This window comes from Stegodyphus dumicola, chromosome 9 (genome assembly GCF_044657685.1).
Source record: "Stegodyphus dumicola isolate Sdum_Otavi_A_Nest chromosome 9, ASM4465768v1".
Taxonomy (NCBI): Eukaryota; Metazoa; Arthropoda; class Arachnida; order Araneae; family Eresidae; genus Stegodyphus; species Stegodyphus dumicola.
The window spans coordinates 157,455,269-157,527,357 of NC_140776.1; the positions used below are offsets into that span (position 1 = coordinate 157,455,269).

The window sequence follows — 72,089 nt, forward strand, 5'->3', positions numbered from 1 at the left end:
AAGATTCATGTTCGAAACTTTTAATTTGCAGCTGATATACCATACTGGTGTGATAGATATTACCAGTATTGCAAACTTTTATTTCTATATCCAATGAAACACATTATCGGTTTATAGCTCCTAGAATTTTAAAATAAATCTCAAAAACCATCAAAAAGCTGTACTTAAATAAGACTCTCAAGTAACCAAAATAATTAATTACTTCAGGAAATTAATTGGCTGTATCATTTTGTTGTTATGATATCAATCAGAAATATCTATCACACCAAATGGTATATCAGCTGCAAATTAAAAGTTTGGAAAATGAATCTTAATTTAAAAACGTTGCACCTTAAATCTGTTGGTAACTAAATCAGTTATTTTAAAGAGAATTTCTTTTATACCATTAAGTAATTTCCAATGCTTCTTCTTCTTCTTTTTTTTCCATAAAAAGTATTCTTCAAACAGTTTTATGCTGAAATCTTGGATCCTTAGATACTGTTTTGAAAGATGCTTAGATCTTATGGAAAAATAACAGAAATAAAAATGTCAGTTAAGTATGTTTGGTGGAAAAAACATATCTCATAACTGATAATACTTAAGAAATAATAAATTAATGTAAAAGATTAACATTCTGATAATACAAAATTAATTTTCCAGGGATGTTTTTAATTTAGAGGAACACTTTTCAGTGTGGATTTATAATATTTAGCATCATAATGACTGTTTTTTTCCTCCCACCTTCCATTAGGAACCAGCACTAAAGTCATATTCTAGTTTATAGAATATGGATTGAGTGCTGATTGTTAATAATGTCAAACAGAATATGACATGTAGTTTCGAAGTTATGAACCATAAGGTTAAAAAATTATATGCCCTGTAAAGTAAACAGAACAAAGACATAAGTTAGGAATTAAAATTGACATAATGTATATAATTATCAACAGGATATATTTTGAAGATTTTGACAACCCATATCTTCTCCAAACATTAAATATGTCAAAACCCACAAAATTCCTTTTCCTAATAATTACATGTATTACAACTCTCACTATTTTTATCTTTGTTCCAAAATTTAACATCATATTTTCAGAACTTCTTCCATAATTGTTGTTGGCTGTTATTTTGGTTTAAAGAAAAAAGAAAAGGAAAAAAAAATAATACATCTAAAAATAAAATCACTTAAAAAAAGGATTTTCTCTACTTTCAGTAGTAATCAAGATCCTTGATAACCAACAAGGTGACACAATACCAACTAGTTTATAGAGACCTTTATAGAGACACAACCCTTTGGAAACACTGATCCAAGTGCTCTCTATCATAATAATTTATGTACATATTGAAAATAGTGGAAAGATTCCCTGAGCCAAGGCACCTCCTTTAGAAAACCAAAAAAGCTTTGCATTATTAAAAAATCTGTCCCATGACTTAATTTCTAATTGAATTGACTGACTGACTGATTATCTAATTGATTTTGAATGTCTTTTTAATGTTTACTTATCTCAACTGTATGTTCAATGAGCAATATAAATTAAATCTGTTCATAAATCTTAAAAACCTTTCTACAACAATTAAATAAAATTTCTGATAAACGAAGGTAATAAACTTCAACTAAACAACATACACTGACTCCCAATAAGTATTTGGACACCAGTGATAGAAAAGAAAAACTAACTTTATTCAAAATCAATAGTTGGTAGAGCCTCCACGAGAGGTAATTACAGCGTGGACCATCCAGGGCATACTTTCCACAAGTTTTTGTATGACAGCTAGTGGTATTTTCTTCCACTCAGCTTGGAGAACACATAGAAGTTCCTTCACCGATTTTGCATGGGTAGTGCACTCCTGAATTCGGCGATACAACTTGTCCCAGAGGATCTCGATAAGGTTCAGGTCTGGACTCTGGGCAGGCCAGTCCATTCGATGAACTCCATTGGCACCATACCAATCCTTGGTTAATGCCGAAACATGACAACTGGCACTGTCGTCCTGAAAGTAACAGGGGTCCAACCCATAAAACTGCCACAACGTAAGAAGCACATTGTCATCCAAAATAGTGCAGTAGGCATCGGAGTTGAGCTTTGCATGAATGGGGACCAAGAGTCCCAACCCATACCAGGAGAAACACTCCCAGATTATAATTCCACCTCCGCCGAACTTGACTGTTGGCACAATGCATTCTGGCAGGAGACGTTCTCCAGGTAGAAGCCAGACCCAGACTCTGCCATCCGAACGGTAAAGGGTAAACCTTGATTCGTCACTCCAAAGAAATCATTTCCACTGATCTACGGTCCAATTTTGATGTGATACCCGATAATTATACCTTTCTCGAAATCAGAGAGCTCCGAACTGCGAGGTATCTTGCATGCGACTAAAGCTGATGCTGTTTCCTACACGATATATACCGGCGGAGTCCGTGATGTACCTTAGGACTGCAGATATCGTCATTTGCATAGGTGTCCAAATACTTATTGGTAGTCAGTGTAGTAACTTTGGAAAAATTACATCACCTTCAATATTTTTACCCCTAATTTTTTAAATTAAGTACCTGTGCATGGATGCTTTTGATCAATTTTGAATTTATCGCTTAGTTTTTTAACTCAAAAAATTAAATAAAATGCAAACAAGTATCTTTACTTAAAATTTATCAGTACTTTAATTATGAGGAATTTATGAATACACATTTCAAGCAAGAAACTTAGAAAGAATACAGTGAAGCAAACAGAAACATGACACGGGAATATAAAATTAAAATTTTATTAACTTAAATGTTTAGTCCATAATGGTGATATACCAATTAGTAAATTATGCTTTGGTGAGCATGTAATGGGCTGTAAAGTTGTAAGTTCAGCTTTATAACCACTTTCTTCTGCATATAAAGCACGATCAGTATCTATTAAACCCATACATAATTCACCTAGAAAGATAATGAAAGCACACATAAAAATTGAATAACACAATAAAAATTCCCACTTTGTTAAATTATGTACTGTGCAAGTTAAAAAACTCATATGAAAGTTAATACTATTATATAAAACAAATTTGTTTAGATTCCATCTCATTCTGCTGTATTGAAATTTACCTGACAATTTACCTTTTGAGGAATTTACCTGACAATGATAAAGAACAATATAAACAATCTGAAAGATCTCTTGAAATAACTGATCAAGCAGCATGCTTGGCAAAGATGAAATACAAGCAAAGCTGCATTTTAATTATGAGAATTTATGTACACCAAAAAGCTACACATAGTACAAAAAATATTTATAATTAAAGATTAGAGGATATTGAGCATTAATTCTATCACAAGCTAAATCATACATCAGCTATGGAAAAAGATATAAATATTACAAACATTAATTAAACTTCTTGAAAAAAGAGATATGTAGATGAAAATAGAAGTAAATTACATCCAGAAATCAGTAAGGACAAAAAAGTGCAGCTCTATAAAATGTATATGTAATTTTTTATCAATGACTTCATAAAATTATGAATTCAAACTACTAAAACAGTATTCAAGTTTCTCAATATAATATTGAGTAAAATTAGAAACTGTTATGAGAAAAAAATATTTTTATATAAGTCACTCAAAATTATTTAACTACAATTATTTTCTAGAAGTTTCAAGATGATATTCGTTTTTAGGCATAATAATTTTATGCCAGATAATATTTTACATACATGAAATCAGGTAATTCTTTTTCAGTAAAAGGTAAATTAAAAAATAATTATAATAATTTCTAGAGTCATTAGGTTATATCGGTATAGGAACATGAAAAATGTGCAATGCCTTCACTACGATTTTAACTCTGGACCTACTGAATGCGCATCAAATGTGGTTCCAGTTACACCACAAAGGCATGCAGAAAGGATTGGATTGGATTATTCAATTATGGCAAAGCACACGAGGGCTATCTGCCTAAAGGGAGAGATGCTTTTGTGGAGGACTTTCTAAGGGAAACTGGCTCGTATACACGTTATACATGGGGAAAACCACGAAAACGCCCATGCAGCCAGCTGGTTCGTGGAATTCGAACCTCGGACTGAACTACTAGTGTTCAGCGTCTTTACCGCTCGGCCGCTGGTGGGCGCATGCAGAAAGGAGGGAGAAAGAATGTTACATACTCTCCCTTTTAAAAGGCGTCTGGGGATTAAGTTACCCAAATGCCCAAGTCCTGGTGCTGATAAATTATTGTCCACCATCTTTTAGTTCAGGCACCACTGTAGAGTGTTTTAGAATTTTTTTATATCAGGAAACTGACAAAATTCACAATGTCCTTTCTGGGATTTGAACTCTGAACTTCCTGAATATGTATCTAGTGTGCTTCCAATTACATTATGAAAAGGAGGGAGAATTTATCTGATAAATTTTGCCATATTTCTCATAAGCAGAGCATCTTACATAGAAGTTTATCAAAACTTGAAAATTTTCTTTCACTACTGGCAATTTGAGGACACAACTTGCAAATTGCAACAGGATGGGATGAAGCTGTATTCATAACTTTTTTAAATTAACAATTCAATAAATTAAATTTTTTACAATTCTTCATTTTTTCATTAAAAAATGTTATGCTTGTAGTTCTTATTTATGCTTGTTATTCACATCAGACACAGGATGAAATCATAAAAACTTTCATGTAGATATTATGATTTGAAACTCAATCAAACTATCAGTGTCCATCAATCTACCACACACCAGTTGGTGGACCTTAAGTTTCAGAATTATTGAAACTACCATGTTTTCAAAATTAGATATTTCTATTTAAAAAAACTACATCATTTATATCATTTGAAAGACTAAATGTTAAATAACAAGTTGTTCCTTTTAAATTATTTGAATCCACAGAAATTAATTTTTAGCCAGTACAAGCAGAAAATTTGAGGATATCTCATTTTAACCTTTTCTATATCCATTTTAATTGAGAGATCAAAATATCTATTGTACACTTCATTTTTCATTGTAAAACTTGTTTTCTGAAACATTAATTCATTCATCGATTGATTCCTGGCAATCTTTTATTAATCTCTCATTTCTTTTTCTCTTCAAACTATGTTGACGTAGCAATCATTGCATTTAAATTTTAATATGGATCAAAACTATATTTAAAATTATTTCCTCTTATCAATTGTTTAATAAAAAAAAAAAAAAACTGGAAGGTTTCAGATTTTAAATTATGTCGAAATGGGCTTTTTTTTTAATTTTGTGTGTTACCTTTATTTATTAAATATCATGTTCTTTGCACTTAAACCAAAAAATCAGTTCAACAGCAATGTCGCAAAACAATTTTAAAATGAGCATATCTTTAGAATTTTCGATACACAGTTGTGCGCGCTGGACATAAAAAGGTTTTTTTCCCACCGGTAGAGTATTGCCATTGCTTGCTTTTAAATCATTAAATTTTTTAATCAAAAATTCATTAAAGTTTTACACAATATGAAATCGATAATAAAACAAATTCTGAATTTCAAATTTGGGCTTCCAGATGCCCATATTCGCAGTACGATTATGTCATTGAAAATTGGATAGCTCTACGTACCGTTACTTTATCACAATGCGAGAAACATACACACATTTATGCAGATTCTTCATTATTTAATTTCTTCAAATATAATACAGAGCGATAGTATTTAGAGGCAATGATTTGAAAAGTAATACGTCTTTTATAGGGTTCTGACACAAAATCACAAAATGAAAACAATAGTCCTTCAGGGACAAAGTCCCTCTGGACTAACAAACATGATCTCTATATCATCATACTATACTATAATGTTACATATATACATATATATGTATTCTTAATACTATTTCTAATTTTTCACTAATAACACAGACCTAAAAATTAAATTTTCTCACAGGTATTCCTGATTTTGAAAACTCATGCTAGCTACTAAACAATGAGTCCTGCTTCACTGGTTATAAAACTAATAAGGCTTCTCTGTACTGGTAATTTTTCCAAGGTTTGGTTCTCTACAAACAAGCTGAAGTTTTCCCATGAGTAACATGAATGTGAGCAAGTTTCCCTTATTAGTCCTCTTCAAAGAGATCTTGCTTAAGGCAGCTACTGCTCAGCCTTTGGTATAATCAGTTGAGCAGCCCTTAATGTGAACACATTCCCTTTCTGTGTCTAGACTTTTATTATAGAATAATTTATTTTAGCTTAAGTAGAACTTTACAAGCAAGCAAACTCTAATTCAAATATATCCAACAGGTCAATCCTAAAGCAATTTTTGGCCGTGAGCACTGTTATTACTTTTAAAAGAGGGATTATTGTGATTTAAATTTCAGCATTTTTAAAGATAAAAATAAATAAACTATTCGAGAAAAGCATTACCTTGTTCAGCAGTAGGTGTATTAACTTCAGTGCGATCTGCAAAATGTGCCAAAAGTGTGTAATCCTACATGAAAAAAATTATAATAGTAATTAATCAACTGCAAATTAATAATTGAATTAATATTGAATATAACAAAACTGAATTGGCCACTCTATGAGATAAGGGGGGAAATAACTCGTAAAACTTCAAAATGTTTAAAAAAATATAAGCAAGAAAGAGCATAAAAATTTGCAAAATACTTGAATCTATCTTTAAGTATTTTACAAATTTTTATGCTATCAACTCAGAATTATAGAATATTATTGAATAATTTGGTTATAAGTTTGCACATTTGAGAAACATAATGTATAATATTTGCATTCTGTAAAAATCAATTTTACCTTTATTTTAATTATAACATTTTGTACATGATTCCTCCACAATGCTCAAATAACCAAAAATGTAACTATTAAAACCTCAATTATTTATGCTAATAATCCCATGGGTAATAAATCCACTCCATATACATATACCCAGAAAACAAAGATAATGCAAAAATAGATCTGTAAAAATATTTTTACGTAAAAGTGATTAAAAAAGGAATTTTTACAAATTAACAATGTACAGCACATTTATAAAACATTATTTAATTAAAATAATGATAAAATTTGCATAGAATTTTAATTTTTCTCCTCAAAATACATTACCCCTTTGAAAATCTTGTTCTCAATCTTTCACATATAGAAAATACTGCTAAAAACTGATAACATTTAATTAGAATTCTGTTCACCCATACAAACTTGAGTTATTTACAGATCTCAGGGTTCTACTAATATCACTTTACTGTTTACCTTCATCTTCATTCTGCTCTACCCAATCTTCTACCAGCTTTTGAGTCACTGTATAGCTATGTTTAGCTGGATTATCTCGTTGCCTTTATCATCTATCCAAATCTCGTTGCCTTTATCATTCTTGAGTTTCTTTATCCACACTTTAATAGTTTCTATTAAATTCTTATATTTTTATGCCTTTAAATACCAGAAATAGTTTCTTCATTGGCACAATTTCACCACTTTTTAATATCAGTTTCAATTTTTATAACGTCAGGAATTGCTAATCTTAGCTGCATCTTTAAATCTTAATAAACTACATTAGAAATAACAAGTTCCTTTCAAAAAATCAAAAATTTTCCTGCCTTTCAAATACTAATTTGAGATTTTTTTATGCAGAATGACAGGGACAGGGAAAAGTGGACAACAATAATATATGTATAATCTACAAAAAATGACAATAATATATGCATAGGACAAAAGGATGACAATAATAAATGCAGGTAGAATGACAACTCTTGTGACAGGACAACTTTCACCCTAAGGTTTTTACCAATCGGAATCAAGTGCCATCCTGCCAACGTATTTATCTACAATGTTTCGACCCCACAGCCCAGGGGCAGACGAGACAGTACCAGTATGGTCCCTGCCGGGCCATACACCGTCCCAAGAAAACTCAGGCACAGCCTATGAAGACTGTTTGTATACCCTCGTGGTTGAGACTGTCTAAGTACAGATCCTAGCCAGTACTTCCCAGGAATTCTCCTGAGTCAACCCCTGAAGGGACAGCTAGGATGACAATAATATATGCATAATCCACAAAACAAATAACCATACCAAGTCCCCAGTTTTACATGGAGATTAATGGCAGCTGGCAGATTATGTGTCCTGTTTCAAATCATGAATTTGTGTTGTTATCTAACCCCCTTCTCACATTTATTGATAGTACCAATCTACCCCTGCAATGCATCCTAAACAATGTTCTCAGTAGTGAAATGGCTAAATGAGCAATGGATTCAGTTATTACTGACCGATACTTAATGACAAATTGTCCAGTCATTAGGAAAAAAATGAAAATGTCAATATAACTTCCTTAACTTTTATTAGGACTCAGTTAATATGGTTTGATTTGGTTTATTAGATTACGGCAAAGCACTCGAGGGCTATCTGCCTAAAGGGAGAGATGCCTTTGTGGCAGACTTTTTAAGGGAAACTGGCTCATATACACGTTACACATGGGAAAAACCACGAAAACACCCATGCAGCCAGCCCGTTCACGGAATTCGAACCTCGGAATGAACTACCGGTGTTCAGCGACGTTACCGCTCGGCTGCTGGTGGGCCTCAGTTAATATGACTGAGCAAAAAATTATCAGGCATATGCCTATATAATATGAAGTAATACCAGCTTCTATATATATTATGATAATAATCAGAGTCTGCATCAATATGCAATGCATAATAAAAGATGCTTACTTATTTCAAAAAACACCGATAAAGCATTTGGTAAGAATCTGATAATCCCAATAAAATAAGTATAAAGCAGTTTCATCACCAGAGCGATTAGTCATTATATATCTTATCAATGAATAAAAAACCCTACTTGAGTTTACCCTCACTACAAGCCTTAACGAAACGTGCTTCTTTACTCAGTTAACTTCTGTGCATTTTTATTAGAGTGTCTAATAAAAAAGAATAATTTAGTTGGAATATAGTATTATTTAATTTTCAATTTAAGGTAGATAATCAAAAATACTTCCCAACTGTTTGAAATCTTTCAAAATAATATCAAATAATGAAAATTAACTTATGAATTTAGTATTTGATCTAAACTAGCTTTAGTTTGCAATCACGCTTATTTCAACTTACTAGCGATGTAACCATGGATTAATTTTTAAAATTAGAAGTATCAGAATGATATTGAAGGCCATTTCTCCACCATAAGAAATGGTTGAGAAATATAAATAAATAAATAAACAACAACTGAAATTAAATAAAATACAAAATTATAATTTAAAAAAATTAAAAACACACTGCTGGCCATTAAAATTGCAATACCAGAAAGGGATGATCTGACGAATGTCAAAATCACATGAAAGGAAGAAGAGGTTGGGATATGCAAATGATTAGTATTTCAGCTCATTTAGACGATGCAGGAGGGAGAAATGACATCTGAAGCACTACATAAAAGAAAAGTTGTGTAGTGGATTTCTCATTCGGAAAGCGCTCTGTAAGATTGTAGTTTGATCAAAATATCGTGTTATGCCTCGAATAAAAAGAAGAAATGCTTATAGCAAGTGTCGGAATTCGATACAGCCAGTATCGTTGCCTGTCGAGAGTGTGGATTATCAGTTTTTGATATCGCCAGTCACACTGGTCGACAGCCAAACACAGTTGTGCGAATATGGAATCAATGGGTTGCTGAGGGTCATACTGAATGGCATGCAGGATGTTTATGTGATTTCTTTTGTTTTTCTTCCTTTAGTTTTGAACTTTAAGTGTGGCAACAAGATAATTGATTGATAGAATTGTGTTTGTGACAGCCATGTAGAATGGCTTGCTTATTTTGTATCAATTATTTCGCATCGCTGACATCTTATTTATAATTAGTGTAATGAAATAAAAGTGAAGGAATACAGTCCATGTGTTAAGTGATTATTGTTTGTGAAACCTATTAAGTAAAGATCAATTTTGAATTGGTCAAAAGTCTAGTCGGAATGCTAGTGAAGATAGTGACTGTTCTAAGCGCATTGTAACAAAGCAAATATGCATATGGTTGGTGAAAAATTACTCCACTTTGTGAGGTAAGTGGATTTTGAACATTTATATTCTACTAAAAATTCGTTTATAACTAATTTTAAGAACAATTTCTGTTTTTGAATTGATGAATTATGAGTGAACTTATAACTTTTAAAACAAAAAGAGCTGTTTTACACAGGAGTGCTACTAATTATGTAAAGAAAATTGAAACTATTTTAACTGCAGATGAAATTAATGTAATAGAACTAGAGGAATGTGTCGAATTATTGAAACAAAAAGAAACTGAGTTAAGGAAGCTTGATTCTGAAATCAAAAGTTTAATTACAGGTACTAAAGAATTAGAAAACGAAATAGATAATGTTCAGGAGTACAGAGATAAAATTTATTTGTGGAAATTTAAAGGTGAAAAAATATTAAAAAATCAAAATAGTAAAAATAATTCTAATAGTGTAATTTCAGAACAGGTTCTTGACAATATTAAATTACATAAGTTAACATTACCGACTTTTGGTGGTAATATTACAGAATGGATAGCTTTTAAAGATCTTTTCAGTGCTTGTGTAAGAAATAATACAAATTTATCGAATGCTCAAAAATTGCAGTATTTGAAGGCTTCGTTGAAAGGTGAAGCATATCGCATTATTCAAACCATTCAGATTTTGGATTGTAATTTTGAAATAGCATGGAATCTGTTAGATGAAAGATATTCAAATAAGAGAGAACAAATTTTTGCATATATTAAAACGTTTTCTAAGCTTACCAACTATTCAAAATGAATCAGCATTTGCTATTTATTTGCTAAATTTAGTTGACAATATTAATGAAGTAATTTGTTCTTTAAAAGTATTGAATCAAACCATTGATAATTTTGGTGACACTTTACTGACTTATTTAATTTTGCAAAAATTAGACCCTTCTACAAAATTATGGTGGGAATGTCAGTTAAAATCTAATGAGATTCCAAAACTTACGACTTTAATTGAATTCCTAAAAAACTATGCAAGAACACTTCAAAATAGCAAATCAACAAGTAATAAGGTACCTAAATCTGTGTTTCAAAATAAGAATAATGTTTTGGTTGCTACTTTGGATTGTGGTTATTGTAAAGAAGATCCTAGTTTAGCCAAATGTTCGAAATTTCTAAATTTATTGGTTCAGCAAAGAATAGAATTTGTAAAATCTAATCGTGACTGTTTTAATTGTTTATATAATATGCACTTGCTCAAAAAATGCAAGAGTTTAAATACATGTCAACATTGCTTTAAGAAGCATCACAGTATTTTGCACATTGTAAATAATTCAAAAAATAAAACTCAGTTAAACAGTATATCTCCGCCTATGCAATCTATCCCTAAAAGAGATGAGTTAACGAGTCCTAAGGATGTTTCAGCCACAGTTTGTGCCTCTCATTATGATTCAAATGCAAAAAGTAATCAAACCAGTCACATTTTATTGTGTACTGCTTTAACAAAAGTTCAAAATTCTGAACAACAATTTGTGAAGTGTAGATGCTTATGTGACACTGGATCTCAGAGATCATTTATTTCAAGAGATTGTGTGAAGAAATTAGGATTACGAATGAAAGATAATTCCATTTCTGTATCATGTCTAGGAGAATTTAATACTATAAGTAATGGGGAAGTCGATTCAATATTCACTTCTCATTTTAAAAGTGATATTCGTGTATCAACATCAGCATTTGTACTGGACAAGGTGACAGATAACATTCCCTATGTATCTTTGCCATCAATCATCTTCGATAACTTCAGTGATTTACAATTAGCTGATCCATTATTTTACAAATCACAACCAGTTGACATTTTATTTGGAGTAAATGTATTTCTGCATTTAATGACGGGAGAAATTGTCAAACGTGGTCCTGATCTACCATTTGCGCTAAATTCGAGGTTGGGATGGATAATTTCAGGTACTACAAATTTTGAGCCAGTATATGTAAATCATTTAAATACAAGCACACATGAGTTAGTAAATTCTTTCTGAGAGTTAGAAAAGTTTCCAAATGTACAACCTTTAACAAATGAAGAAAACTTTGTGAAGAACATTTTAAAAACTCGCATTTTAGGGACACATCAGGTCGTTATTCAGTTGCATTACCATTCAAACACAATAGAGATATTCTAGGTGACTCCCGTGAAATGGTGCACAGAAGATTTCAATATTGAGAAGAGGCTGTTATCTATGAAAGAAATTTACAACCAGTATATTCAGTTTATGAAAGATTTTCACTAGAACACGTAGAATTAGTGCCAGACACAGAATATGAATTACATAATAAACACTATTATATCCCACATCACTTCGTGTTGAAGGACTCTAGCTTTACAACAAAATTGAGAGTTGTTTTCGATGCAAGTGCTAAAAAAACCACAAATGTTTCTTTAAATGATACTGCACAAATAAGTGAAATTTATTAACATGTTGAAGTAGGAATGCACAATAATAAAAAAGACAGTTTTACCTTATAAGATAAGCCTGTGCTGCAAAATTTTTTACTTAATGGATAACTGAGCAAATGAGTGTTTTGAACACCACCATAACAGCAAGGACAGCACACAAATGATGCTTTGTTCTTTATACACTGCTGAATGACAAGGTCAGTGGCAACTCCACAAGCATGCAAAGATACTCCCATATCGAATGATCCTTTGAAATAATCTAAATTGCACTATAAATATGACAAAATATTTTGAAATTTCAATTAATTACCAAGATACAAGTGTCAAATAAGTTTATAAAAGTAATCAATATGTAATATTTTGAAATTTGAATAAAATATCAAGATACAAATGCTAATTCAGATTATGTAAATAATCAATATGTAATCACTCATAAATCTATTTAACTAAGACAACATAAATTTAAACAAAATAAATATGTGTACTAGTTTTTTTAAACAACATGCACTAGGACCGCAAAGTAAATTAGCTTGTTTTAACAAGCTAATTTTTTTAATGTAACTAGAAAATAACTTGCATTATTATTTGGTGCTTATATATTACCCCATTGACTGTGATATTATCCTGTCCACCGTCCTCTTGAAGCTGTTGCCAAGTAGCATGATTAGTAGCATGATGTGACAACACATCCGTAACATTTGTGCTTTTGTTCAGTATAACCCTGACTGATTCTCAATATGCCATGCTTTGTTTTCTTGAACAAGAACATAAATTAAATGTTATTGCTGTATTTTTTCCTTGCATTTAAAAAAAAAAAAAAATTGATTGAAATTTGATATCTGCCTTCTACAGAGCAGCAAGTGGTGGACATTTTTATAAAGTTATGGGATTCTACCATCAAAAACATGTGTATTAATGGACGCTATTATAGTCAGCTGAATATGGCCAGCAAAAAAGTCAAAGACTGAAGCAACTACCTGCAGGACGTTTGTATACACAGTGTTTCCGGCAAAATTCAGATGGCTGAACAAAATAGTAAAAAATCGATGAAAGCATTTGTACAAAGTGCAAAAATGAAGAGGGTCATATAACGAATATTAATTCTTTGGCCTATAACCACGAGTCTGACTCGTGGTAAAGAATTTGTGTCATATACAAAAGCCACGAGTCTGACTCATGGTAAAGAATTCGTGTCATAAACAAAAGCCACGAGTCTGACTCGTGGTGGTGAGGAATTTGTGCATAAAATGCTGTGTATTATTATTAGAACAAGAGATTGGAGTTATTCTACATCGATTATTTTCCCTTTGATTGTAATGTCAGTTTCAGTTGTTTCTGACAAAACTGGATGATCTGTTACTTTAGTTCCCAGTAAAGCTTCGTCACACATTTCAAATATAATTTCATATAAAGAATTAAAAATCTCTTATACCCATCATGCCAAACTCTTATACCCATCACACCCATCATGCAATTATTTTTGTCAACTAATCAATTGATTATAATTACACCCTAGACGTCTTAAAATTACTATTTGTACTTAAACATTGTGTTTATTTTTTCACAATTCCTTTCATTACACTGAAATATATATGTCATGTAAAGTATACATTTTGCGCCAGTTCAAGTACATGGCTGAAAAGTTGAATGGCATGGCACATGACCAACTTTCTTGTTTACTATAGCTTGCGCAACTCGCAGATATCGTGTAGGGCAAGGGGTTAATAGAGGCATAAATTCCTTCAGGATTCTGCAGGCACAACTTTGGCAAGATTTCTACCAACTTTCATAGTCGACAGAATAACCCACGAGTACTTTTTTTTTTAATTTTAAATTCTAAAAAATAAAAATACATTGAAAAGAAATGTAAAAAATAGATTTTGATTGCAACTAAATCTAAAATTAAGATCCTCCTACAAGCTTATTTTCACTCCGCCTACTTGCAAATACCATCCTCAAGCACTAAAAAAACAGAAGTTATATATAACCAGTCTCACGGAATCAACAAATGAATACAGTTGAAATAATTTCTTATAAAAAAACATATTTAAGTTAATTACAAATGCTAGTTCTATGTTACTTAAAAAGCACACAAGATAAAGTGCTTAAAAAAACACACCAAGCATAGAGATAAAGCATAGAAATATCCTCCTCTAATTTTGATGAGCAATTCATATTAAAATTTTTTTGGCACATAATTTAAACATCTTCATAATTATTTCATTCTGGCCATCTGTATTCCTTTCATGTCTTCAAAATTACAGGACAAGATATCAAATCAAGACACAAAATTAATGAAATTTTATCTATTTCCTATGGTATTCTTTAAAGAAATAAAGCAATTAAAACTAAAAATAATTACCTGAAAAAAGGCTATATTTTTCAAATTTAACGCTTCAGCTCTTGATTTTGCTCGCTGCATTGATGATTCTTTATTTTCAATCAAAATGACCTGAAAATTTAGAATTGAATTACAAAGTTCAATAGCTGTATAAAAAATGAATATTTGTATGCAAAATTTACTGGAAGGAATAATTAACCTCAAGCTGTAGTCACTAAAGTAAATTAAAATGCTGGATATCCATAATTATTGAGTACATTTCAAAATTATACAACTCTACCCCCCTCCTCCCAAAAAACTAGAAGAGATCGATACAAAGTGATTTTACTCATAGCAATGTCATCACAAAAATTAAATTTTGATGTAAAGTCCATTGTTTCTCTTAATACAAAGTAATATTTAACTCCATGACTTTGAGAATTTACGGAATTACAGAATTAATATGAGCTGTGATATGCCACAAGGCTTTGATAAGCATGATCTTTAACATAATCTCAATGTAAAAAACCTAATGGAATTATGCCTAGAGACAGCAAGGAGGCACAGGATAAGACTACTGTGACCAATCTATCTGTCATGAAAATTATATTTTAAGCAATTATGTACACACATTGACCAATGGGGAGACATGTAATTTTGTTGAAAAACAATGTTGTCATATCTTTTGGTATGTGTATAATGAAATTTTGCAAGATATCCAAATATATGTTTTTATGCTGTTTATGCAGAAGCATTTTTTGATTGAGCACACCATTCATTAAATTTCAAAGAAATAAGCTCCTGTTTAATTAAATTGATGTTGTGATGATCCACATAATGTGATACATGAAATTGTAAATTAAAGCTAACAGCAGTGAGAAAGTTTCTGTTGTTTCCAACTCAATTCAACAAATCCACAAAAATCTATATCACACATTGTAATCTTCTAGGGTCTTTTGTAATGGACAATTCTCTATGATACACTATGAAGGAATTTCTTTGGACTTAGATGAAAACAGTCACGCATACGGTCAGATGTCTCACTGTTCAGGCTAGGCATACAGGCTTCTTCACGACTTAACATGCTGCACACTTCTTTAAACTATGTCATCAACTGCTTAATGATTTTTTTATAGAGGATTAGAATCACATTCTACACTGTACGATCTTTTAACTTTAATAACAGACTTTACTTTTATATGCCATAAGACACATATAGCTCTCTGCAGTACGGATCCCATGACTACTGACTGCAATTGTCACATACAATTCTCATTATGTTGAATATAGTGCCAAGTATAAATTTCTTGACCCCGCACCAAAAAAAAAAAAAAAAAAAAAAAAAAAACATTTACAAGGTATAGTAAGACTTGAGTTTTAAAAAAAAAAAAAGTGCTTATTTGCACTGTAGCGGTTGCAAATAATATGACATAAGTTACATTCATTGACTCAAAATCATAGTTCTTTCTCGTAATAATTCTGAAAGATTCATAACTTTTTTGAAGTTTGAACATTAGGATACTCTTATTGGAAGATGACAATGATACAAACTGCAAAAATTAATGAAAAATCATCAAACTAATTTGATACTTTTTGATTATTTCCAGTCACATTTTTCTACTAACAAAAAAGACTCCTCATCAATATTTGTTTTTATTTGCATTTCATGTTATTAGTAAATAGGATTTGATCAACTTCTATAATTGTCTTTCCTGTTCATTTAAATGGAAACATTACCATGTAGATATAGTAATCAGTTGTTATTTTCTACTGATATACTGAGTTCTCTTTTGCAGTATTTGAAAGATACCATTTCAAAATGCCAACTCTGAAGGAATCATAATGATGTTGCAAAGGATATTTTACTACCCTCAAACCAATTTTTAACATACAAAAAAAAAAAAAAAAAAAAAAAAAAAAAAAAGGAGTTCTGATGTTTTTTTGAAAAGCACTACCATGTGGCTATTTCAGAAAAATTCTTTCAAGTTATACTTATTTTCGTCACATTATCAAAAAACAGAAAAACAGATAAAAAAAAAGTAGATGAAAATTAGATGGTTCACAAATGCAATTATTAAACGATGACAAATCTGTATCCATGAATATTCCTTGGATTATGAAAAGACAGCAGCACATAGTGTCACCAAATTTTGAACACTCATAATTTTCCACATAAACATGTGCTCCTCAAAACCTAAATTTTAAATTTCGAATGTTTTTCATTTATTTTATATTCTGTGTGAATTTAATGAATTTTTTGTTAATAATCTCAGTGATTTAAAAGCAATATGTTACCACTCGATAAAACATACGACATTTATATTTCAAATTTAATTAAAAGACTTCAATTTAAGCACCATTCAGCAAAGAGTGAGATATTTGTCTTTTGAATTTAATCAACAAACTGGGTAATAAGAAATGTGTTGCCACAGCCAGAAATAAAATATTTTTATCTTCCATGTCCCAATGTTTCATATTCAGCAAAGTGTAAAATATTTCATTGTTTATCAAATTTTATCTGTCTATTATATATTGACATACTAAAAGCAATAAATGCAGTTCTTCTATATTAATGTCACTTACTAGTTAGATCCATGAAATTACACTAACTAGACTCCTTGTGAGATCATTACAAGTCTTTCTTTAAAGTAACTATTTTAAATAGCTGACTGCACGAAGGGAATGGTTATAAGTAAAAACAACTGAATCCATAGGAAAAAAACACAGTACACACACACACACACACAAAAAAAAAAAAAAAAGCATATTGCCAAAAATATAATCAAGAAAATATGACCAAAATGTACAGTATACACCACATGCTAACATACTGAATAAAAACAAAGAAAATAAAATTAACTTACTTAACATATTAGAGGCAGAGAGATGAAACAAATTGAAACTCACAAAAAGAATACACTGCTGATCAAAAGAATCTGACGTATAAAAAGGTTTTTGTGCTAAACTTTAACACATATATGAAGCAGTAAACATAACAGGATTCAATAATTAAGAATCAGTACTTGAATAATAATAAAAAAATTAAGTATAGATAATGGCTTTGAGATGCTATTTAAAAGTAGGCATTTTCCTTAATTTATATGGATGATTTTATTCCATAGCTGTTATTCATATTTCATCAGGATTTTTCAGAAAATGATCAATAAGCATTCAGTGATGTCATGATATCAATAATATAAACAATTTGTCTACCTTTCTGAACTCATCCATTAGTATTTTATTGAGCTCAAACTGAAGTGGATTGAAAAAATTAATAAAAGCAAATCATTTTCAGAATTTTCTTCGCAGACATGTAATTCTTGCACACACGTAAATTTCTTACATCCTTTTGTGTTTTGAAAATTCCTTTCAACTACTGTTTAATTCATATATGTTTATCATTACAAGACCACTCAGCCTATGTTCTAATTAAAAATCAAATACGCTTTACATATCTTTTAACTTAATACTGCAGCATTATTCAAATAATTATGCATGTTTATTTATGAAATAAATTTGTATTATCTGTTTGTTTGTTTATTAAGTACATAAAAACACATGGGGGTATTTGCCTAATCAAAGGGATGCTTTTGTGGATGATTTCCCAAGGAAAACTTTCTTATAGTCATGTTACACATGCAGAATACTATCAAAATGCAGCCCACCCATTCATCAGGACTCAAATCCAGACAAACATACCAGTATCCAGCTTTATTAAACATTCGGGAGTGACAGACAGTTTACTAATTGATTTTTAACCCATTCATTTACACATAATAATTCATTAATTTTTTAAGGGAACTATTTGTAGCAGAAATATCTAAGCATATTACTGCCCTCGTAAAGATTAGTCTAACATGGATGAAACCTTCTTCATGTTAGATTACAATACTTTGGTTCAGCATAAATCGTAAATTACTTTTGCAGAGAAACACTACCATCATTTAAGGAGAAGGAACTAACTATAAATTATGAGGGGAGAATGGCTTTATAAAAGCACAGCTTTATATCTATGTTGCAAGTCTCATTTACAAAAAATATCTATCTTCTTTCCTAAAAGCTTTTGTAACTTTGAAACATTTAAATGGAATAATAGCATTTAAAATACACATTTAATAAAATTTTCAGTTTAAAAAGATATATGCTCTTATCAGATAGTACCTTTTGACTACACATAAATATATCTGTAAAAATTAAACAATTTTGTATATTAAAAAAAGTTCAAAAAACTTACCTTACAACTTGGTAGATAATAAGCCAAAAGCAATCCAACATGCCCCTATAAATAGAAAATGCACTTTTTAATGTAATTTTTAAAAGCACTAATAATATAATTTTTGAAGAGGAAGAATTATATATATGTAATGATTTAGAGGGTATGATGACAGAATTTTGTACAGAAGACACAAATTCACTTTTTAATCGCAGCTGAGAAAACTTCAAAGATGATAACTGTTTTGAACTGACAGTGGTAGCACAGGTGTAACTTAGACATGATTACTGCATAGATGGAATGATGGACTTGCAGATAAACATGACCAAATTCAAAATTATTTTATTATCAGATAAAGCGATTCTGCAGACACAATGTACACTTCACACACGATTATGGGCGCAATAGGCAGTCCATAATTTTGTATATGCAGTTATATTTTAGAACAATGGAAGAATGCAGTAAGTCATTTAGAAAGTGAGTTGAGGTGGCAAAAAATGAGTACAATGCGTTGAAGCATTATAGCTCAGAAATTCTATATTTGAGTTTTGGATAGCAACTGGGAAAGAGTTTTCATGATGTCGAATACAGCAGGCATCAATGTAGATGTGAAAGGGGTTATACATTATTCACAGGAATATAAATATAACTACATTATAAATTAAATAATGACTATATTATACACAACAATAATTAAATCAAATACTAAATCACAATTAGAGTACACACAACTTTGACTATATTACATAGTAAACATGATATGATAAATTTAGAGATCGACTAAATTCATATCACATAGGAATGTTGGGATATACTAATAGATACAGTACTATACCATAGTACTTAATAAAAGTTTCTAGATACATTATGTAACAAAAGAAGAGGTACTAGGTTATGCAAATAGAGAATTTAAAAAATTAATGGTATCTAGAATTTTTTTCTTACATATTTCATTGAAAGGAAATATAGTAGAAGGAAATATTACTGCAAGCTTTCCCAATTAAATGATAAAAAAACCTTTTTTTTTTTTTTTTTTCAATCATATTTTAAAATCTCCAGTATAAACTCAAATGCTTTCTTTTAAATTTTAAAACATGGACCTTAAACCCCTTACTGAATGACTGCTGCATATGTATCATCAAATGAGAATCTACTCAAAAAAAAGTTTTAATAAATAAATAAGAGGGAGAGAGGAAGTAGAAGAAGAAATGCAGAAGTGGCAAAGGCAACTTAAGCCTAAAAGATGGATAGGTACTTTTAAGCAATAGACTTTGTTTCTGAATAACAGATGAAGTCCTTTGTCTACAGCATTACAAATTAATTTCACTTTTGCTTATTCCCTCCAATTTTCCCCCTCTCTGCCATTATCAGAATTACAAATGAAAGGCTAATCAACTTTTTGCAGTTGGAAGAGGAGTTGCACTACTGTAATTATGGAGATGAAGACTGAGGAGAATTCTGTCACCAGAACTAATTTATAGAAAATCATCAAAAACAATGGTTTTGAATTGTTACACAATTCTTTTTATATTACTAAGGTTTAATAAATTTACATGGGTGGATAAAAAATCACTGGACTAGCTCTGTTGCCAAAAAATACATTACTTACCTCAATTTGAATATCATACCCTTGTTAGGCTGCTATCACACATCCATTTGTTTCAAATGAACAACTAACTGTTTGGAACAATTTTTGTGCTTTGTCACAACAGCCAATCACCACACACCGCTTTGGGGTTAACACAGGGGAACTGGTTTTCCATTACAAATAAGCTGATAGCTGATTGGTTGAAAATGAACAACTTGCAATTTTTTTCGAAAGGAAGGAAAAAATCGCGCATCTTTCTTTCAATAGTAAACCAGGCAGAAAAATTGTCCGAAACAGTTGTTTATGTGAAACAAATGTATGTGTGATGTGGGCCTTAAAGTCACCTCAAAGTAACATATGTCCCACCATTCTTATCAATGCTGTAATGTGTCCTTAAAGTTACTTTGTATAAGAGTCCATAATCTTTTGTTATTTGAGCTGGACTTTGGCAAAAATGGCAACATTTCAATTGCATCATATCAACAAGAGTAAAATCTAGTGTGCAGAGCAGGTGCAAAAGTGATAACATAGGACTGGTAAGAAACTCACTAACTAAGAGCGCTTAATGACAATGTGCACTGTCACTGCAGAGAATAAAATATGCATGCTGCATGTTCGAAATATGAGATTTCACTCATACAACACAACAACATAAGCAATCCTGTTGATCATCACCCAATGTTCCATATACAAATTTCCAAAACCTTTTCGTATTTTTTGGAGCTGATGCTCATGAAAGGTCTTTGAGATAACTCATCATCTGCAAGCAACACTCTTCCACCTTTGAAGCACTTGTGCAACTTGCATAAAATTGATTATTGGTACATGCTGAATAATTATATCAACAAGAGTAAAATCTGTTGTTACGAGAATGGAACTGCGGTGAACAGCCACACCTGAACCTTTTAACTAACAAACAACTGGAGCCATGTAAGTGATGCAATGTCTGTTTACCACATACTAGTAACTAGAACTACAAAAAAAAAAAAAAAAAAAAAAAAACACTTCTCAGTAATACAGTTTGACAGTTTATTTCCAGAATTTCTGAGATAAAGCAGTGCACCCATTACTTGAAAATTCCCACTGTTTCACTAGATGGCATATTAAAATGGTACAATACTTAGGGTGGTAATGAGGTGATAAAGGTGACCTAGATATGATTGGAAATGCAATAATCACATTTTGTATTTTAATCAACACTTTTGGTAGCCATCAATCAATCTAGTCTTCCCAAAATGTACAGTTAAAACATTTAACACTTTTTGAGTTCAGATTTAAAAGATTGAAATGACTAAAATGTCAGAAATAGAGAAACAGCATTAAAAAATGCAGTTATATTTTTTGTTTAAGCATATGTTTAACATATTTAATGAAGAGGAAAATTAAATTTAATATTCATTTAATACTCGGGATGCATTTAACAGATGGAAAATTGCATTCTCTTCAAAGGGGAATTAAAAAAACAAAATAATGGTACTTTTTGGTTATCCTACTGCCCATTCAATTTCAATATATGAGAGAATGCAAATATTTTCAGCAAATTTTTGTTTACTTACAGCAACAGCCAACCAATGCATGTATAACATATGAGCAAAATCACACCAGAAGAGTATATATGGAGTATATCTATAGCTAAACAATTTCCACTCATTCTAAAAATGCAAATATCTGCCATGTAGATTTATGTTTTGCTTCATAAAATTTATTGTTTCTTAGCAAATGCTCCATTTTATTTTATTGATGAAAAGAACATGACCTATGAGATGCAAAATTAACCAAGTAAACACTTTTTCACACCAGTTCAACTGCTGCCATTTTTTAAGAGTGCAGGTAATTAGTGCAGGTACCATAATAATTTAGGAAATAGAAAACATTTGTGTTAAACAGGGGTTCCATACTGAATACTGAGTATAATACTTAAATGAAGAAAGGGGAACTTTTGTGCACATTTCAGTAACAGCAGTTCTTTGTTTTCATTCAATGGAAGGGGAAAAAGGAGAAAACTTGTTGTTATCAGTGTAAAGAACACAATACTGTACTAGGTATTGATTAATGGTTTAAAATATATTACATTTAAAAGTCATTATTAACATTCCATTCTCATAAAGTAAATATTTTATAGATCTGCAACTTACTCCACCTGCACAAAATTCAACGATAGTTTGAGTTGGCAGAGCCACTTTCAGAACAGCAGTAACTATGCTTTCAATTTGTTGGCACTTTCTTGACACTCGTTTTTCTGGTAGATCACCTAAAGAGAAAGGCAGTATTCGATATTACTCAACACATGTGTAAAATTAAAATGTAATAGTATGTAAAATACGAGGCACGTCCAGAAAGTAAGTTCCGTTTCAATTTATCTCCGCTGCAGCTCTGCGATCGCAGTTCCGCACATGCGCAGTAGACGCTCTGTATCAAGGAGAAGAAACGCACGCCATTTGGAGATTGCCGTCAGTCACGTACGCTTTGTTGTGCTTGTTTACAATGTCGGTGTTGATTGAAAATCCTGCCGCTTGTGAAATCAGATCTGTGATTCGTTTTCTGAATGCGAGGAAAGTGACACCTAGTGAAATTTATCGGCAAATTTGCGATGTTTACGGACCAAAAGCGATGAGTGATTCAATGGTGAGAAGATGGGTCCGAAAGTTCAATGACGGACGCAGTGATGTGCACGATGAAGAACAAAATGGGCGTCCATCTTTGGTTACAGAAGAACTGGTTCACATGATTGATGACAAGATCCATGAAAACCGAAGGTTTACAATTAGTGCTCTCGCTATGGAATTTCCCCAAATTTCACGATCACTAATACATGAAATTGTTACCAAAAAACTGAAATTTCGTAAACTTTGCTCACGTTGGGTACCAAAGATTCTTACTGAGCAACATAAAACAAAATGGATGGGTAGTGCACTTCAGTTTTTGACCCGTTATGCTGAAAGCGGCAAAGAATTTCTGACACAGATAGTCACAGGAGATGAAACTTGGGTTTCTTACGACACCCCTGAAAGTAAGCGGCAATCAATGGAATGGAGGCACTCTTCATCCCCAGCAAAGGTTAAGCCGAAGCAAATCTTGACACCTCAAAAAATGATGTGCACAGTGTTCTGGGACTGGAAAGGCATCTTACTTTGATTTCTTACCGCGTGGTCAAACAATCAGAGCAGATGCTTATTGCGAGACACTTTGGAAATCGCGCCGCGCAATACAGAATAAGCGCCGAGAATTACTGTCAAAAGGTGTTGTTTTTCTTCACGACAACACACGACCACACACTGCAAATGTGACGAAAAACCTCCTACAGGGATTTGGCTGGGACGTGTTTGACCATTCTCCGTACAGCCCTGACCTTGCTCCTAGCGACTTTCATCTGTTCTTACATCTTAAGTCTTTCCTTGGCAGTCAACACTTCAACAATGATGACGAGCTGAAAGAAACTGTTTCCAACTGGTTGAAGACACAAGCGGCAAATTTCTATGAAAAAGGTATACAAAAACTTGTGCCACACTATGACAAATGCCTGCAATATTTCGGCAGTTATGTGGAAAATTAGTTTAAGAGTTGTTGAATTTTGTGCAATAAATAACTTTTCTGTAGCTGTACACAATCTACTTTTATTACCAAACGGAACTTACTTTCTGGACGTACATTGTATAAAAGTCTATTTCAACACAACCAATTTGCTTCATTCTTCATATAATTATTATCATTACATAGGAAGTTAATATAAGTCATACAAAATACATCATTGATCTGCATTTTAAAAAGATAACTAAAAAAAATGAAATCTGCCTGGATTAAACATAAATAAATAGAACACAAATGCTTTCTTTATTACACTTAAGCACTTTTCATAAACCAAATGCCAAATAAAGATCCCAAGGAATAAGTGATTAAATATTAATATAACAATAATTTTATTTTTTAGAAATGATCAAACATTTCAAATTTAAGTAACTATAAGAAACTATAAAATTAAGTATCTATAAGATTTTCATGTAACTATAAAAGAAGAAATGCAAGTCCTACCATTAGCAGGATGAAGTTCAGCTGGTAAACTATCCCATTCCAACTTTGTGCAGTAGTTGCTGCTATATTTAGGATTAATGGTAGCTTGCTGTAATAAAAAAATATAAAGAGAATCATAAATAATGTGCTTGAAAAAATTATATTATCAGTAATATGAAAAGGGACAAAAAGGCAAAACTGATACAGAATACAAATTAAAAAGTTATAAACATTCAATAAAATGACTGGTACTATCATTTCCAGAAACCATTCAAATCATAAATGTAAAATAATGTTAGTTTCTTATGCATATGGTTAATTAGAATATTCTCAATGCTTTGTAACTATTAACAGTTTTGTAGAAATTTTTCTCCTGTCATTGATATACATTAGAATTTTATGCATTTTACATAGAAAAAGAACTATTATATTGCATCAAAACATGGAATTTGGAATTAAAAAGAAAGAAAGTATTTTTTTCTTAATAGGGCACCAGTCGCACCAAATGTATGCCAAAACACCAAATGTGATAACCAACTTATATCATGTCATGAAAAGCTGAGCAATGATAATATATGTAACATTCAATGCGTGTCTCTGCTGTTTTATCACTGTGTACATAAGTAAAAGGAAACTGGTATTCTGCTTTGGTACACAGTGATCTGTTTCGTTTAAAAAAAAAATCACAGAATCACACAAATTTTACATCGCACACAAACTTAACATTATATATGTATTACATTCATTATACATAAAGTCATTATTTTTTTCATAACACTTTATATATCATTAGGGTTGCTGCTATCTAGTTAGACTTTGCATCAATATTTATATTTGGAGTTAAGTATTGTTCTATTAACAGAAAAGTAACCCCCCCCAAAAAAAGGGGGAGTTTGAATTCACATAAACATTCAAACTAATTTTTGCTTACATTAATACATTTGTTACATTGTTTACACTTAAAAAATAGCATCAATTCAATCTTAAAAAGAATAGAGTGGGGATTATATTCACAAAAAAATTCTACCACATTCAAATTATGATAAAACTAAAACTCCCTTTCAAACAGATTTTAAAAAAATTAAATTAATTTACCTATTTTAATACACATAAATATATAAAAAACTTCATACATAAATACATTGTGACATTATAACTCTCCTTCCTCAGTGAGGCATAAAATGTCACCATCCATTGCTTCATTTATCACATTTATTTATTTATTAATTCTACTTTAATATCTAGTAATGCTATGTTTGGATGATTTTATTACCATTTATTCTCATCCTGAGCCTAAATTCTTCTGCAAAAATTTGAAGAATTTATCTATAGTTTAAGAACCAAATATTAGCTCATGTTCAAGCCAAGAACTTCTGCAACACAAACATTATAATGAACAATCACAGTACTATTATGATCTCTGATTATGGATTCTGTATGGTCTGAAGACATGGACATCCTCTTTGTTGTTCTTTCTTTAACAAGTGAATAATAATTAAGCCATACTATGTTCTCTATTGAAATATAAAGCAATTTCACCATTTGCAATTTAAATCAAAATCAGAATCTTGCTCTCTTAATGCCTGCCTCTGTCCTATCACTGACAAGTAGTCTGCTACCTTTCTTTATCACCAGTTATAAATAAACATCAGAAATTTATCATTGGTATTATTGGAAGCAATTTCAGCAATCACAGAATTTGTATTGCTTCAATATTTTTATACATGAATAATGCTTTAATGAAGATGATGTTTGAAAGCTTCACTACTAACCTACTTGTCTAGCATCTTGTATATATGTGATACCTGCCGCTTATTAATCTCACTGGTTTAATAAAATCAGCTGCTTATTACATTCAAATTTTCAGGAAGCAAAACAAATATATACTACAGTCAAAAGTCGTTAATCCGGACTCGTCGGGACTTCGGCGATTTCGGATTATCGAATTTTCCGGATTATAGATCATCAGTTTAAATCTCGTAAGATGGCATGCAGAAATTCTAAAATTAAAAATATGAAACCATAATTTATGAAATAAAGAACAACTATGATCTAAAGGGTATCAAAATTTCCAAAAAGAAAAAGCTTAATATTTATTTGTTTACTTTACAGTCAAAAGTCGTTAATTCGGACACCCATAATCCGGAATGATCTATAATCCGGACCTCAAAGTTACAAACTTTCTGCGCATGCGTCTCGTTGACGCATGCGCATAAGACCTTTACTGCTGCGAATCTGAGTGTGCGCGTGCGCAAAATACGTTTACGAATGCGCGTTTAATGTATAATGGACGGTATAAGCTAAGCTCTAATTATCTATTTCAGTTAATGTTGCAAATTGCGTTGTTCCTTAATCTTCGAATTGGATCCGGCTTATTATTTTTTGCAGAATGTTAGAGCAATTTTATAAAAGTAAGCTTGAACTTTCGATTATGTCAAATAGAATTTCCGATTTATATTTACTAATATGTAAGGGATCTACAAAGCGAAAGAATGTTTCGGAGTCCATTAAACAAAAAGTGGAATTGCTGCAAAAAATAAATAAAGGCATATCCTTTGTTTATCTAAACTTTAACGTTTGTTTATCTAAACTTTGTTTATCTTTAATGCCGCGGCGCGCGCAATTAATTGGAAGTTGATCTGTCAGCACTATCCTTATCTTCAGAGCAGATGTTTTTATTTTATTTGGCTTATAATTGCTTACTAAATGTAGTATTTCATTTCGATGTACTCCGTCTTTGATATGATTTAAATCAAATGCCTCGTCATTATAATTCGCTTCCGATAGCGAAGAAAGTGACAGAGGTTATTGAAAACGAAAAAATTTCGATTGACAAATTAGTCGGTATTCTCGACACAGCAATTATAGGACTTGAACAGCGGAACTTTGTAACTGAACAAGAAATTATGTCTGTTTATAGAATTAAAGAGAATGTATTATCACATAAAAAACGAAGCAACTTAAACAACTTACATTGAAAGAAATGTTTAGTAAAGTAAACAAATAAATATTAAGCTTTTTTGTAAATTTTGATACACTTTAGATCATAATTGTTCTTTATTTCGTAAATTATGGTTTCATATTTTTAATTTTATAATTTCTGCATGCCATTTTACCAGATTTAAACTGATGATCTATAATCCGGAATCGCCGAAGTCCCGACGAGTCCGGATTAACGACTTTTGACTGTATTAAACATTTCTTTCAAGGTAAGTTGTTTAAGTTTTGCTTCGTTTCATGTGATAATACTTTCTCTTTAATTCTATTAAACAGACATAATTTCTTGTTCAGTTACAAAGTTCCGCTGTTCAAGTCCTATAATTGCTGTGTCGAGAACACCGACTAATTTGTCAATCGAAATTTTTTCGTTTTCAATAACCTCTGTCACTTTCTTCGCTATCGGAAGCGAATTATAATGACGAGGAACTTGTTTTAAATCATATCAAAGACGGAGCATATCGAGATGAAATACTACATTTGGTAAGGAATTATAAGCCAAATAAAATAAAAACATCTGCGCTGAAGATAAGGAGAGTGCTGAGAGATCAACTTCCAATTCATTACGCGCCCGCCGCGGCGTTCCCCCCGCCGAGCAGCGTGAAACTGATAAACAGATTTCGGATTTCAAAACATACTTTCGCTTTAGATCCTTTACATATTAACAAATATACACTCATGTCCAAAATTATCTTTACATACCCAAAAATGATGATATTCAATGAAATATCGAATCAATGTGATCCGTATTTGCAGGGAATGTGTGCAAACCAAGCCTAATTAGCATTATCCAATCAAAAGTAATCGAACGTTTTGTGATATGCAAATCTAGCCGTTACGTCATCCAAGGGGGAATCAAGCACTTTGCGCAAACTGAATATTTGAGTGAATTTCTGCAACATAGCGTTTGATTTCAGTGTGTAGGGACTCAAAGCGGTTTGTTATGGCTTCGAAGTATCATTTGGAAGAATCTGTAAAGTAACGAATTATCGGCCGTTTAGAGGCAGGGCAGTCAATCATGGAAACAGCCACATGTCTGAATATTTCAAGACAGACAGTCTCTAAGCTATGGAAACAGTTTCAAAATGATGGAAATGTTGTAAGGAGGCCTGGACAAGGTCGGAAACGAATGACAACTGCTTCTGAAAGATCGGTATCTGGCATTAACTGCCCGTCGTAACTGAAAAGCTACTGCTCGCCAGTTAAGTTCAGAGCTTGCAGCCGCCACTGGAACTGTTGCATCACGGCAAACAATATACAGAAGGCTTAATTAAAAAGGCCTTTATGCCAGAAAGCCAAGGGTATGTGTTTTACTGTCTTCACAGAAAAAGAGGGATCGCTTTAATTGGTGTAAAGAACATCAAAACTGGACTGAACATCAGTGGTCCCATATTCTCTTTACTGATGAGTCGCGGTTTAGTTTAACTGGTGATTCTAAACGTGTTTACATCTGGAGGGAGTCAGGAACACGAAATGATCCCTCGAACATTGTGGAACGTTACCGTTTCGGTAGTGGAGGTGTGATGGTATGGGGTGGAATAATGATCGATGGACTTACGCCCCTACACGTGTTCAGCAGCGGATCTGTGACAGGCCAGGTATATCGGGATGAGGTCTTAGATCCTTATGTAAGACTTTTCAGGGGTGCATATGGACCTGACGTTTTATTTATGGATGATAAGGCCCGTCCACATCGAGCAAACCTCGTTGATGAATTCCTTGAAAGTGAAGACATTAAGCGAATACCTTGGCCACCAAACTCTCCTGACCTTAAGCCGATAGAGAACTTATGGGACTACCTTGGAAGAGCAATTGCACGTATACATCCTCCTCCTAGAGATGTAAATGCTCTGAAGACGGCATTGCTGGAACAGTGGATATTAATTCCCCAAACTGTGGTTAACAACGTTATTTCCAGCCTTAAAACACGTTGTGATATGTGTGTACAAGTCAGGGGAGATCATATTCCATATTAAATTCGTAAGACTTAATTCTTTTTCTGAATCATTCCTTTTTTTCTTAACCCTCTTTGTCACACTTTATTACCATTTTTATTGTTTCATGCTACAATTTTATATCATATGAGGTGATCTTCAATTTTTTCTTTTGCATTTATGTGTCATCATGTTATGTATGATTCCACGAAAACTCATTAAATTATAAGTCATAGTCTCTGAGAAATCCGTGAATTTATGCATGTAAACATAATTTTGGACATGAGTGTATATCGAAAATTCTGTTTGATATAATCGAAAGTTTAAGCTTACTTTTATAAAATTGCTCTTACAGTCTGCAAAAAAATAATAAGCCGGATCCAATTCGAAAATTAAGGAACAACGCAATCATCAACATTAACTGAAATAGATAATTAGATAATTTTAGCTTATACGTCCATTATACATAAAACGCGCACGCGAAAACGTATTCTGCACTTGCGCACACTCATATGCGCAGTCGTAAAAGGTCTTACGCGCACGCGTAAACGTCTATGCGCATATGTCAACGCGGCGCATGCGCAGAAAGTTTTTAGTTTTGAGGTCCGGATTATAGATCATTCCGAATTATGGGTGTCCGAATTAACGACTTTTGACTGTAATCAATTAAAAAAAATGCTGTTTACTAAACACCTCTCTGCTGATTACAGAAGTCAGATTAAAAAAAGACTAATTCGGCAATGCCAGAACATCCTACTTCTAGGTATGAAAGCTATTTTTTTTTTTTTTTCTTATTGTGGTCTTTCACATATTTATCATTCAAGTATGTAGTGCTTCAATAAAATAGGTTTGACCAAAATTTCCATTCCTGTACTAGTGAAACCCTCTGTTCAGGGCTCTTTGTTTGCACTGGAACCTTAAGATAAGGAAAGGCAGTCATACTTTCCTTATGTTAAGGTTAACGAAAACATGGACTCATAAATGAATGACTGTTCTTTCTGGAATATCAACTGATTAGAAGCACAATTTCTGCATTAAATCTTTTAAGGTTTACACATTTACATATTTGCCTTAGATATATACAATATGTTCACAGAGTTCCAAAAAAAAAAAAAAAGTTCATGAAGTGCTTCCTAGCATTATTGTGCATTAAGACTCTTTGAATGGAAAGGGAGTGATAATTTCAGGCTGAAAGGAAAAAACTAAGAATTGGTTATGCCTGTAATCATGAAGTCGCAGAACTAATTAATAGATTAAGTGGAATCTCTCTGCTGGCTAGAAATGCGATTTTTGAAACTGAATAAATTATTGGGAGAAACATTTTAAAAATTTTTTACGTACCTAAGTTATAACATGTTGGAAATATCTAAATGAAAAGCTTAAACTTGAAAAAAAGATGATAAACCTTAATGTTCTTGGTTAGTGAAACCAGAGAAAAATTACATTTAAATTGGAATTTCCAAAACATTTTGGACTTTACTTACAGAGGGTGTTCATCTATTTTTGTAATGATTTTGCAAAGATTTATATATAAACACACCTTAGAATTTTATTTTTTAATATGTTGAATCTGATAGTCCTTTTGTTGAACAATCATATTACATCTTGATTTCCAAGATAAAAGTCCTTTTCTTAAAACATCAAGATCGATTTTATTCCATTCCCCCTTCACAGTCTTCTACTAGAGTCCATCCAATGTTTTGGGATGCTGCTTATGAAGAGCTTGTTTTAAAAGTTGAAATGCACAGTAATCCTTAGGACACACATCAGGGGACTTGGGTGAGATGCATTTAAAGGGAACAGCTTCAATTCTGGTTTCATTTCTCATTTTTTTTAGAAACACAGCAGTAGATTTTGAGGTATGACTCGGAGCCTTATCTTGATGGAACTTGACACAATAAAGATTGTTTGGGTAAAGACATGGAAGTTACTTAAAAATAAATGTTAAAACATATTTCTGATAGTAATCTGAATTAATTTTGACATTTTCTTTTACTTTTCTTATTTAACATTTTCCATTATAAGAAAATCCAGTAATAACTATAAAACCTTTAGAAAACTTTCCTTGTTTTCTCTGAACCCACATATATTGTCTTTCTCTCCTCGTTTTTGGTAGCAAATCAATCTTTTTTTTTTTATTGCAATCAGATAAGTATATCTAAGCCACATTAACTGCAACTATATATTTCCATTTTTCCCCGCCAAATAATTTTCATACAGCAATCTGCATATAGTCTTAACAGTTCCTGCAGACATATCTAAAAATTTTACAATAGCTCATTTGGGGGCTGGATTTTCCTTTAAAACATGAGATGCAACTTTAGATTTAATTAAGAGCTGTATGTACTTTTGTTGGGTATGCATGTTTTGTCTTTTTTCCCAGTCAGATATAAACTTTGATGTTTCCTTCTTTTCATATTAATTATGTCACTTATTTTACATGTAGGAATATGAAAACCACACTTTTCAAATTTTTTTAATAACTGAATAAGAGTATTTTTCTTTGGATGGCACAAAATATAGCCCTTGATCCATTCTTTATTTGTCAGCGACAGTGTTAGGCAATGAACATCACGTTTTTGTTTTCATTAGCTTTAAATCAGATTTTATAATTTTGTTCACAGTTCCTACAAAGATATTTAAAGATTCTGCAATAGCTCTTTGGGGGGCTGGATTTCCTTTAAAACAAGAGATGCTATTTTAGATTTAATAAGAGCTATGCATACGTTTGTCGGGTATGCATTTTTTGCCTTTTTTCCCAGTCAAATGCAAACTTTGACATTTCTTTTTTTTCTTATTAATTATGTTAATTATTTTACATGTAGAAATATTGAACCCAAGCTGTTCACATCTGTTCTTAATAATTGAATAAGAGTATTTCTATTCGGAAAGCAAAAAAATATAGTCTTTGATCCCTTGTATATTTTTCAGCAATATTTTAAAGACCCCAAACCTACGCCTGCAGGCACCCACTGATCGTTTAACGTGCACTCTCTGCTGTGAGATCATAATAAAAATGCTTTAGTTTTCAATAAAATTCTATGTCAAAGTTTTCTCATTTTTCATGAAACAGAAATTACGTCCAACACAGATAACAGTAGAAAACAGATTGCAACCGATCTCTGTTTTACTTGCGCATTCGGCTAATTTCCCGTACATAAAATTCAAAATGAAATGAACTGGATGCCAAACTGGGCGATAGAAAATTGGTAATTTAATAGCTTTTAAACATACAGTATACAAATATAGCTATGTCTCTACAAACAGAGTATTACAACACTGAGTCTCGCCTCTGGAATGGAACTTGACTGCAGCCAATTTGAGTGATATTTCAGAAGCCTTCTGGTGACAAACAATTCCGAGCCTTTGGTATTATGAGATTTGTATTTTTTGCAAAAAAATTTTATACTTTGTAGATTTTGTATGCATTACTTAATAATTATTTTGCATAAGAATAAAAACAATAATTGTGTTAAGTTTTATTTTTTGAATTAAATATTTTTTTGTAAATTATGTGCATGTCTTAAGTCTATCCAACTATACATTCACCTTGAAAAAGCAAATGGTGTCTGCCATCCAACAGGTATTCTAGCCCTCTTAGAGACCACTGGCTTATAAATGATAAACTTATAATAGAATTATAAATGATAAACTAATAAAAAATGTAAATGTGTTGAGGACAGAAAAGATGGAAAAGAAAAGTACAAAAAAGATGAAAAAAGAAAAGTACAAAAAAGATGGAAAATCAAGAGCCATTGAAACTACTCGTCCAGGGTGGTTTCAAACAATGAAAGTAAAAAATGTTCCTATCTCTAGAGCTGATTTTTACTATACAAGTTAAGGAGTTAGCTAAAATGCAAGGACAGAATTTTGTATCATCTAGCAGATGGCTCACAGGTTGGAAAGAGAGTTTAATATGTTTGATTATAGCAAAGTATGCAAGGGCTATCCATCCAACATCAATGATATTTCTTTGGTGCTCTTCCTAAGGAAAACTGGCTTGTATCCATGTTACAGATGAGGAAAACACGAAAACACACATGCAGCCAGTCCATTCACTTGGAACAGAATCCAGGTGGAACTATGAGTGTTAAGCGTCTTTACTGCTTGGCCACTGGTAGGCAATGGAAAGACAGAAATCTAGCTTTGCTCATTGGAAACTGCATGTTGAGAAGAAAGAGAATAACTAGATAAAAGAAGTTTTACCCATAAAGCTGAATGAATACAGACACATGAAATTTATAAAACAAAACAAACTGAAGTATATTACAGAACATATCAAGAAAACACACATTAATATTTAAAAATGAAACAGCAACTGGTTTAAGAAACTGAAGAATGTGTACTGTGTTATTAATATACAATATGAATCTAATAATTAAGGAGATAGTACTAGTTTACCTCTATTTTAACATACAATATGAATCTAACAATTAAAAAGATAGTACTGGTTTACATCTATTTTAACACACATAAATTCATGAATGACAAGTATTATATTTACTTATTTTCTTTTGAAATGGAACAGCAAAATGAAAAAATGAAGAAATAGCTTTGCTACTTAGATAACTGTGCAGCAGACACACATCTCTGATCTCTTTCTGAAATACATTAGTGTCTCTTCGTAAAAATATAACTTCTATTACAGTCAAAAGTCATTAATCCGGACTCGTCAGGACTTCGGGGATTCCAGATTATAGATCATCAGTTTAAATCTGGTAAGATGGCATGCAGAAATTATAAAATTAAAAATATGAAACCGTAATTTATGAAATAAAGAACAATTATGATCTAAAGGGTATCAAAATTTACAAAAAAAAAAAACCTTAATATTTATTTGTTTACTTTATTAAACATTTCTTTCAATGTAAGTTGTTTAAGTTGCTTCGTTTGCTGTGATAATACTTTCTCTTTAATTCTATAAACAGACATAATTTCTTGTTCGGTTACAAAGTTCCGCTGTTCAAGTCCCGTAATTGCTGTGCCGAGAATACCGACTTACTTGTCAATCGAAATGTTTTCGTTTTCGATAACCTCTGGGTCACTTTCTTCACTATCGGAAGCGAATTATAATCACGAGGAACTTGATTTAAATCATATCAAAGACGAAGTACATCGAGATAAAATACTACTCTTAGTAAGGAATTATAAGCCAAATAAAATAAAAACATCTGCCCTCAAGATAAGGATAGTGCTGACAGATCAACTTCCAATCCTCGGGGTGAAATTGATAAACAGATTTCGGATTTCGAAACATACTTTCGCTTTGTAGATACAAATTACATATTAGTAAATATATATCGGAAATTCTATTTGACATAATCGAAAGTTCAAGCTTACTTTTATGAAATTGCTCTAACAGTCTGCAAAAAATAATAAGCCGGATCCAATTCGAAGATTAAGGAACAACGCAATCTGCAACATTAACTGAATTAGATAATTTTAGCTCAGCTTATACCTCCGTTACACATTAAATGCGCAAGCGCACAAACATATTAGCAGCCGTAAAGGTCTTACGCGCTCTCGTAAACGCCTGCATGCGTCTCGTAAACGTCTACGCATGCGCAGAAAGTTTGTACCTTTGAGGTCCGGATTATGGGTGTCCGAATTAACGACTTTTGACTGTAGTCAGTCTTTAGACCAGGATATTATAAAAGTTTGCTAATTTCATTATAGGAAAGATGGTAAGAAATTATAAATATAATTGAATCTTGTGAAAATGAACTGCAGAAACTATCAGAAAAAGTGGCACCAAAAAGAAAAAAGAAAAAAAAAAGTAGTGATGTGCCAAGACCAATTGAATCTAGAAAAGCGAGGCAAATTCTAAGTAAAACTTATAGTTTTACGACATTGAGAATATAACTCAAAACTGTTAATAAGCAATAAAAAATAAACAAAGATAGAGCAACTGTTGGTAAAAGTTAAAAATTTCATTAAGAACATGACTATAAAAATACTTTTACAATAAAATATAAAAAATAAATTTCAAAACTGCATAAGTAATTTAATTTTAGAAATAATTTTTTAATTTTATTTTAGCATTAATTATTGGATTTAGTCATTATGTATCAGTTTTAAACTTCTGTAGTAAAATAATATCATGATTTGCAATATATAAATCATCATCTAATAAATTCAGTTACTTCATAAACTGTAATATGTTTGGAATTTGAAATGAAAGTAATTTGAATAAACGGCAAGTACTGTGTGTGTGTATATATATATATATATACACACACACAGTACTTGCCGTTTATTATATATATATTATATACTATATGACACAACTATAATTCTTAATATTTGGGTGAATATATATATATCACAACTGTAATACCTGATATTTGGGCAACAGCTGTAATGGATTTCAGAAGTTGTTTTGGGTTATCTTTGGATTATGGTAACTTGGCAATTTTTTGGCGAAAATTTGGCGACCAACCCTGCTACAGCAACCTGCCAGTTTTTGTTTGGATGCCATTTTGTTTTCACTAAGTAAAGGCATTTTTTTTTAACTCAACATTTTTTTCCAACAATCTGCTAGCTGAATTACGCTTATGCCAGAATTTTCATGGAACAAAAGTGCTTAATCATGACAAAGATTAGGTGCAAAATTGGGAGAAAGTGCAGAATCGCAAACTGCTTGCCGCGTTTTTAAGAATGGCACATACACGTTGACCTATTTTCACTTAAAAAAACATTCCAGAATTGCACAAAAAAGGCATTGCGCACACTCTTCACTCTATCTATCTACACTGCTAAAGTCCTAGCTAGTAACCTTTATCACCTTACCAAAATGTTGCCAAACTACCTGTTACCATATTCCAAAGATTAGCCATTGTTTTACTATAGTTTCAATGATGCATAGCAAAGAAGAGACTTGCAGATAGATGTGACTGTAAATACATCATATAAGTTCATTACTGGATAATTAATTCTTGAGATATATATCCTTCACACATTATCCTGTGTGCAATATGCTCCCAATCTTCACAACATTCTTTGAAGTTTACCGTATTTACTCGCATAATAGGGGCACCCTGTTTTGAAGCAGAAAAAATCATCAGAAGCATACAATACTGTGCAGTAGATTTCCCCCCACAACAGTCGCACTTAGACTTTCACAATGAAAAATTGCAAAAAACAGTGTGACTATTACGTGAATAAATATGGTACATCCTTAGACAATGGGCGAAACAAAGAGATAAGCAGCATGTGTTTGCACAGCGAGACTAAGCAAGAAAGAGCATATGCATTCAGAAAAACCACAGGAGAGGCAAAAGGTATCTTATCTGTGATTGGATAAGAGGTGTCCACAATGCAGGATTACAAAAGAAAACAGGAGCACTTCAAATTCATATATTATAAACACTTACTGTTTTTAGGACAGAAAGGTGAAGTAACCAAATTAAAATGAGAAAGAAAAGGGACTGTTGTCAAATTAAAGTTCATAATTAGCTTGCATATTTTACACTTTACATACATATATATATATATAAATTTGAGTTCTAAAGAAAGAGAAACCTTGATCACCCTATCTAAGGACAAAGGTGTACGGTATAAATTAAAATCCTAAGTAGTACAGGTGAAAAAAATTTTTAGTTAAGCTTTTTGTGTGGAAAGTTAAAATTTGTTATAACAGTGATGTAATCATAAAAATAAAAATTAACATAACAAAAGCAATGAAAAAAACCAATAATGAAAAGCAATGCAAAAAGAAAAATGATAAAAAAAATATTAATTATTCCTATTTAATGTTTCAAGCATAATTTGTGAAGGGGTAAGTATTTGAAACACCAAATTGGTTTCATTAATGAGTGCCGAACAACATGTCTCATTCCTCTTGACAACATAAGACCTTAAACCATATTAAATAAATTTCCTTTTTTACAAAATAATATCTCAAATAGTCTCCCAACTGCCGCCAAGCTTCCCTGACATGCTATTCATACTCTGAGAACAAAATACATAAAACTTAAAATCAAAACACTTTTTGAGATATAATACTCATAAAATAAATAAATTGAAAAATTAAGGTGAAAGAACAACTGGTAGAACTCTACACAAAATTTTCAAAAATATGATTTAGTTATTCATATAAGTTACTCAACATTTTATGAATAGTCTCACTTACAAGTTAAAGTCCTATCTTATTTTATTTTAAAATAGGAATGGGTGAAAAAAAGGAAAAGAAAAATATCTACTTTGGTTCTGGAAAATTAAAATAAGCAAAGAAAATTATATAGAACAATTATTAAATGAAAAAGAAAAACTTAAAAATTAAAAGCTGAAAAAGAACCTTGCTATAATTGTTTTTAGTTGTTCGCCTCAAAATATCTGAATTTACTTAAATGGACATAACACAGTAGTACATGTGCAAGGGCAGATTGCTAAATTCAATAGTTGGAACTCAGCCTGGCAGGGTTACCATATCGAGAAACATTAAACAATTTCTGTAAATGGATGGGGAGGATCGAAGTACATGCTGGAAGAAGTGATCTTCCCGAGTGGTGCATTTTGGCAGGTTCTTGGATAAATAACCTTGGTCCAGTTGTGTTAAAATGTTTAGCATAAGCCAGAGACAGAGCTTCCAGTTAATCTTACAAGATCATTTTAAAGACAAAATGGCTTTAGATCTTAGATGTTAGAACTTCGATACACACATAGGTAGACCAAAAAAGAATGGAAGCATTTGGGAAAAGGAAGAGTATAATGCACTTAATATAATTTAAGATCACTTCTGGCATTTAAAACAGCATGAATCGTGTTTGGAACAGACATAAAAGTCCTGGATAACCAAACAGAATAGCAGAACTTTATTCTATTTTCCAATAAAAACCATAATAATTTGTGTGTAGATAAATCTAGTGATAGTGAAGGCTACAGAAAGTATGCAACTACATCCTAAACATTAATAGCTCTATGAATCAGAAAGTAATTTTGAAAAGCAGTCCTTTGGTGGGAAATAATATCTGCTTCACTAAATAGGCATTATTGCTCAAAATGATCAATGATCACCTTTGTTGTTAGTTACCATTTCTTTCAAGTAGATAATGGGGCTAGCTGAAACTATAAAAAGGTATGAATGGATTTTCGAAAGTGTGAAAGAACTTTGACCATAATTTACTATAGCCTGAAGACAGACTAAGCTGTTTAATAATTTTTTTAAAACAAAGATATATAAGATATAGATGTTTCTCACATGTAAACATGTCCTGGGTGGAAGAATTGTATTTATTGGTCTGAGATAAGTTTTTGCCTGGAGCAACATTCTAATTTCATGTTCTTAACAATACTGCAGTTTCTATTTTCTTTTTCTCCTGTGGTACAATGGATTTTACAGTAACCATTCTGCTGTAAATATTTTGCTCATGCAGTTCTCTTCCCATTGTTTCAGTCAAAAATGAATTCTGTAGATGTAAATTACGACAACAGCCACTGTATAATATTACATACAACATTCTTCTAAAACAAGCCAATACAAAATGCATCATAATAAACTGTCAAAATAAAGAATATACACTTACTTGCAAAAGAGACAATATTCTATCTGGACTTTGATGCTTACATTTTATTTTATTTTGTGAAGGATCCCTAGAATGTGAAAAAATGAAATTATTAATAAAAGTATTTAAAATGAAGAACATCCACACTAAATTTACACAAATAAACTACTTTTTTACAACATCCATTAGATATGAAAATAAAAAAAAAGTTGATAAACTAGGCAAATATCAAAAATTTAAAGAATCAATAGTCAGGAAATACTAAAAGTATTATTTCCTTCAAGATAATAAAATATTTAGAAAACTTCATATGTGCATAATGAGTAGAAATTTCAGCTACCTTTTATATAAACTTGTCTGGTCTATTTGAGGAAATATAATACCTCCAGTACTTGATAATTCAGTTTTGCAACCAGTAATGGACAAACCACATTTCTCTGCTGCTTGTTTAACATACGTATCAGACAGCATTCTTTCATGCCATTTAATTACATTTGCCAAATGAATCCAGCTTTGGGATGGAAGAGTATTCTAAAAGAAAAGATCTGTAGTAATGTTTCTCCCATGTACAAATAGTTACAAAAGACATGGTTAACTAAAGTAAAGATAAACTGATGTGCTCAAGAAAAGCTCCTTTTTAATATATAAATAAACTTTTTGAAACAAAGCTATATAATAGCAAACAATGCTGCTTTAAACATTTGCAAACAACTACCTAGAGCAATTATTTTCAGAGGTGTCAGCTAAGTTATTCACACAAGTGATTACTAAATAAAGATATATTCCACTGATTAAAATTCTTAATTCCTGCAGGTGACAACAGCAGTAAATACTGTTACATATAATGCCAAAATGCTGAAGCTATATCTCAAAGCAATTGATGGTTTAATATAATAGAGGTCTAAGAAGAATTTTATAATAGCAAATAGATTTGAAGTTTGAGAATACTTGAACGAGTAGCAAAAGCTATTCATTCCAGATTGTGATACTAATGCACATAGAATAATTTATTGCTTATCTAGTTGGATAGTTTGTGACTGAAAGTTTCAGTTCCATTTAGAGTTTATTTTACAGACTTACTTTTATGTGATCCAAACTGCAGAGTTGGTCACGTGAGTATTTTTCCCCCCTAATTTTCTATTCCATAAAACAAGTAAAAACTGCATTTTGGACTCTGAATTCAATTTCATTTTCAGTTTTTAGCTTCTTATTAATATTTACTGGTTTCATAATGCAACTTTTTTCATTTATTATTTCCCTATTTTAAAAATATTTTGCTACTAATTTTTTTAACATCAGCTTTGCATTTAAATTCATATTTATAAATTATAAATTTAAAATTCCTGAATTTTTTAAAATAATTCCCTTTTTGCAAGCAAGGCCAAGGTGTAGAGGTTTGACCGATGAAAACATTTATTCACTTTAAGAAGACTGTGAAGAAATAAGTGAGCTCAGATAAAGATGAAAGAAATAATTAAAATGAATTGTTAATGCTACAGCAAAATGATGGATTTTTTCTATGCAATCATAATATAACTAAATAGCATAAATACCATGTAAAAATATATTTACAAGAAGGTTGTTACTGAAATATAATATTGAGTTATTCTTTCAAGCTTAACATACTAATAAATATCAGAATAATACATACCATCTTAATGCATTTCTAATAAAAAATTTTGAGCACCACATTTTATGTACTACATGACTGTTTATGTAATATAAGCTTCTGTTCAAGGGTTAATTTAATAGTTTTTAAAACTTTGTATATGAGAAAGTAATTCTTAATTTAAGTATATGGTCCATATAGTTAAAGTAAATGACTTTAATTGAAGTTATTTATCAGTTAATTTTGCCATACAAAATTATCTTGGCAACAAGTTTATATAGTAGTAGATATTTTAGACTAACAACTCCAAAAACCAGGCATTAGTAACTTTTTTTTTTATCTGTAGGTCAAAGTCAACAAAAATGCGTGTATTAGAAAGACATTTCAGGTCAATGGCATTTTCATTTTAAAGGTCTTTTTTTGGTGAATAAAATAGCTTTTGTTGAAAAGATAATTACAATATGCTTTACTATAAAAATTAAAATTCTGATTATTATAAAAACAAATATAACTGAATGAACTTTATTTTGCTCTTCAGTATCAATTGCTCCCCTGGTGCTGAGCTTGTGACTTAGGTTTAATCAAGTCTGGCTTACAGTTATTAGGTTGTCCGGAAAATAATGCAGGTTTTAGCAATTGTTTATCTCTTCTGTACATTTTTAGCAACAAAAATATTTTGAATTACACTGGTTTATATATCATTTTGAACCTCTATTTTTGCTCTATATTTCTATAATAATCATTTTGTTCCAAAATTATTTTTAACAAAATTTACTAGGTGTTTTTGCTTAGATGTCAAGATGGGATTTTCTGCAAATTTACTTTTATGAGTACAAGCTAGGCCACAGCACAGCATAAACGGCTCAAAATGTCAACGAAGTATGGGGTGAGAAATGTGTTAATGAATCTACAGATCAACGGTGGACCAAAAGTTTCGTCGTGGAGAATTTGACTTGGAAGATCAAGAGCGTCGTGGATGCTCTTCAACTGTTGATGATGATGATTTGAAGACTTAAGTTGAAACAAACCTGTGCACAACTGCTCGAGAGCTTGTGGAGGAGTTTGGCATAAGCAAAACAACAAGTTCTGATCACTTGAATCGTATAGGAAAGTCAAAGAAGCTTGATAAATGGGTGCCTCACATATTGGGCGAAAATAAAAAAAAATAAAAAAAAAAAGAAAAACACCGTTTTAAAGTGTTGTCTTCTCTTCTTCTCCACAACAAAAATGATCCTTTTCTTGATCGAATTGTTACATGTGATGAAAAGTGGATTCTCTCTAACAACTGGCGACATTCGACTCAGTGGCTGGACCGTGGTCAGACACCACAACACTTTCCGAAGCCAAATTTGCACCAAAAGAAAATTATGGTGACTGTTTGGTGGTCTACGGCTGGTGTCATCTAACACAGCTGTCTATATCTGGGTGAAACGATTACGGCAGATAAATACTGTCAGCAAATGAATTAAATGCGCCAAAAGTTGCAATGCATGTGCTCGGCATTCATCAACAGAAAGCAGCCAGTTCTTCTCCATGACGATGCTTGGCTGCACGTCGTGCAACTGATCCTACAGAAATTGAACGAATAGGAATACGAGACTCTCTCTCTTCCCCCATATTCACCTGATCTCTCGCCAACCAATTACCACTTTTTCAAGCATCTGGATAACATTCTGCAGAAGAAATGCTTCAGAAACCAAGACAAGGTCAAAAACACCTTTGACAACTTTATCATGTCCAAAACTTCAGAATTTTATTCTACCACCATAAATAAACTTATATCTCATTAGCTAAATTGCATGATTCAGCTGCTGTTTATTTTGATATAAAATTGCATTTGAGTTGAGTTATGATACTTTAAAGATATATGTAAATAAACCTGCATTATTTTGCAGACAACCTAATAGTTGTCTTAAAACAAAAGCAAGCATCTGAAATTTACATACCTAAGCTGCTCCTGTTCTTCTTAAAATAAGTTTCACATGTGAAAATATTTGCTCATATTTATAAGCAGACAAAATGTCAAAGTAAATTTTTTAGCTATTGAATTAATTTTTATGCTACTGAAAAAGAACTACAACTGAGATAATGACTCTGGCATTCCCAAATGTCTGCCAAGGAATTATGGATCGATGCTGCCAAACTTATTGATTTTTTCTTACAATTATGTTAAAATTTTTATTTTTTGAAAATACAAATGCATGCTCATTACTGCAACTTCATGATAAAACAAAAATTGTACTGTTATTATTTATTTTCAGCTTATTATGTTATGTATTCCTTAAATGTTCATTTCATATTTATTTTTATATATATATACTTTATTTTTAGAACTCAAGAGGGTCAGATGAAATTATGAAATGGGTCCTGAGTGACCTATGGTTCATAAGTTGCTAGGCCTGGCACTTTTACTTTTTTTTTTACTTTCTCAACTTTCTTTCTTCCTTACAAAAATTTGGATTTCAAAGCCTATTTCATATTCAAAGTCTATCTCATCAATCACAAAAGTTCAAGCACCTTTTTCACTTAAAGGCACCTATTTCTGTTTCATACAGGTACCAAATGAGAAGCCATACAATTGAGTTCAATTACACTTTACACTGTTTGGTAATAATTATTTATCATCACTGTTTCTAAAGCTAGCATATTTTCCTTTATGTGAAGTTTCTATACTGATGTTATACTTCAATATAACACAAAATATATAGTTGACACTGGTTATAACAACTCTTTACTACCTAAAAGGGTATTAAAGGAAACGTTTATCAAAAATGGATTAAATATACTACCATTAGTTGGCAAGTGGTGTCCAAGTCATTATGATGAAACGATAACTACACCAAACAGCTATAATAATCAACTGCATTATGGGAAAAAGCTAACAAATACTAGCTAGTCCTTTACTTTCATGAACCAATCAAAGCCAAAAAAAAAAAAAAAAAAAAAATGCATGTTTTTTAAGTAATTTACAATTTAATATTTAACAATTTTCATAAAAATTATTAAATATACTAATAAGCAAGTTGCATAAAATCTTAATTTGGTACTTTTCTGTTATAACAGGGACCAAGAAAGAAAATCTCTTTCATGACTGATCATTGAAAAAATTGTTAATTAGTGATTCATGACTGATCATTGAATCACTAATTAACACCTCAAGTGTGTAACATAACTATCCAAGTCAGCAACTGTTTTACACATTTTTAACTGCTTCTTATGCTAGTTAATAGAGAATCAGAGAACCAATTTCAATAAAAATGCCTTGATTTTTCCTGTAAGTTTTAATGTTGTACCTCTTGGATCATTTCCAAAAATTCTATTGCAGAGTAAAATTAAATTAACTCAATTAAAAAATGAAAGACTACTAAGTATGCCTCAGCATGATTTGATTCATACTTAGCAGAATTTATACAGTACCTGTACATAAGAAAAAAAAAAAAAAAACCCTTTTGAAGTGATATTAACAGAAATTGCAGAAATTGTATGCTAAAAAACTGTAAGCAAGACGTAAATGTGAGGGCAATTTGTTTACATTTTACTTTCTTCTGCAATGTTTTTGTTATTTTCAAGTATTTTGTACTTGGCAACTTTATGCTGCACAATTTGTGTTTGGTGATTTGACTTCACAGATGCTGCTTAATACATACACACAGTAAAAAAAAAAAAATTAATTTAAATCTTTTATACACATCTCACATATTTTAAAATTTACATACTTAAAGCATAAATAATTAAATAAACTTTACATGACAGTCTTAGAAATGAAAAAACAACATACCAAGAAATAGTGAAGACATGGAAAGACAATCATATCAGCTAAAGTAAAATCAATTCCTTCTAAATAACAATGATCAAGACAAAAGTCTTGGCTTTTTTCAGTAATGACAAGGTTTTTAAGTTTCTCAGAAATGTCACCACTTGGCACAGGAGTTGAATTATTATCATATATTACAAAATTCAGTTGTTCAGATTTATTTGCAGCAATGTTTTTGTCTTCTTTAGAACTATTATTTACTTTTTTTGCAATGTCTAATTTTCTTTTCAAAATATTATGTGTTCTAACAGGTCGCTTTAAATGTGCTTCCAAAAGTGCCAAATTATCTGGAACATATGAAAGTGCATTCCCACACCTAAAATTAAAATGCATAAAAATATTACATTTTAATAAAGGTATATGAAAAAAAGTACAAAATCAGCAAATTTACATAAAACTGCAAATGATTATATAATTTCAATAAGAATACTAAACACATGTCCTTTTAACATTCAAATTTATATGAAAAATGCAAACAACGATATCATTAAAATGTAAAAAATGCAAAACATTCAATTAAGGCCAAATACTCTGCTTCATTTTGCTAAACTGTAATGGAAAGTAAAGATTATACTGGTTTTGCATTATTTTCATTTCCATATTTATTTGTCACTTCACATCAATATATAATAAATGCCAATACATGAATTACTGCTTTGCATATGTATTTTTATTTTACACTAAAATGCATGAAAAGAACAACTATAATATGATGAAAAATCTTAAAGAAAAAAATACTAAATAACATATACAAAATATAAATTTTTGAAGTGCAAGAAAATCACATTTTTGGAACTATACAAATAGACAAAGATGATTTTCATTAAATAAATTCCTCAGAATAGCAACCCAAAGTTGCATTAAAAATATGTGGCCAAATGATCAAATAATGTTTTCTAAATTCTAATATATCAGAACAGTGGCCAATTAGGGTGGGGCAAGGGGGGACATCTGTCCCCGGGTGCAGATGTTACGAAATTTTAGAATGAAATGTTTCCCGTTCTTGGCACAGAGAAAGAGGTGCAAAATCTTCAGTTGTCACCAGGTGCTGAAAACCCTAGCTATGCCTCTGTATCAGAACATATAATAAAATAGACTATACACATCATGCTAAACTATGGTGTAATAAATGTTTTACATGTTAGGTTTACATGTGGGTACACTAAACAATGATTGTTGGAGATTCTATGGCAAAAAGAATTTTTTAATTTCAAATTTAAGGAAATTTTGCTTATTCCTGCTGGTTTAATGTTCCAATGTCCTGCATAATATCACATTTTGATTATCAGAGATTCCTGTTAATGGAGAGATATCAAAACACTTCAGCTTAAGAATTTTGTTCCCAAATATTAAAAAGCATCATAATCTAAGAGCAAACAGAATTTAATTAAAGCACTTAAGAGAATATTAATTAAAAAGAGAATTTGAATCCAACAGACTTCAACTAAAATTCTCTTTTTAATCATGGGCTTGGATTCTAATATAAATCTTTTGGATTAAAATTCTCCCTATTTAGCAGATCTGAATTTAGTAGCAGTGGCTATGTTTTTTTCTGTCACAGATTTATGCATATTGGAAAATTTGATACCCTCTGATTATCCACCCAACTGTCCTGCAAAGTCAGTAATCATTGATGACTAATTTTTTGTCAACCTAACACATGAAAAACAGTAGGAATTTTTAAAAATAGCAGTACAGTGAAAATTACATAAAATAGCAATAAACTAATGACAATAAAAATGTAAGAAACAAATATATGTAAAACTCAAAATTATATAAAATAAACACTTAAAAACTCAAAATTACATAAAGTAGCAACAAATTAACCAAATTAAAAATGCAACTAAACTAAACGGTGCAACAGCCATACTGAGCCAAGGCCTGCAGTGCCCGAAATCTGCTTTCTTGACCGTGGACCCCAGGGTGCATGAACATATGCTCTGAATAAGTGGTCAGCTTGTCACAGGATGCCTGGTGTATAGTCCCCAACTGAACTTGGTACTCATTTTATTGACCCACTCAAGGAATGAAAGGCTGAGCCAACCATGCAAAGCCCAGGGATCGAACCCCAGACTTGTGGTGCTGCTGCGAAATGTTCTAGCCACTGCTCCACTGGGCTTCCAAAAAAACAAAAACAAAAAATATCCAGTAACAAAACAAGTCCTCTGCACATATGCATAATGATCTGTTCTAACTTATAAAAATATCACAGAATTTCAGAAATCTCGGCATCGCAGAGCAACTTGACACCCCTCTCCCATCATCCACACATCAACCTATTTTAACTTAAAATAACAAAATTGCACAAATCAACTTCATGGAATGCACATTTCTACTGTTAGGCAAAATGCCACATTTCTGAAAAAAATACAACACTTTTCTTTTTCATTAGCAGGCAAATTGCAGAATGGCATAACAATTCATTGCAAGAAACAAAAACAAAAAAAAACTCACTAATCACAACAAGGAGAAATCACAAACGTGACCCTCAAATTTCAACATAACAGATGGCATGCATTATACCAACTGTACCCAAATAAATACATTTTTGTAAAATTCAGATACTTAGTAGTATCTAAATTTTACAATTGACATAGTGTTTTGCCTGACGATTCTTGTCAAGGCTGGATGAATTATCAGAAAGCATGGAAAATGTCCATATGAAAATAGGGTTCAGCATTATCAGTTCATCTTAAATAAATAAATAAATAAATAATGAATAGCAAAAACAAAATATAAGAATAAATAATGGTATTGGCAGGAATAAGTTTAGAAACATAAGAACTTAGCTCTACATACACTTCTGTTGCAATAGTTCGAGACAGTTCAACTTTCACTCGCTACTCATTGAAAACAGTGGTATTATGTAATGTTATAGTTCGGCTATCTCAAATGCAACTTTGGCTGGCATTCTGCTAAAACACATAGACTGGTTCCAAAAGAGGTGTTATCACTTGCTGCGGTGTGAAAGGCCATGTGAAGGCCTTTTCTTCTCCAATAAAAGGGAATTTATATGCTCAAGGGGAAAGAAAGTCTCTGTCCTTCCACCCTATTTTGAGAATAATTCGGTATGAATGGCACATGCATGTTTACACTCACGGTTGCAGATGAGGCAGTTGAATTATAATATAAACAGCTATAATTTCCAAGATTGTTGTTCTTGAAACACTAAGCAACTGTACAATTGTGCTGATCAATATCCTTGTTAAACAGGCACTTATTATTCAACGATATTGAAAGCTCTTGCCTTGTCCTTTATTTTTTCTCCTGCATGTAGTAGCTGTTATAGATTGCAGCATTTGTTTTATTGGCATGTGTGTTATGACTTGTTTCTGATAAGCACAGTCAAATAACATTAACAGACAACAAACAGTATTCATTTTCTACAGTTGTTCTGACTCTTTATTTTACCCTGAGTATGTATTATTCCACTAACCATGAAAGTTGGCAGAGATCTTGCCAGAGTTGGACCAATCATTCTGTGGAATTCTGAGCCATAATTCTGTCTGCAATTCTTACAATAAAACATTCATCAATCTCTCTGCACTATCCACCACACATAAATCCACTGCTGCCGAAGTATTCGACCTGCTTCATTTCTGTGCTGTGCTTTGTAAGGCTTTCATCAATTTCTACTATTTTATAAATTTCTACTATTCTGGAGATTTGGAAAACTCATTGCACAGTGGCCTACAGTCAAAAATGGGGCTTTTCAGTAATAAACAGGATATGATAATTGTTACACCATAACATCACTTGAAAGGATGCCTTTCTTTCTCCAAATATGAAAAACATAGCATAAAAATATTATACTAATTCCTCACTAAAATTACTGTAAATGAAGAGTATATATTAAATTAATACTACAATCTATTCACAGTAATTCTGAATCAAAAGTTCCTGAAAGACTGTACTTAATATTTTATTACAGAAATTAATGTACGATTAACATCAAATAGTTCTACACAAAATTTATATTCAAAAGGAAAATTATCAGTAAAAGTACTTTTATTATTCAAAAATGGAAAAAATATATTCAAATCTGGATGAAACATTTCATGTTTTGAAAAGAATGTTTAAAAATGAAGATTTATTCATTTTCATATTGGAAAGGACTAAAAGTCTCTCATTTTATCCCACAAATTGGGTTAACATCAAAACCTTATTTATAAATAAGCATATATAGCAATTATTACAAAAGATAACTTCTTTCAAGTACAGCAGATTTTACTGTAATGTTTACAAATCTGTCTCTTGATTTTCTTTAGCATTAAAGAAATTAGCATTCTGCTTTGAAAGTCTAAAAGTTATATATTTTCTCTATACATTTTGATGTTACAAGAAAATTTTTCAAATATAAAAATACTGCTTACTTGATGAGAGATGAGACTTCCCTTACTGAATTAGGTAATTGCAATTCACAAAATTTTGTCCAAACAGAGCTCTGAAATTAAAAAGTGGAAAGAGTAAACATACCTTCTTCATTATATGATGGAAACAATTCATAATTTTCTTTAGTAAAAGAAAAATAACTGTAAGAGTGCTTACTTCTGCACACGCTACTAGACAACCACCTCGGAAGCCCTACAGATAAATATGTATTACACATTAACAAGGATTGTAAGATTAGGACATAATCAAATGAGAAATGTAATTAAAAAAAGAGCTATTTTAACTAAAAGAAACACTTCTTTCTGCAAAACAAATATTTTTATTAAAAGATGGAAAAAAAAACACTAAAGCCTTTATTTTAATTATTTGGGGAAAACATATTTAATACCTTCTTGTTAAAAACAAGGTAGCTGCAAGTTCAAGATAGTTGTACAGTTTAAAAAATGTTAAATAAGTATAACATTGCAAAGTATTATAAGCTATAGCTCTATATCCATTGTCAGTAGATACTGAGCTGTAATTTTTATTTACATAATTATTCTTAAGTGAATGGTAAAAGGTAGTAAATGAATTTGTTATTTTCAGTTACAATTCAAAACTGTGATTGGTGTTGTAGATGAAGATGCAAAATGCTTTTTGTTGTACTTTTATTTACATTATGAGCAAAATAAAATACATAAAAATGTAAAATACCTGCATATGTTAAAATTATTAACATAATACAGGACTACAGTAACTCTTCATTTGTTTTCTTTTAAACAAAGGCAATTTTGTTTACAGTATACTATTTAAAACATGAATTTTTCATTATTTGAGAGAATCAATAGGTAAATTTTTAATTTCTCCGACTTTTACAAAAAAAGCTCTGATCTTGTCTGACCTTTTTGAAAAACATTTTTCATTTCCAGACATTCAAGGCAAGTAGGAACATGGACTTTGTATAAGAAACATTCAAGTTTATGCAGCTCTGACCTTGGAAGATTTTTTTGAATGTATAGAACACGCAACTGCTTCAGAATAAAATCCAAGGATCTAATAAGCAATAATGAACTAAACATGAATAGTAAATGTTAATTTAACAGGTAAAGATAAAGGCAGTCACCACAAGACTTACTCTTACAGAAACCACATAAAAACTGCCAGAAATGCATCTCCTTCCTTTTTTTTTTTTTTTTTTTTTTTTTTTTTTTTTTTTTGAGGGCAGACAAAAATTTTAGATTATTGCAGAAAGAAAGTTTAAGGAATCATACATTTTTGTTACTATACATGACTAATTAAAAACATTATTATGTAATAAACAAAAATTAATTATTTCAGAATCTTTAGCAAATATAAAGGAGTGCATGTACTCTCCCTTTTAAATGCCACTTTCATTTTCAAATTTTTGCTTATATGAACACTTTTTGAGGTCAATATAAGTTATAAAATTGATAACTTACTGCATTTAAAATTTTTAACCTACTCCACATGATAAAGCAGTTAGAGTAGATTGAAGGGTGAATACTTTTTGAAGTCAATATAAGTTATAAAACTGAGAACCTACTGCATTTATAATTTTTAACCTTCTGCACATGATAAATCAGTTAGAGTAGATTGAAGGGTGCCACACCTGGAATTATTGTGAAGTTGTTTCATTTATCATCAAGTTGTTGCTTCATTTGTCGCCAAGTTGTTGTTTCATTTATGATAACCTGAGTAGTTGAATGTTATGGAAACCCAATTATGATGTAATTGGTTGCGTGATTGCGGTAATCGGTTGTGTGATGGGAGACTTGCAAGGGCTTGTGGTGCGTGGTGGTTAGGAAGCTTGTTTTGTGGTTTAGATGGTAGAACAGCTAAATGCGATAAGATTAATTTGAAGTTTCTGTACAGTTTGAAAAGAAAGGGTAAAAAAGATTGATTGACTGGTGTGTAAATGAAGGTTTACTTAGCAGCTATTATAAGTGCCCTGTTTGTAGAAAGGAAATGCATATGGTCGAACATCGGAGGATATCAGCAGTATGGAGGATGTTTTTGACTCTTATCTTTGTGAACTTATGTGGTGATGCCAGCATACAGATTCTAGTTCAGAGAATTTTAAGAAGTTTTTGGATGCTATTAAGGAATTTTGTTTGACCGGAAAATTTCTAAATAAGGTAAGTGGATATTTCCTTTGTGTAGTGTTAAGATGAATTTCCTTTTTTATGTTATTTGATTGTTTGATTTAAAATGCAGTTTATTGAGATTATATATTTTTTATTGGCTGCTCCTTTTACTTTTTAAGTGAAAAAAGATCAATGTGTACATATACAAAGTCAAGCGAGTGTGCAATGGAAAGTATGTGCAATTGTCTGATGTTTTTTAAATGAAAATAGGTTGATGTGTACATGGATAAAGTCAAGGGAGTGCACAATGCCAAGTTTGTGCAATTCTCTGATTTTTTTTTTTTTTACTGAAAATAGGTCAATGTGTACATAGATACCGAATTTGTGCAATTCTTTGAGTTGTTAATTTGTCTTTGTGTAGCGGCAATTTTGGCACAAAAATCACCACTACACAAAGCCAAAATAACAAGTCAAAAGACTTGCATAAACTCGGTATCCATGTACCCCTAAAAATCTCCAATGTTCACCAAGGGGTACCCATAAATATATTTTTACATATAAAGCATATTGTACTTAAAATATATATATATTTTTTACATGAATAACAAAGGAAAGCTAAATAAGTACATAAATTAAGTAAATTTTAAAAAAATTACCAGAAGAGCTTTTGAATAATGATCTGGATGAACTGCAATATGAGCTTTTATAGCCCATCTTAAAACAGCACACAATCCAGCTATAACAGTCTTTCCTTGCTCTGTTTGGATTGCAGGAAATGCAAAGTTAAAATCCTAAACAATTAAAACTACATTTCAACATAACTGAAATAGTATAAAATATTAAATCAAATTAAACTAAAAAAATATTCAAAACAACCATATAGCCAAATTATGTACAGAAATAACTCAGTTAAAAATCTATGAAATAAATTATAAATACCATACAACTTCACTAAACTGCAGAGTATGTATCATCAAAAATATTTGCCATATACACTTACGTAATGTCTATGCCAGTGATCCCAAACTGGCAACCTACAACACCCCCAAAACAATTTCACATGGCCCATGAATACATTTCTCACAAAATAATTATCATTATTATGACAAGAATTTTCAAAAATTTTTAAAATTTTAAAGAGTCCAATTTTACTTTATTTTCATTACCATTAAAATAAAACATCAATAACATCCCAGAAATCTACAGATGAATTTAATTTTGGTGATATGAAAATTATTCAGAGATTTGAAGGTACAGATTTTATTAACTTTTCTTGTACCTGTCTAAGGATAAATACCTTCAGTAATGAATTCCTGCAATAAAAATAATTACTTTGTTTAGGAGTACATGTAACGAGAATTTTTTCCCATAATTGAAATGTACTAAGTTTAAGAAAAGAATCAGATTGACCGGACAGGATCTACAATTCATGATGAAAATAGTTTCTAGTAAATTTTCTCTAAGCTTAAAAACTTGATATAAAAACTTTAACACCACAAGGTTTTGTAGCTCAAAGCTGTAGTAAGAAATAAAGAAATTTATAATTATTTACAATTACATGCATTCTTTCTGCATGCATCAACGAAAAATTCAGTAAATAAAAGAATGAGAATAAATTGTCATTATTTATTCTCAAGTTTTTTCTACTTGAAAATTGTTTCCACTACTTTGTTTTTAAGTTATTTAGTGGTTAATAAAACTTATTAGAATTTTTTGAAATTTATGTCAATCTGAAAATTTAAAATTTAGCTTATATATATAAGATATATATTTGAATATATATATACTCAATATATTTGAGTTACAAAATGTAACCAACAGAAATCTGAGATACCAGCCTTTGGATTTCAAACAAAAAAATAAATGTAAATTATTTTTTTTTTCCTTTCTATCATTATTATTATTATTATATATATTTTGATAAATACTTAGTAAATTTTTAATTAATTTAAAAGATTTATTTTTGTTAAGGAGAAAAAAAAAAAAAAACTTTACATTTTGTTAAAAAGATTTTTGACCATCAGCTGTTTTCAAACTGTGCATTTTGCAGACTAGTCTACATCTTAATTTTCAAGACCAAATAAAAAATAAAAATAGTAACCCATGTATTTTCCACATCAGCTTTGTATTAAACAGGAAATTACTCCATGGAATTAATGTGCAAGTGCAGGGGAAAAGGAAGAATGCATTAGGATGTTAAGCTAAATTTCTTATTTATGTGAACTTGTGAATTGGAGATATGAAAATAATGCCGAGAATCTGATTGAACAGATTTTAGACAACACAACTGCCTTCCTTTAAATTAAATTCATCATTCTTATCTCTTAGAAAACATTTCATGCTCACAAGGTTTAGTGTGTCATTCTTTATTATTATTCTTATTATAACAAATCTATCATGGAAAATGTTTTTTAAAAATTCATAAATAAAATTCTTTTACAGGTCTTAATTTTACGTATTTCTAAGGTTATGCTCATCATTGCAATTTGGCATAGTTAATGTTTTTTGTATGCTACTGACTTCTAGGATTACAATTATGCTTAAAAAGTATTATATAAAAAGATACATTTATTTACAGTACCACAGAACAGATATCATACCAGTCACGCACAAAAATTTTACATTAATAAGCTAAGGTTAATAATTTGTTATCTTACTTGCTCCTCTGCTAGTTTTGTTTTGATATACTCATATTTGATATTATTTAAAGCACATACCGGTACAAAACACTGGTATGTATCATCAGCATCTACAATGCATAACTCTACGTCTAAATCGCAATAAGTATACACAAACAAGCAAATGTAGGTTTCTATAGTAATTTCAATTTTACTGTCAGCCTCATCAAAACGACCAGACAAATAAAAGCGATCTCTCAAACCCATTTTCAATATGACGTTTCTAAGAAGAAATAAAGCTTTTAGTTCAAATAGAAGCTTTATTTTGTATAATAATAAAACGTAAACACCAGTATACGCGATAAACATATGGGCGCAGCCATTTTCGCACATAAGTTGAGAAGTTTCAAGTTTTCTAAAGCTGTGCAGTTTCACATAAACATTTTATACATCGAACTAAGTTATCTGAAAATGAAGAATCATAATAATAATCATGGATTTTTCTCAAATAAAATTAAAATTATATGAAGTAAGAAAGGTCAATCATACTATTGTTATTTCTTGAAATACGAGTTGAGCATCATGCTACGATCCAAAGTGCTCCAGATTCAAACCTTACCTGAGAAGCAGAGAAAAATAGCCAGAAAGGATGTAGACCTTAACTGAATGCTATAAGGTAACCAAAAAACGTTCTTGCCGTTTTGGAAAGTCAGAAAGAAAAAGTCATAAAATAAATAATAATCACCGCTAATCCTCAAAAATAATCACTACCGGCATCCAGAGTCCTTTACCAACGAGTGGCTAGCTGTGCGACATCATCGCGGTAAAACTCAGGAGTCTTGAACGCAAAGAAGTCCATGAGGACCTTTTCGAGGTCTATCCGGTTGTTGAATGATTTCTCACAAAGTCTGTTGGCCCCGAGGTCTGGAGAATATGATGGATGGGATAGTGTTTTCTAGCCCAGTCGTTGGATGGTGTCCCTGGCCTCACGAGCCACATGTGTCCTGGCATTGTCATAGAGGGAATTTCATGCATCAGTACATCCTTACGATTGAGCAATGATTCTTTATGCATCAGTGCCTGATGCACACGTTCCAACTGCTGCGAGTACAGGCCTGCCGTGATGGTTTAGCCCACTGGCAAGAGTTCATACTGCACCACCTGGCGACTAGTCCACCTGATACACAGCATGATCTTGCGTGGGTGGAGAGAAGGTCTCGTAGTGTATTGTGAGGCACAGGAGCCAGTGGTGACAGCCAATGTCTGGAAGGCCTGGGTGTGTCGTAATGGACCCACTTTTCATCGCTGGTGAGTACTCTATCAAATATGGATGCATTGCGGTAGCGAGTAAGCATTGACAAATGGGCGGTGACACGCTGTTGCTTGTTTTCACCAGACAGTGAGTGGATTACGCACTTGTTCAGCTTGCATGCCTTTCCTATGCGATTCAAGTGGAGTCTAATCGTTTCATCAGATATCTGGAAGTGTGCAGCAAGCTCACCGCATGTTTGGCTACTGTCATTCTCAATGTCTCTTCTCAGGGCCTCATATTCCAGCGCTTGACCTGACTTGTTGAGTCTGACCGCTGCGTGATGCATCACAAAGAGACATATTCCCTGACCTGCACTTCTGGAACCATTGCCTAGAGGTTCGTTTGTTAACAGCATCAACCCCAAAGGTCTGGCAAATTTGGCGACTTGATTCTGCTCTTGACAGGCCCACTTTAAAATCATACAGCGAACAACTCCGAACGAGCACCTTTGACGAGTCCATTTCAGTGTTTAAAATCCCAATTCAACGCGACTTTATACTCTTGGTCAATGTCCGGACTCCCATCCTAACCAGTTCATCGCCAGGTTTGGCGACTATTTTTATGTTGGGTTTCACTCTTTCAATGTCATATCAGAAACGGCAAGAACGTTTTTGGTTACTTTGCAGTTATTAATGCACAATGTCATTAACCACTAAGCTCTATACATCAACAAACAAATAGATACTCATTACTAAATATTGATGGTACCTTGGTACCATCTGCATTTAGTAATGAGCAGCGCTTGTATATTTGATCAAGGCTATACGAAGTAGAAACTTCAGTAACCAAGAAAACATATTGCGCTTGCATTCGGATAGCTCTTTTAGCGTAATCGGTTCGTGCATAATACTATGATTCAAAGCGGTGTTGAATCTTATGCTACAATATTTGCATCTTACACCAAATTTCGAGCAGGCAGTTGCCACACTCTTTGTCCTTTTGAACGTTAATCGCAAAATGGCGCTGTGATTACTCTTCTGCAAACGGTCGAGTCCATTTCACTTAATTGAGAGGGTGCGAGGTTTTCGAAAGTTCTGCACTAATCATAGGAGAAACAAGTGACGTTTTTAGCTATTCTGATGACCAAATAGCAATTCTCGAAAAAGTGGAATGTGACCTATAATTACGTACCCTTTTTAAGTCTTAGTTTTTTTTTTTCGTGATGGTCCGAAGGAGAACTCTGATTTCTGAGAAAAATTGGAATTTATGAATTCCTTCCTCAAAGTTCCCACGCATCTCGTTGTACGTGTATTCTTACGCATCGACTGCATATCGCCGACCGCTCTGTAGATGCAGACCTTTCGATCATGTTCCAAGTAGGAGCCTGGGAATTCTCATGGAAATTTTACCAGGCCTATCAACATTATATCCGAAAATATCAGAGTAATCTTGTCAACTGAGAGATTCTCTGAAAATTTCATGCAAATGAGAATTCGGAAACGTTTCGACAAGAAATCTTGAACAAAAATAATAAACGCAGCTCCAGAGTTTGTGTTAGTTAGAGAGAATTTCTGTCTTGTAGGGTTTTTTTTTATTCCATTTCTGCCAAAAGTTTTCTACTTTCGCTCTGTCAAGAGCATTATTATGTCTTTGCGACGAGACCCAGTGACGAGTAATCGGCTACCTAATCGAAAGCCATTTACTCGGAAAGGCCAGCTGCGTCAAAGGAACTTTAAAGACTGCTTGTCTCTTGTCACACTTAAGAACTTATCTTCGCTTCCTTTAAAAAGACCCTGTTTATGAATTTTCTTCCAAAATTAACCAAATATTTTGAATACCTGAATTGTGTTGGTCATGCATAGCCCAAAATGTTTAATAAAATAAAAATACTTTCCCTGGCTGATATATATCGCTACATTAGCTTACAGCACGCAGAAGCTGAACTTCTTGGAATATTTTTTCTTTCATCGTTTCACTAATTCTTCATCGTTTTTTTGCGTTCGCATTTTGGCGACTGTACTTCTATTGCATATAGCAAAATGGCGCAAAAAACTACCATGGCAGAAACAGAGCAAAATATGCTGCTGTTTCAGGAAGAAAAGTCTGGTTTTGGGAGAAGATAAATGACGCAAAAATTTGTGCCAAGCAAACACAGGATACGCAGAAATACACAATAAACCTTGAAACGCGCAAAAGGCTTTAAAAATAACGAAAGAATGTATAAATCTGATGGAATTAAGCTTTTCTTAAAGCGTTTTTTTTAATGTATTACGTTAAATATATATTTAAATTCACAATATGATTCATCTCCATTCTAAGTCTTTAGCAATTTCACTCCAATCTGGAAAAATTTTATTCCCATAGACACGATGAAACTGTTTTCGTCAAGCGATTTATTTTGCAGCTAATAAAATAATAAAATAGAGGCAGCTAATAAAATAATTTCTCTTATTTAAGTAAACAGAAGTTAAAATGGTAAAGTTTTTACCGTGTGTTTGATTGCTGCTGTACTAGAAAACAATTTCTATGTTTAAAATGTATAAACAAAATTATAATTATCTATTTCAAATCTGTGATAAATTGGTCTTGCAATTTTTTCTCACATATGTAAAACTGCCATTTAATTTTTAATATGCTATTTTAATTTTGCTTTTAATTTTTTCGGCATATAAGAACTACCTGTATTAAATTTGTTTACTTCCTTCTCAAGAGATTTAACTCTGCAAAACTAACGAAAAAGTAGAATTATTATTTTGCTATTACAACAAATGCTATCTCATTTAAAGAATTATAACTCACGCATTCAACTGCCTCATTAGATATTTTTGTATAAACTAATATGCGTATGTGTTTATTTATCAATACCTGTAAGAAATTATTGGACATTCCTTTGTGTGATGTAAGTGGTTAACTTGATGTTAGTGGTAGTTCCACGGTTTGAGCCCCAACATATGCATAGCTGATTTCTCCCGTTTCCCATATTCTGAAAAACAGAATTGTCTTTCAAGTGGTATTCTCACTAAAATGTGATAGGCAATATAATTCGGCTCCAAATGAATTTTGTGGACTGAGGCTTTTTCTCCCCATTCGTTCTCCAAATGTGGTAAAATGAAAAAAAATTATGTAATTCCCCAATGCATATTCTCATGTTATATGTTGCTGGCCCATTTACCTGGCATTTGGAAGATTTGCCCCAACCCGTTGTTTCTCATATTGTTCTTAAATGAGTATCTACATTAGCCATTTCAAAACGTTTGAAATAATTTTCCTTGGTTTCATGGATGTCGTTTCCGTTACATTGTTTTCACACTTGTACTTATAGCTTCAAATTACTAAATTGTACGTTTCCATTTTAATAAATGGAACTTGCTTAATTAACTCGTTACTTAACCCATTAACCGCCACAACTACAAGGAATGTTTCTTTTCTCATGAAAATAATAACAAATATTAAATTAAGCATTTATAACATAAATTTACATTGAAAATTAAAAAAATGCTCTTACCTGTAGAAAAAGCGAGTGTTGCGTTCGCACAACGTCAGCGGAATAAGACAACAGATTTTTAGTGAGTAGGATTGTACTCGTGTGACGTTTCTTTTGAGTGGAGCGCAGGATTAATTTTTAGCTGTATAACGTTTTATAAATCTACAAATTACTTTACTTGTAATTAATTTAATATTAAAATATGCATTGTATTTCTTTTACAAATACAGATTATTTCATTTGAAAGATTCAAGCATGAAAAGCTTGATTACAATCATGATGTAAAGCTACATTACATACTTTCCATCTATAAACAGTCTGGCTATGGTACTCTTTACAACAAAGTTTTTTGTTATCAACGGACTTTACGATAAAATGTCTAGCATCTCCATGCAATGGTTTTGAATGCTGAATTTTCTAGGTCTTCCTGTTGCTGATATATTTCTGGCTAATTCTACACTCTCAATAGGAGTTTGCAAAAGGAATAATGCATTCTCGCGTCTGAAATCTAAAACAGACATTATATTTCCAGTAGTAAAAAGTCGTGATATTTAGTAAGTTTAGATACGGTCTGCAAATTCTGCTTCATATTCCTGTACTGCAAACTTGATATCAATTCTCGTACAACAGGAACAGAAATGTCCTTATCAAAAGACCAATACATTTTTTCCTGAGGTAAAGAATGATATCCTGTAAGCAATAATATTCCAATAAATCTTCTCCTATAGGCTTCAGATGCAATAAATTCTGGGCATTTTTTTCCCCTGGGCGTATATATTTGTCTGTTCAACGAGAAGAGAGTAAATGTCTAAACCAAAAAGAAAATCGAAAATACGTGCACTAGTTTTACCTTGTGTTTTGTCTTTTATAATTTCTCTTCTATCTCTTTCTTCATGCTCTTCCTGAGACATAACTAACAGTTCCTTTTTTTATCCACTTCAAGATTTCAGTGTTCTGCTTTTTAAACTTTTTAGTATGACTATAACTGCTTTTAGAAGGCTGAAAGTTACTTTTTACGTGAATTTCAACTTCACCAGCAGTATCATTTGGTAAAATATCATTATCATTATTTAAAACATTGCCATTCCTTTCTTCTTCGTCACTAGCCTCTGCAATTTCTGGGGGAACAACAACAATATCAGTTTCATTCTGTTCATTATTAACATTATCATCATCTGTTTCTTTATCAAAAAATCTTTGAAGGACTTCTTCAAATGTAAGATACCTCGTTCTAGGCATTTTTAAACAACCAGAACATGAACCAGAACTTCCTACTCTCCTTTTTTACTCATTCCTGAGATTGACTACCCGTTTCCTGCTGATGTTGCGTCAACGCAACACCTGTTTTCCCTTTCTTCCCATCACAAATATAAACATCTGACTGATGTATTGTTCTGATAAACGGTGACCTTGACTAAAAATAGATCACTCATAAAGACGGTGATTCTTTCGTTAAATATTTTCAGCAAAAATACCCGGTCGAAAATTTTGCTTAAATTTTGCTTAAAGTATGAGATTAATTATTATAAACAAAATGATTGTTGACGGCAAATATTTTTCTACAGAAATAATCTTCATTATATCTCCTACACAAAATCATCTGCTGGTATAAAATATCTTAGGTAGTTATAATTATATACGCATTTATTTTGACCGTTGCGTCAACGCAACACCAGCAGCTAAGGGGTTAATTTATTAGCCAGTAAATCAATAAATGCAGCATCTAGTTTCACTATTCAAGTAAGATGTTGTTCAACTTTAGAGGCCATACAGAATTTTGAAGCAGGAAATGTCTTTCAAGAAATCAAATATGTTATGGCTTTTCAGAAATAAACATGTTATAACCGCGAATCTTCTAATAGCTGGCTGAACATGCTGACCCCTTACATCATGAGAGCACACATTGAGGAATAAAATAATTCTTCACATCTTCTGTGTTTAAACGCTACCTTTTAAGATTCAGAACGTCTTCAGTGGACATTTTGTGCTGAAAGCTTTTGCATCTCTTCTTGTAACTTTTTATTATACTCCCGTAATTCTACTAAATGATCTTGGTCAAATAGGGATTGTAAATTTACCACAATTTCAGCATCTAATGTGTCATATGTAGAAACGGAAGTGTCCGTTAGCGGAGGAAAAAATAAAAATTTCAATATTCTAAAAGTGGTGGTCTTCAGGAAAAAAGAGAGATCAAAAATTAAAACCTGCTGATAATAAAAGATGCTTGTTTTAAGGATTAAGCCTCTAATATCTGATAGGTCATCAATGCATTAAATTTCAGAGAAGACTGTTTACTTGAAATAACCTTAAAAGTTATGGATGCTTAGTTGTTTAGATTCTATTAATGAATAAACGTGTGTCAAGTTCAACATTATCAGTTTGGCAGCTCCTAGGAAAAATGAAAAGCTTGCCCCACTAAACAGTTTAAATATCGAAAAGTATCACAAGGCAACTGTTTGTGACAGCTCTTTGTGACAGCGCTGCTATTTAACTGCCACTTAACAGATCCATAATCGAATCCCTAGGTTATTTCCCATCTCCAAATCTCCACTTCTTATCTGTAATTTATCAAGAACAAAGAGTATAATGTCTGGGAGCGTCACAAATTAAACCTCTTTTATCACATTTAATACAAACATTCTGGATAATATTTGCATGGCCAAATGGAAGATGGAATATAAATCGAATCTTTAGTACAATGCCATGATTTTTCAAATCATTTATGTGATACAGTAGACGCCGCTTAATTTAGTCAGTAGTCACAGCAGTTTTAATAACATTAACTGAATGATAAGATTAAACGACGAGAAAAGTACAAAATGGCAACTGAATTCAACCAATTTAAAGCAAAAGTATCAAGAATCATATAAATATTTTCACAGTACTTTAATTTAAAAAAATGCAAAAATAAGTTTATGAGCTATTTATAATATCTTTAATTTAAAAAATTTATTTATGAACTGTTTATAACGCATCTAGAAATTATTCCATCAGTGCTGTTCTCCTAAACTTAAAATTCGGAAGGCATTCTTCATTAGAAGATGCCAATGTAAAATTTTAAATTAAGAAAAAATGGATCGTCAGTTTGTCGTAGATATTTTCAATGAATTCTTTTTTTCAACAGGAAAAAATTCTAGGGTTTTTTTTTTCCTCCTGAAGAAGAAAGACTTGTGTCTAATCACCTTTAATATAGATAGAGGTATTCAAAATAAGTTTGCTTTTTTGCCCAATTTTAAACGGTTGACTGAAATCCAAAACAAGCTATTTGGTAACATTTCTCCGTTAGTTGTCAACTTCCGTAATCTACTAACGTATTTCGCAAATTTATTTTTTATTTAGCGATTTTTACTTAAAAAAATTACTTTAAAATAATGTGATCGAATTTACCGAATTTTTTATCACAATAAACTAAGTATTTCCCACGTTTTCATATACAAATGTGAGAGACTTCGACAAATCGATAACAATATTCCAATGATAATTTTAACCGCGACCACAGCAAACGTCGTCTACTGTGTGTAAAAAATAAAAATGGATCTTTGATGAAAGCTCCAGCGGTACTCGAGCAAATGTCCGCGATCTCCACAAAATTTGTTAAAAATCTTAATTTGAAACGAAAAAGAGGTAAAAATTTTAATTTTAAGTTTAACTGGCAAATTGATTAACATAAAGAAAGGAAAACAGAGGATTATTTTCCGAATGCTGAAAAACGTTTTCTGAATATGTATATTTTTTATTTAATGCCAGCTGCTCATGTAGGTATTCCACACTTTCGCTATACTACGAAACATCATTCTAGCTGATCCTATTTTATAAAGCCTAATCATGTAGACATATTAATTCAGGATGAACTATCATTTGATACTTTGAAGGCTCACTTGAATAACGTGCAATAAGTCTTTCGTAACGTGCATTAAGTCTTTCGTAATGAAAGAGACTGTATTTGGCTATTTAGTTCTGAAAGGGTGGTAATCATGTAGACATATTAATTCAGGCTGAACTATCATTTGATACTTTGAAGGCTCACTTATTTCCATATTACTAAGTCTTTCGTAATGAAAGAGACCATATTTGGCTATTTAGTTGCGAAAGCGTGGTTAAGAAATAAACACTCTGATTTCATTTCCAAACTGGATGACTTAGAAACAAGTGTTAAACAATACTGGAACTTGGAAAACATTGAGGATACACAAAGCTTACAGAACAAAGAACTTGAATATGTAAAGCTCTTTCGTGAAATATATCGTAAGAATAAAATTACAGGAAAACATGCCGTCAGTCTACCAATGAAAGAAAATTTGAAATTAGGTGACTCTTTGGTAAAACGCGTTTAAAACATTTATGGAAACAATTTGAAAAAACTTCAGAAACAAGAAATCTTTATACTGAATGAATGAATATAAAAACTTCGGAATTAATCAGGAAACTGAATTTACATGTAATTTAAATTACTGCATAATGCATGAGCATTCAGAGAAGATAGCTCCCCTACAAAACTAAATATCGTCTTTGATGCATCAACGCCTTCTTACAATGAAGATCGTTTGAATAATTGTTTACTTAATGATGGTGTTGTTTAAAAGTAATTTTCTAACCTTTGTTGTTGATGTATAAGAATGTGCAGTCAAATTTGATCAAATTCCGAACATAGAAACTTCCAGTGTATATTACGGAAAGCTGAGTTACAGAAGATGCTAAATTATTTCAGTTGTTGACTGTTATTTATGGCACTACGAGCAGCCCATTTTTGGTTAATATAAAAATATGAGGTATTTCTGGGCGCGTATTCCAGAGGTCCGTGGTTCGATTCCCGGTGAAGGCGTTGCGCATTTTTCCCTTCTCCTTCTTCTAAACACGTAATGTGGCCCCCGAACTAAAAGGATGGTGGGTGATGATTATCCACACCCAGGATTTGGCGATTGGGTCCCCTAAAAACCCCAGTAGCCCTTTAAAAGGGGGGAGTATATAAGCATTTTTCCCGCGTTCTTAGCGTGCCTTCGTGGTGCGGTGGTCTGCACCCTGGGCGCGTATTCCAAAGGTCCGTAATTCGATTCCCGGTGAAGGCGTTGTTCATTTTTCACTTCTGCTTCTAAATAACCTAATATCTCTACAAATAGACTATTAAAATAGCTGCCGCTTGATAAAAGGTATCCTTAACCATTAGCTGCATCTGATGTATTGTCTGATTTCTGTGCGGATGACATATTAAAAGCAGCAGATGACGTTGTTTCTGCACTTCAGTTGCCACAATAATTAATAAAAGTCTTAAATATTGGACTTATGATACTTCACAAATGATCTTCAGATGAAACACAGTTGCTAGATAGTATTCCTCTCAATTATAAGGAGTAGGACTTTGCTGAAAATAATAAGAACATGTAGAGAGATAAGGATTTTTTGGAAGCAGGAGAGACGAAAATTAGCAACCGCCTTCGCCGGGAATCGAACCACGGACTTCTGGAATACCGTCCCAGCGTGCACAACCACTACACCACGAAGGACGCTAGGAAAATGGGAGAAATACCGTATAAACATTTAAAATGATTTACAACGGAAGATGAAAGAGAAAAAAAATTAATTTAATGTTTCTTGTGGTTCAGCGCTTCCAACAAAGAACTCAGTTTTGTATAAGATTGTGTGAACCTTCTTCCCTTTATGGCTTTTAGATCCAGCAACTATGCAATCTAAAAAATTCATGCAAAAGTTGTGCAGATGAAAATCGATTGGAACGAGTAAATTCCACTAGTAGAGAAAGTAAAATGGCAAATGTTTTGAATAAAAATTGTTGAAACTTAAAAGGATGAAATTACCGCACTATGTCTCAATGGATTACGTCACTGTAATTTAACTTGTAAGGATCCTAAGTTTTACTAACGTTTATTTTATTTTAAATCTTTACTATCACTTCTTATTTTCTACTTCCGGCCAGAATTAAAAGCTTTAACTTATTTATGCAAATTTGTCTTGCTAACGCCAAGTACTTAAGTTGTGGCTTTTTGCCAAGCAAGAGAGAGGAACGAGTTATTAGAAGCAGGCCGCTTGCCATAGTAGTTTTACTCGGTTGCTGGTTGCTTTCAGGGCCAGAGGTTTAGTCCTCTTGATAATTTCAAACGTATCGTAGTTTTAGCAGCTCTCTGCACTACATACGGATTTTGTTAAATAACGGCCTAATCTTAAAGTTAGGCACTTGTATATTAATCCAAAGTTAGTTTTAGTTAGAGATTTAGTTAGTAGTTTTATATTCTTACGTTCAGACCACAAGTGGTTGGTCTCTGTATTCCGAAGTTCCGGAAATCTCTGTAAAGATAGAAAAATAAAGGGTTTCGTATACCCTTCCTGTGTGTATTGCCTACTTCACAATTTATTGAACATAGCTTGAGTAAGCTCCCTGTTCCGAGTCAGGACAGTTCACGTTTCCAAGGCAAGTAAAGAGGAACACAAGTCCTGATAGTGGCGCCCGACGAAGAAGAATAACCATGGCCGGGTCGGGTTTCAAGAAGAACCTGTGGTGCCTGCAGAACGGGCTCAGAATCCAGAAATGCCAGCTGCCGCCCTGAGAGGATTTGGGTACATCGTCCAGACCATGCGCGCATCGATGAAACCAGAAGCAACCTTCAATGGAAACTCACCGGTAACCAGTTTTTTGGAAAAATTGGATGACCACTTCATACTGTATCCAGTCCATGAATTCCAGAAAGTCACTTTAGCTACCAGCGCTTTGAGGGGCCAAGCGCTTAATTGGTTCAAATGTATAGGCAGAAACCTCTTGGGTTAAGCGGGAAGCCCCACCTATACTTACGAAAACTTCAAGACTGCCTTAGTAAAAGCCTTCCCTGTCGTAAGAAATCGTTCAAAATTAGAAGCGGAACTCTTCAGCATATACCAGCAACGAATTGAAAATATCTCAAGCTTTATTTTAAGAAAAATTCACGTCTTTAAAGTCTTGTATGGGAGCCGTCCGGATCCTGAGATAATCCAAGTGATTTTGCCGAGGTTACTTCCCCAAGTACAAGACTTTATTGAATTAAGGAATCCGACTACACTGGAAAAGTTATTTGAGCTAGCAATCCAGTTTGAAAGTAGAAGAACGGCGGACATTGAAAGAAGACGCCAGTATGAACAACGAAGCCAATTTGGTGCGCCGAGACCACAGCAAAGGCAAGAACACGGCTACGGAAGCAAATCGAATCAGTGGGCAAGGAAACCTGAGTATCCAAAAACAACCTGCGAACGTCGACAGTTCAATAGTAAGCCAGAAAAAAAGTCTGAAGGCCAGCGGAAAAAGAAGGAAGGCATGGAAAGGAAGAAAGAAAATTTAAACTAAAACGGATTTCTGCTGACGGGAGGGTGCGGAAATCCGAAGGCCAAGAAAAACCCTCTTCCTTCAAGTTAAATACAGTTATTGTGAAAAATTTGACTCTTCCAAAGATTGAAGTTTTGGTGAACAACATCCCAGCCACCGCACTCCTGGATACAGGCGCGCAGTGTTCCTGTGTGGCAGAAGATTTTTTTATGAAGTACTTCCGTAGATACCGAATATATAATTCGGATAATACGACAGTGTTAGCTGCGCAGGGAGAAAGATGCAAATGCATAGGTAAAATACCATTATATATTCGCATTAAGGACGAGCAAGTAAAAATCATGTTTTTTATCGTAAAAAATTTACAAGCACATGTCATTTTAGGGATAGATTTCCTTTCAGAGGCAGAAGCAACGCTGGATTTCAACCAAGCGTCCCTTAAGCTGACCATGCAACTAGTTCTGGAAGAAAAAAGAGAACCACCCACATTAAATCTCAACCACCTGCCTAAGGGAGAGCAACAAAAAATTCGACAAGTGGTAAGTGAATTTGCTTCGTTATTTAGTGATATTCCCGGATTTACTCAAGTTACTAACCATAGTATCGACACTGGAGATTCACTGCCAGTTCGCCACAAACCGTATCGGTACGATAAGAATAAAGAAAAAATTATAGAGTGGCACATTCGAGATATATTACGTAAAAAGATCATAACGCCCATCTCAAGTAGTTATGCTAGCCCGGTTGTGTTACGTAAGAAAAATAATGACTCTCCAGTAACACATCCGAAAAGGTGGCGTTTTGCAATTGACTATCGTAAATTAAACTCCATGACTAAATAACCGGTATATCCGTTACCTATTATTGAAGAAATTTTAAGGCACATAACTTCTATGAAATATATGACTACGTTAGACTTAACGACTGGTTATTTTCAAATAGGTGTTAAACCAGAAGATGTGCCTAAGACTGCTTTTATAACCAAGTCTGGCACTTATGTATTCCTGCGTATGCCGTTTGGCCTTTCAGGGGCACCAGCAACATTTCAGCGATGTATGGACATTGTGCTGACGCCTGTTCTTGGAAAGTCCACATTTATCTATTTAGACGATATCATTATTACTACTGATAATCTGGACCAACATGTACAGGATTTAAGACATGTGTGTTCATTATTAAATGAGGCCGGTCTAAAAGTTAATGTCGAAAAGTGCAAATTTGCAGCCCCTAAATTAAAATACTTAGGTTACAAAATATCTCAGAAAGGAATCGAGAGGGACGAATCAAAAATAATCGCTGTGCAAAAGTATCCGCCGCCAAATACGGCGAAGAAGCTCTCTTCTTTTCTAAGACTTTGTTCATATTATAGGTCCTTTATAAAAGATTTTTCAGCTATTGCTGAACCATTGTTAAAATTAAAAAGGAAAAAGGCAAGATTCTCGTGGACGGCCGAAGCCAACACTGCTTTCGAAAAATTAAAGCAAGTATTAACGTAAGCCCCTGTTTCGAAATTTCCTGAAAACGATGAGAATTTAGAAATTTCAGCGGATGCTTCGGATTATGCGGTAGGAGCTGTACTTTCGCAAAATCAGCATCCCGTGGCATTTTTTAGTAGAACTTTAAATCAAACACAAAGAAATTATTCCGCGACTGAGAGAGAGGCACTTGCAGTTCTGTTAGCAGTGCAAAAGTTCCGAGTCTATTTTGGAAGGGCGCCAATAACAGTGTATTCTGATCATGCGGCGGTAACTAGATTGTACTCAGGGAAAAACTTATCCCCAAGGTTAATAAGATGGGCACTTAAGTTACAAGAGTATAATTTGGTAATTAAGCACACCCCCGGAAAGGAAAATATCGTAGCAGATGCCCTATCCAGAATAAAAATAGATGAAGAAGGTAATACTGTAAAGGTGGCAATGCTCACAGCATGTACGATACATTCCCGAGAAACTGTAATAACCGAACTGGGTAAGGATCCTGAATTTAAAAATATTTATGATTATTTAAAGGATCCTGAAAATTTTAGCCACCAAGATATTGTGGCGATAAGAAATAGGGCGGCCCATTACGAACTAATAGATGGTCTATTATTTTATACAAAAACTACGAATTCCAACAACGAATTTCGACCTGTTATCCCAGCTAGTCTTAGATTAAATATACTGCAGGAGTTACACGACTCCCCTTTAGCTTCTTATGCTGGTATTCGAAAAACCATCCAACGCGTACGCGAAGCAGTTTATTTTCCTGAGCTGCAAAAGTTAACAAGGGCGTATGTCCAGTCCTGCCCAACATGTCAAGCAGTTAATTATATTAATTTCCGCCTGACCGGGTTTCTAAATAGCATTAAATCGGAATTTCCAAATGAAATAATTGGCATCGATTTATTGGGCACTTTCCCAAAAAGTCAGTTAAATAAAAGTCGGTATCTCCTTGTTATGGTTGATCATTTTAGTAAGTGGACCGAAATTGTTCCCTTAAAACGAGCCTCCGCGAAATTAGTTACTGATTCTATTTTAAATAAATATATTTTAAAATACGGGGCGCCCCTAAAAGTTATATCGGATAATGGTCCTCAATTTGTAAGTAATATATTTGAAGAAATGTGCCAAAAACTGGGCATACGTCATTTAAAAATGGTCCCGTATCGGCCGCAATCAAATATAGCGGAACGAGTCAATAGAAATATAGTGAAACTTATCCGTAGTTATGTTAAAAATTTTCATAAAAGCTGGGATAACTATGTCAATGAATTTGCTTTCGCCCTTAGGACCGCAAAACATGATACAACGGGCAAAACTCCTGCTGAGTTATTTTTAGGCAGAAAGATTATAACGCCGTTAGATAAATTATTTTATGTTCAACAAAGAGCCCCAGAATTTAAAATGGGTGATATAGAAAAATTAATTAAAGAAGCAAAAAAGAACACTGAAGTAGCACAGAGAAAACAAAAACTCTATTACGATTTCAAACGACGGGGAGTAACTTATAAAGTAGGAAATGAAGTATTAAAAATTAAGCATTCACTTTCTTCAGCACCAGAAGATAAAACTGCCAAATTTTTTCCACGATTTGAAGGACCATATGTCATAGAAAAAATAACTCACGCTGTAGTAGTGTTATAAGATAGAAATGGTGAAACCTGCTCCGCAAACATTGATCAAATCAAACCCTACTATGATCGTAATAAAATGCAAATATTTACAGATCTTTTGCAGGATCCGGCACGGCAGACACCGCAGGCACAAGTTCCAGAGGTAGAACAACGTCAAGCACAAGGACAAGCCATTAGGAGGCAGGAGCAATTGAAAAGAAAGTTTCCCCGTTGGAAAATTGAAGGTAACTAGAAAAAGAAGCCGTTCCAGAGACCACAAAAGAGACCGCACGACCACCCCCAGAATGAAGAAGGGAGAAGTACGACGAATGCAAAGAGAGCCAGGAGAAATAACGGCAACTATAACCCGGCTCCCAAACGGAAGATCTACTCATCGGACAGGACTCTACGCAGCCAGTGTCGCCGAACTGCGGAAGGACCACCAGCGGCGGAGGAAAAGATACAAGGAAAATTTGAACTGCCAACAACGAGGTCCAAGCAGGAACCAGAGAGAAGTGTCCCGGTTCCGCCAAGACCAGCGGCCATCAAACGGCCAGGACCACAGGCAGAGGCGAAAAAGAAGGTATTCAAGGGTGACCGAACTGGAGGGAAAAGAAAGCTTCTAGAGGAAGGTACTGAAGGGCGAGCCCGCACAAGAAGGAGGATAAATCAAACACGAATCGTTGCTACCTTCCAGGACTGGGCTGAGAAAAGAATGTCCGAATATCACAAAGGCGTATGTCCAGTCCTGCCCAACATGTCAAGCAGTTAATTATATTAATTTCCGCCTGACCGGGTTTCTAAATAGCATTAAATCGGAATTTCCAAATGAAATAATTGGCATCGATTTATTGGGCACTTTCCCAAAAAGTCAGTTAAATAAAAGTCGGTATCTCCTTGTTATGGTTGATCATTTTAGTAAGTGGACCGAAATTGTTCCCTTAAAACGAGCCTCCGCGAAATTAGTTACTGATTCTATTTTAAATAAATATATTTTAAAATACGGGGTGCCCCTAAAAGTTATATCGGATAATAGTCCCGTATCGGCCGCAATCAAATATAGCGGAACGGGTCAATAGAAATATAGTGAAAATTATCCGTAGTTATGTTAAAAATTTTCATAAAAGCTGGGATAACTATGTCAATGAATTAGCTTTCGTCCTTAGGACTGCAAAACATGATACGACGGGAAAAACTCCTGCTGAGTTATTTTTAGGCAGAAAGATTATAACGCCGTTAGATAAATTATTTTATGTTCAACAAAGAGCCCCAGAATTTAAAATGGGCGATATAGAAAAATTAATTAAAGAAGCAAAAATTAACACTGAAGTAGCACAAAGAAAACAGAAGCTCTATTATGATATGAAACGATGGGGAGTAACTTATAAAGTAGGGGATGAAGTGTTAAAAATTAAGCATTCACTTTCTTCAGCACCAGAACATAAAACTGCCAAATTTTATCCACGATTTGAAGGACCATATGTCATAGAAAAAGTAACTCAGGCTGTAGTGGTGTTAAAAGCCAGGAATGGTGAAACCTGCACCGCAAACGTTGACCAGATAAAACCATTTTATAATCGTAATAAAATGCTAATATTTCAAGATCTTTTGCAGGATCTGTCACGGCAGGCACAATCTCCAGAGGTGGAAAAAACGATAATCACAAGGGCAAGCCATTAGCAGACAGGAGCAATTGAAAAGAAAGTTCCCCCGTTGGAAAACTGAAGGTAAGAAGAAAAAGAAGCCGTTCCACCGACCAGAAAAGAGAGGGCACGACCACCCCCAGAATGAAGAAGGGAGAAGTACGACTAATGCAAAGAGAGCCAGGAGAAATGGCAGCAACTATAACACGGCTGCAAAACGGAAGATCTACCCACCGGATAGGAGTCTACGCAGCAAATGTCGACGAACCAGTTGCAGATGCAAAGAAGCAAGAAAAATTTGAACAGCCAGCAACGAGATCCAGGCAACAACGAGAGAGAGTTGTCCCGGTTCCGCCAAGACCAGTTGCCATCAAACGGCCGAGACCACAAGCAGATGCTAAAAAGAAGGTCTTCAAGGGTGACCGAACTGGAAGAAAAAGAAAGCTCATGGAGGAAGGAACCGAAGGGCAAACTCGCACAAGAAGGAAGATAAACCAGATGGTAGTCTTCGCCACTTTCCAGGACTGGGCAGAAAAAAGGATGTCTGAATATCACAAAGATAAGTAAAACTTTATGTTACTTTGAAACCTCAAGTTAATTTTTCATTCTTACTGCAAGTGGCAGAATTCAAGAAGTTTTACCTCATGTGAGGCCTACCTTTATCGCCAAAAAGGCGAGAAATGAGTTGTTACCTATTTTGATATTGTTTTTCAATTACTCGCAAGTAAAACTAAAATTAATGTATAATAGGAATGTGTAAATACTTGAATATTGTAAAAGCATTGATAATCTTTGAGAAAGGTACCTTAAGACAATTGTAAAAATTATTGTATAAAATTTTATTTAAAAGATTCTGGCAAGAAAGAAGTTTTGAAATATAGTATTTCAATGTAGAAGAATTGGCACTTGCTTGGAAAAGAATAGAAGTTAACAATGTACTACTAATGTATGTTTTAAAATGCGTAAAATTAACGGCATGTTAATATGTCCTTATATACAATGTGAACTGTTATCTTAAAAGTTAAGAAATACTGTGATATGTTAAAAGTGAAAATATTAGAGTAATGCCAAAAATTTTAACTTATTGGTGTGACTGTAAAAAGAGCAAATTATTGTGAATATGTGTTAAAGGTTGAATGAATGTAGTTAGGCTCTCTGACGCTACACTTCAGAGTTAGCCACTTTTCAGAATAGTACCTCAGGGTTTAGAGATGAATATAAGGTGTGTTCTGAGGTCTTGTTATGTTGAATTTTAGCACGTTAGTGTTTTGATTGCAGGCAGAAGTGTTGAACACTTGTACATAGACACGCACGTGTTTGGTGTTTTTCTTTACAACACATGTCAGAGAGCACGATGAGATAATTAAATAACGTCATGAATGAATAAGAATTTTAAAAGAGAAATATAAATATTCATGTTACTTGCCATTTGATTGTGAAACATTTCATTAAACTAGTTTTCCTTCCAGATCTCTGGAAGGAACCAGATTTCAACTAAGAAACTCCTGTTTATAGATGCAGTACAGATGAAAATTACTTGTTCATGGAGTTGATAATGTAAAAACGACCTTTTAATTTCTAGTTTCTAGAGAGAAATGTTTGTAAAAGATTGGCCTCGCGTTAGATTCTAGACCTAAAATTTTCAACAAGGTCGCTTTAGACCTCAGTTTCAAACTGATTAACTCTGGCGGGAAGTATGTAATGATCCTAAGTTTTACTAACGTTTATTTTATTTTAAATCCTTACTATTACTTCTTATTTTCTACTTCCGGCCAGAATTAAAAGCTTTAACTTATTTATGCAAATTTGTCTTGCTAACGCCAAGTACTTAAGTTGTGGCTTTTTGCCAAGCAAGAGAGAGGAAGGAGTTATTAGAAGCAGGCCGCTTGCCATAGTAGTTTTACTCGGTTGCTGGTTGCCTTCAAGGCCAGAGGTT

The 72,089-nt window shown here is 32.6% G+C and overlaps 1 protein-coding gene across 2 annotated transcripts; it reads right to left on the reverse strand.

Annotated features, from left to right (window-relative positions):
• Positions 1–2,720: 2,720 nt before the first annotated feature.
• LOC118184660 (glutathione S-transferase C-terminal domain-containing protein homolog) lies at positions 2,721–53,774 on the reverse strand. 2 transcript variants are annotated; one of them, XM_035354360.2, is made up of 14 exons: positions 53,417–53,773; positions 51,416–51,550; positions 48,832–48,867; positions 48,657–48,727; positions 44,248–44,599; positions 39,201–39,391; positions 38,882–38,948; positions 24,448–24,535; positions 22,554–22,669; positions 18,852–18,896; positions 14,660–14,749; positions 12,360–12,566; positions 6,312–6,375; positions 2,721–2,896 (listed from the first exon to the last, which is right to left on the reverse strand). In XM_035354360.2, the coding sequence occupies exons 1-14, from the start codon at positions 53,768–53,770 to the stop codon at positions 2,739–2,741; spliced, it is 1,974 nt and encodes a 657-aa protein (XP_035210251.2). In that variant the 5' UTR covers positions 53,771–53,773; the 3' UTR covers positions 2,721–2,738. The 2 variants fall into 2 exon arrangements, 1 of the variants encoding a protein (XP_035210251.2); XR_004757472.2 differs by lacking the exon at positions 2,721–2,896 and having other exon boundaries at positions 12,360–12,544; positions 53,417–53,774.
• Positions 53,775–72,089: the final 18,315 nt, after the last annotated feature.

Excerpts from the sequence above, each read along its gene's own strand:
- LOC118184660 (XM_035354360.2), bottom strand. The coding sequence starts at position 53,770 with ATGTGCGAAAATGGCTGCGCCCATATGTTTATCGCGTATACTGGTGTT. Across the intron at positions 38,949-39,200 it reads CAGACAAGTTTATATAAAAG|GGATCCTTCACAAAATAAAA; the intron begins GTAGCTGAAATT and ends TTCACATTCTAG. Across the intron at positions 24,536-38,881 it reads GAATATTGTCTCTTTTGCAA|CAAGCTACCATTAATCCTAA; the intron begins GTAAGTGTATAT and ends TTTTTATTACAG.